Source organism: Cyprinodon tularosa, unplaced genomic scaffold (assembly GCF_016077235.1).
Source record: "Cyprinodon tularosa strain WSP-4 unplaced genomic scaffold, ASM1607723v1 ctg312, whole genome shotgun sequence".
Taxonomy (NCBI): Eukaryota; Metazoa; Chordata; class Actinopteri; order Cyprinodontiformes; family Cyprinodontidae; genus Cyprinodon; species Cyprinodon tularosa.
The window spans coordinates 266,327-336,108 of NW_024039022.1; the positions used below are offsets into that span (position 1 = coordinate 266,327).

Here is a 69,782-nt window from a genome sequence, read left to right on the forward strand (position 1 = left end):
GCAAACAGAAAAAAAAGAAAATTCAAAGAAACCAGCTATATCAGAAGTTGTCATGTGTTTTAGATAGAATCAACTCAAATAAAAATCCATCTGGCCTATAAAAGCATCGAAGGAAAATTTGGGAACATTTTTCTCTCTGCTTTTTCTCACCATAGCAACTTCATCTGCTCGGTTTTTGTTTTGCTATGACTCCATCCTGGTGAGAAATATCAGCTGGGCTGCTGCCATCAACATTTTCCATTAGATGACAGAGTTATGCCTGTTTTACAGTTCTTAGTCCTGTTTCTCTCCTAGACATAGCCATAGGCTCAGCTTATACTTACTTCCCAACTTGAAACATATCTTAGAATGCTTTTTCATCCATTATTTAAAGATAGAAAAAGTCTGTGACAGCTGCAGACCTACGCAGACATGGCCATCAACCCTAGCTGAGAGGTCTGACAAGAGGAGTATCAATCAAAAGTAAAACCAAGAGGCCAATGATTTAGGGATGTCCTGATACTATTTTTTATGTCCGATATGAAACCGATTTTGCAGCTTTGAGAACTGGCCGATACCGATATTGACCCGATACGATATTAGAATGAATCATAACAGCTTTTATTACTTATTTTATACTGTAGAACGGAGGTCTTCAACAGGGAGTCCACGGAGGTACTGCATGGGCGTTGCGGAAGTTTTGGTTGATTAGACTTTTTTTCCCACTAATTGAAATGTTTTAAAATCCACATTAACATGAATTCAACACGCTGAGATAAACTGAGGCAGAAGATGTCTTTCAGTCATCAATGCACACATTCAGCGACACACAGGAGCTCTTTCAATCTGGGCACCATTTCATTCACAACACCTGTCCCATCAACCAGGAATCAGAATCAGAAATACTTTAATAATCCCAGGGAGAAATTACTTTTGTTACATGACTCCATATGTAATAGAGTGACTATAGAACCAGTTTGATATAACACAGTTTCATACCATATAATTAGGGCGTCCCCATTCCATCTCACCATCAGTATGGGGGTCCTTGGCCTAGAAAACTTTGAAGACTCCTGCTGTAGAATGTTAGCGAAGGCTTGATCAAGCAAAATTACTAAAAAAGGGAATAAAGGGTACGAAAACAACTGACCCATGTAAATTTAACCAATGAGTTACAAAAACTTTTAAAAGAAGCAGAGTGTTTCTATCAACAATAGAAGATATTGGAGATTTTAGATGACAGCCAATAAAATCCAATATTGTTTTTGGCTAATATCGGACTGATATCTGATATTGATATCGGATCAGGACATTCCTGAAATGATAACTCTAGAAAAGCTGCAAGGAACCACAACTCAGGTGGGAGAATCACTAGACATTGCAACTATTGTTGATACTGTCCATAAATGTGGCCTAAATGAAAGAGAAGTGAAAAGAAAGCTGTAAGAATACCTCTTTGCAATTTTCCACAACTTATCTAGTGGGCAAAGCAAGCGTGTGGAAGATGGAGAGGACACCAAAAATGTAATTTTTAAGCTGACATGTAAAGTGGTCTTTAGGAAAGAAATCTAAACATTGATCTCTAAAGTAAAACATGGCGGCCATGCGGTGGGCATGATCATCTTCCTTAAGGAAATGTAATCTATTTGAGCCCTCTGAAGACTTGAACCTCTGGTGGATGTGAACCATCCAGAAGGTGTACGATTCTAAACATATAATCACATCTAGAATGGTTTACTGTTGCTCTATACCAAAGTTCAAACCCCATATAAGAAAAATGTTTTTATTTTTAATCTATTTAAATAGTTAAATACATCTATTATGCACAATGTTGTGTTTATCTGCCATGTGTAAAGTCAGAATTCTAAGAAAAAAGTCAGAATTCTGAGATTAAAGTCAGAATTCTGAGATTAAATGTGAAAAGTCTTTAACTCTGACACGGATTCAGATCCCAATTAGTATCATTTACATACATAACAAACAGCCACTGTACTTTCCTATAAAGGACACCCTTCAGAGTATGGATGTACTGGCAGAAACACATGCTGGTTTGGTGCACACGTCCAGATTCACTTTTCATTCCCAAAACTTAAAATATTTTGAACATAACAGGCTCTGTTTACTGTAATGTGATGTCCATGAAATGGCACATACATGCTCGAAAGAAAAAAACAGTCCAACTCCCTTTAAAAGTCTGAGACTGACCAGTCCAGAGCCGTGTCTTTGTACATGCATGCGTTTAGGCATCTGTGTGGGGATGTGTGTGTGTGTGTTGGTGGTGAGGGGCAGAGGAGGGGTGGTGGTTCCTTATCTGCAGACCACAGGCAGCTTTTGAGGCTTTTATCAGCAGCCACCACATTGTACTAGCACATCCTCTTGTCCAGCAGGGAGCGGAAAACTCTCCTTGCTACATGGTTCCCTTTCTCTCCCCCCTCTATTTACTCTCCCACTTCTCATTTGCCAGAACCAGAACTCTGGCAACCGACTAGATCATTGTATCTTTTTGGCCAAGAAGTGGAATACGGATAGACAGATTGGTGAATGACAGATAGGTGAGGATGATACAGTGACTGAAGGGGTAGGTGAAAGGGGACCACAGCTGTCACTCTTCGTGCTTCAAGTACAGCAAAGACTTTCCTTCAACTGTTTTTTTTAAACATTTTCACTTATTTGTGTTTTGTTTGTGGTTTTATAATGGATTAACAGCAGTCTAAAGGCATTTTTTGAGTAATGTCAGACGGTTTGGCTCCAGTTCCGACCTCAGACTCTGACAGGCGGACGCTGACAGGCTTACATGGAGTGCGGCTGAGCAGAGGGAGGAGGGAGACGGTGCTTAAGTGCTGCGCACATAAAAGATGCACCTTCTCAGAGCAGTTCAACTCTGATGGATTTCGCAAGAGAGACAGGGAAGGAGCCACACATGATGTGTCAGTGAGTAATCGCATCACTTCAATTATATGTTCTTACATTTTATATTTGTAGACTGGATTCAAGTTGTCTGTTTATGTTTTAAAATTAAATAAATAAGGTGTGTTTTGTGCACCATATGGTAAAGGAAGAAAAATAGAAAATACTTTTAGGGAATTATAGTTATAATGGAAATATTTAGGTTTAAAACAGATAATTATGGTTCTGATAATATAATTTAACAAAAAAATATTTTCTATATTTCATCAGTTAATTTTTTTTCCCTGCAAACACCTTTAAAAATGTACATTTTCAAAGAATCATAGTTTAAAAAAATGTATGTGAGAAATGAAAAAGAAGAAAATGCTTTAATTTGAATTGTGTTGTGTAAACTAGTAATTTCTATTAGTTATTTACAGTCTAGATAGATTTCTATCAGAGCTCTGTGTAGATGCGACTTCCACTAAGCTTCTTTTAAACCAATTTACTGCATTATTACCGCTGTGTTTAAATTTACCTGCTCTGTAAAGAGATTTCTTTGAATTCAAGTGTAGGAGTCGTCCCTAGACATCTCGGAGAAGACGGAACTGTTAAAAATACAGTCACGATGACCAGAACATACAAAACAGGAACAATTGCTATTGCAAAACCTGAAAATTAGATGTACTTTTGCACTGCTGGGGGGGAAAAATAACAGTTTCTCCTTAAAGTAGAGCAGCTAATTTTCTCAGTGTTCAGCAAAAAGTCTGCATGATCAAATCTGGAGCATAAAACTAAAATAACAGAGATGGATTTTAATGACAGCTGAAGAGATGGATGTGTCAGAACTGATCTTTTAAGCATATGTACAGTGTATCCTGAAATTATTATTTTATTTATTCTTTCTTTTGTTCAGCAGATTCTTTGATATCAATCCAATCTTCAAGGATCTGGGACGTCTCGAATCCTTCCAGGGACTTTGAGTCACATCCTCAAAGTACACACACGCTATAGACAGATGAACGGACTAATGAAGAGGAGTCACTCGGGACATTTTCAGAGTATAAACTTTGCCACTCAGGATGTAGTGTTAGAAAATTACAGACATCCACGTTAAATTTAGATCAGAGCACCAGATCAGCCTCTTCTGTATGTCCAGGGCTGAAGACGTCAGCCTTCCTTCAGAGCTGCTCGGCGATGCATTTGTCACCTAACAGTGACCAGAAAGACACAACAATATCCAAGACATAAGATACTCTGAAAACACTAATAGGATCTGAAAAGTTTCAGATTAATCTGGGGAAACTTCTCCTTTAATGGGATTGAGAAGACCTAAACAATACCAGAACTGAGTTTAGGTTAGAGTTATAGCCAGGAGACACATTTACAACTTTTTACTGATTAACATGAAATCATTTTTTTTATTTACCTGATGTAGAGGCAAACTTTCTGAAAGAAGCACAAGGTTGATAGTGACTGTTTGTGTCAAAGATCTGACCACCATGATGGAGAAAGCAAGACAATCTGTTTCACCTGCCTCCCCTCTGGACGTACCTCGTCCCACCTCCTCCTCCTCCCCGTTATCTTCCACGTCTTCACCCTCCTGTGCTTCTGTGGAGCCCCACAGTCCCACCGGGTCCTTGGATCCCTTTAGAAGCCCACACACAGTAAATGAAAGCAGGGTAATAGAACATATGAGCGTCTCTGCTGCAGCCAGCACTCGGTCTCCCATCATCCTTACAACAGTGTTAACCAGTCACCAAGCAGGTGCACATGATCCAGCTGAGTCTACCGTTAGGGGGATGGAGCAAGGCGACCAGGTGGGGAAACTGGAGGAATCGGGGAACAAAGGCTGCAATGCTGCTGGTTCAAAGGAGGGGTCTCCGACTCTCTCTTCTCCACCCCCACTCCTCCCGGCTCCAGCCAAGACTTCGCCGTGCCCAGTGCCGACCTCCGCTTCCACCACAGCCATCTCCTCATCATCCTCACTCTCTCATCTTCCTCCTAACATTCCAGTCATCAGCCTGGGTCACAGCAAGCCTCCTCTACCTCTCCCCAATACCCCTTTGACTGCCCTGCACCCGATTCCCAGCCTCATCCACGGACCCCATGGGGACATCCGGCGCAGCCAGCAGAGCTGTTTAACCGTGGTCGGTCCTGGAGCTTTGGGATTATCTGGAGGCCCCTCTACTGGTCCCCCTGGGCCCCTCTTGGCTCAGCAATACCTGCCTGCTCACACATTTCTCACCAGGTGAGGTTTGACTTTTGTATTCCTGTACTGTATGCAATTCCTAACGTTTTTGCCTGATAAATTCTATAAATTCAGTATAGTTTTTATCTTTTTTTAATTATAATTTTTACATAGTTCTACTTTCAGACTGGATTGATTGATCCTGCCCTAGAACACAACAGGATTCAGATTCACTTAAATATGCTTTGATTTGAACCCATTATAATGTCGATTTGAAAGAAGGTGCACCTGCAGTCCTCTGCATCCCTACACCCTTATGCTGCCAACACCATCCTTCTTTTTAAAATGGTATCTTCAAGTCAGTTTTGTGTAAGGTTTTTGCATGTTGAACAAAAACTTTTATTATGGTTTCAGTGAACAAAGCACTTTTAAATAATGACTTTTCCATAAAGCAGGGGTTTGTGTGCATAATAATTAAACCCTGTAATACTTTTTCCATTTTTTTCGATGCAGCAGAGATCTGTGAGATGTTTACGTTTTAAATAAATAAAAAACAATCTGAGCTTTGGAATGGCAATGTTCTCCCTCTCCTCTGTAGCATCTGTTTTGTCTTGAGCTGTTCATCAATATTCAAACTCAAACCTGTGTGAGGTTGTCATAGAACAGTTGGATTTATACTGATACATTTTGAAATGATGGACTAATGATACAATTTTTTTGTTATTTAGGGGCATGAGAAAAAAAACAAATATTCCATTCTTTCTGTTTATATCAAAAAAGGGAAAACTTTACTTTTGCAAGCCTTTTTACGCATCCTAAAGATGTTTCACATGGAATTATTTGGATGCTTAAATGGTGATTTCAAGATCTATTCACCTTTTCTTTTATAACCTTAGCTCTTTTATCTGGAACAAAACAACTCTTTTCTGGTCCTATGATCAAGGAAACAACTGAATTAGGTGCCTGGCATTTTTTTTTTTTTTTTTGCAGCCGAAAGAATCCTGATAGTCTGAAAACTGCAGGATTGCTAAATGCATTTTTAAATAAAACTGAAATGATCCCACCAACAAAACCAAAAGACAGTTCAGCTAGAAACATTCCTTCAGCAGTGAACATTATAAACCATGGCTGTGAGTGCCTTCCTGTAGTGTGAGCTGTGAGGAAGATCATTCTCACGCAAAACAGTTACTTAACAATGTCAAGTTTTACGTGAAATCCAAAAACCCGGATTCCATGACTTCAGAATGTGACTGTGTTGCTCTTTTAAGTGGAAATACAAGCAGGATGCATGCTGTGACGAAGGAGCTTGATGTTTATTAAGCTAAATTTACTCCTACTTTTAAGATATTTATATTTTTGCTACAGGTTTTAATGTATTTAGTTTTACTTCCTTAATAAAGTCTTCATAACAATCTACACCCTAGCTTTTTGATCACCAAGAGCTGCTTTAATGAGTGAATAAACAAAATTTATCTTTTTTTTTAATCATTTTCTTAAAACATTTGAGATGTGGTAAGTTGATCTGAGTGGCAAGAAAATACACTTTTCTTTTTTTTTTTTTAAAACACTTGAATTTTTCTTAGATAAAATGACATTCAGCAAACAGACAAACGGCAACGCAGAAAACCTCTCAAAGATCTCGTTTGGGGTGCATGAACCAGCAGCTTCTCGCTCACTTCTATGAAGACGGTTTTAATTTGTGGAGATTTTACCATAATTTTGCAGAACTAAGAAAGACAATGGGTCATTTTTTTTACTATGAACTGATCTGCAGCTTCTGCATCTGTCTTAGTATACAAGTCTAAGTAGGACTTTCCCTGCTTTTTTCTCACTATAAACAGTAGAATAGCCAGAAGAAAAATTTCTATTTATAAAAGTTTTATAGGACTAGGCTAAGCCACTGAATCAATGCCACCATAACAATCACACCCTCATTAATGCCACACTTTTTCTTTACACTCTCTTGTGTGTAGCAGCATCTGAAGCCATAGATAGTAATACTACCCAGCTTGGCTTGTTCTTACCTTTACTGCATATTCATGCAAATTTTTTGTTTGATGTGTGTTTTGATTGACTAGCTCCTATCTAGGAACCTCAGGAGGAACCTATGGCATCAACAACAGCATCCGCATTAAGAGGAGGCCTTCATCTCATTATGAGATGGAGATCAACGAATGTAAGTTTCCGCAAAGATTTAGAAGCCATTTTTTTCTATTTATTTTTCTACAGGACTGATCTAAAGCCTGACCTTTTTGTTAAAGTAAACTAGTCTTCTTACCGTTTACTATCTGTGACCTCCTCCCTCAACACAATTCTTTTTTTTTATTCCTGGCGAATATCTGAGAAATCACTTTATATCATGGAGAGAAAACAAGAAAATTTTTTAAAACAGTTTAAAGATGTTAAAAGTTTAGACATTAAAGGGAAGTTTCACAAATAAGTGCAATAGGTTTATACTTTTGTTTCTCTTTTAGTTTTAGACACAGCAGCGAAACATATGAAAGAAATACATTATTTCCTAAAGCAATCACCTCATAAAACTACTTTCATTATTTTAAGATCAACATCTAAAATCACACCAGATTGCCACAGAAAACAATGTGATGTGGATCTTGCAGCACAGCTAATAATTGTAGAGTGATTAATCCTGATATGGATTCATTTGAAGATAATGCACTGACTGAAATGAGAAGCCGCATCTTATTGTACAGTTATAACATGTTACACATGCAAACTTAAACAAAAACGGGTCCCTGAGCTGAGGATGTGGGGTTTTCCTCTGTAGTTAATAATCCTCTACTCTTCGTTGTTCTTTCATTTGTGCACAAGCTGGCTGAACGCAATTTTTCTCAGTGAATGCAATGAAATGAGACTTTCTAAGCTATTTAAATTTCTAGCAAGCAATAGAACCTTTTTTATTGTGGAATGAATACTTAGAGCTTATTTGGACACAATTTAATGATATATCTATTCATATCTATGGAAGAGGATTAGAGCCACTGGAAAGAAAAAAAAAGTTAACTGATTTTTAAATTTGATTTCAGTTTAGTATGGGGAAAAAGACAGAATTCTGACTTTAATCTTAGAATTTTGACTTTATATCTGAATTCTGACTTTAATCTCAGAATTCTGACTTTAATCTCAGAATTCTGAATTTTTTCTCAGAATTCTGACTTTTTTCTCAGAATTCTGACTTTAATTTCAGAATTCTGACTGAATTCTGACAATAAAAAAAGTCAGAATTCTGAGAAAAAATTCAGAATTCTGAGATTAAAGTCAGAATTCAGAGATTAAAGTCAGAATTCAGAGATTAAAGTCAGAATTCTGAGAATACTAAACTGAAATAAAATTTAAAAATCAGTTAACTTTTTTTTTTTTTTTCCACTGGCTAATCCTCTTCCGTAGATATCCCCAATTTAGCTTCTGTTGTTCTTTTTTTTTTTTACAAAAATGTGTAAGCTCCCTATGCCAGTTTGTAAATCATACAACAATGGCAGAAAGCCTACACAGAGGATTTAATTCAGTTCGAAAACAATATTATAGAGTTGTTTTTTTCTTTTTTTTGTTACAGCAGTAATAATATTAATGTGCAGAAAATAAAGGTAATTATAAAGACAGACTTCCATAGTCATTTTTAAAAAGTTCCAAAGAGACTTGTTTTTTTTCACATGAAATATACCTTTTGGGGGAAAAAACACATACACATGTTGTGTCACGCTATCCTTATGGGGACTTTCCATTGACTTGTATTCAAATTGCATTCATTTCTATGGCCTAACCCCGACCCTTACCTAAGCTTAACTTATATTCAATTCACACCTTAGTCCTGAAGCTAGCCCCCACTCCAAGAAGAGAACTTTGCATGGGGAGTAGTCCTTGACTCCACAAGTACCTATAAGTCTCTAAAATGTAGCATATTTCCAGGAAAATGTCCCTTCTGGGTAAGAAATACATGTCCACACCCCTCAGTCAGGTTTTTAACATGCTATTCATTCAAACCTAATTTTTGTATGAAAATTTTTTCTTTATTTTTCTTATTTAATATTCTAACCTTTAATGAAATGTTTTTATTTGTTTATGCTGAAACAAATCATAACATAAAGGCTTTAAATATGTCATATCTGTGTAATTCATCTATATAATGCGTTTCATCGAGCAAACAACGTTAATTAAATAGATGAACTTTTCAGTCATATTCTAATTTACTGAATAACTGTATTAACACTAGAGAATGCAGCTCAAGAGAAATTAATTGCTTCAACTGGTAACAAGTAATTCAATCCAGTTAATTCAACTTTATTTTTACAAATTGCACGTTAGACAAATCAAATTAAACCTAATTCAATTACATGTTACCAGTTGAAGCAATTCTTTAGGGGCTGGAGGTGAAGCTGCATTCTCTTTTTAAAGTGCACTGTTCTGAAATATAAAACAAATTTTAATACAGTTTTTACCTGATCGAGATGTAAAGGCTGTGGGCAGGAGTACGCTTCCTACAAATTATGAGAGAAGAGTTTCAGTCTGTTGTCTTTAGAAAAAGGTCCATTTTAAAAGGATCTGTCAATATTAACAACCAGAAATTCTTCACAAAGCTCTTAACAAGGTGTCTGTACTAAAGCGAGGATGAAGTAATGGTAGACTCAATGAGGACGATGACGAGGCTAATTTGTAAAAAGTTCTGGACTCATATTTATCACAATTAATGGCTCAGTTAGCAAAGCACTACTCTGGTGATTTAGAGGCCTAAATCTTAGTTAAAAAGATTCTATAGTTAGGATAAAAGTGTCTGAAACCAGTATGAAACATAAAAATAATCATTTTAATCAAATATCCCCAAAATATTTTAGAGAAAATATTTATTTTCTCTTTATGTGCTCCAGATCCAAGATGGCTCCCGGTTTAAGCAGATGGTAGTTCTTTACTAAACCTGAGTCATTTTCCAGAACGTGAAACAACCACAGAAAAAGGCTTAATTCTGACTTTTGCTTCACTTTTTCTGAAGACATTATGTTACCCTTATCCAGAAGCATGGATAGTGGCTTCAAGTCATGTTTAAGAGACTCAAAGACCCCTGAGTATGTGTCGAAACGGCCTCAGAAAAATTGCAAATGTACAGTATGGTTGCCTCCAATTTAAACTTGTTTTGTGGTTGCCATGAACAGGATGACTGAGAATTTAAACAGGCAGAATGTAAATCAGTTTTTCTTGCTGTGAATTAAATAAACATAAATATTTATCTTTAACTTGTGTAAACTACATCAGCAAAGAAAGTCACTAATTGCTTAGTAGAGCAGTTTCAGAATTGTTTTTATGAGTATATAAAATATACCACACTACACTACACTACACTACACTATACTATTCAATAGCTACTGCTTTGAGTCAGTAGCTAATGGGGATCTAAATAAATAAAGAATAAACTCCCTGTGCTTTAATAATTGAAATGAAATGTATAGCCGACTGTTTAAGAAAAAATACCAATTCAGTCTTTTTTAACCACTATTAGACTGTTCAAATAAATAAACATGTACTGTCTTGTCTATTTACGCAGCCTTTTTGTGTTTCTGTCAGGCCCTCCTCAGAAACTTGCCCGTCGGGTGTTCACTAACAGCCGTGAGCGTTGGCGGCAGCAGAATGTGAACGGAGCTTTCTCTGAGCTCAGAAAACTTATTCCTACTCACCCGCCTGACAAGAAGCTCAGCAAGAATGAGATCCTGCGTCTGGCCGTGAAGTATATCAACTTCCTAGTCACACTGCTCAACGACCAGGCCCAGGACAAGAGCAGGGAGGAAGACAAAGCGGGGGATGGCAGCAGTACTCCTGGGTTGGACGGTAACGGTCAGAGGACTTGTTTTCTGATTAACACACCACCTGAGACAGCCCATCCTGCTGCTGTGGCAAAAGCCCACAGAGATTCAAGTGACTCAATCATCGCATTGGCAAACTCTCCGGCGACGTCAAGCTGCTATGGAGACACGGACAGCGATGAGAGCTTTGGGGCTAAGACCTCTTTGGTAACACACAGTATTCTGGGAAAGGTAAAAGGCCAGATGAGGATGGTTGCTGCCACAAATGATGAACGGTGACTAAGAAGGACAGCTAAGAAATACCTCCACAAGCTCTGGCAAGGAAAAAGTATTTGAAAAATCAGAAGCTACCAATGATATTAGAACTGTGAGTGTTTTTTTTTACTTGTTTTTGTGGTTTTTTTTGCTTCAAATCATCCAGTGTTTTTTAATCCTCTCCTAACTAGAGTGAATAAAATGTGAATTATGATGGTATATTGCTCTGTTTTCATGTAGCCATGTTGCAAAGATTGCTCATGAGGCTGTGAGCATAATTAATGCTTTGCATTGGGAAGGTTAAGGGATTACTTAACATAGGAAGATCAGCCAACCAATAATCTAAAAAACAGTTACACTTCAAAAAATAAACTTTGCCCTCTTTCATATTTAAACACCTTAAAACCAAAAGCACGAATGAGCTTTATAGAGACTATTGATATACACATAACTGAGAAGTTACAGATAAGATATGGTTTCCACTCCTTTCTTTGATTATATAAATCTGAGAAGTCTGGCATTGTATTTTCATTGAGCACCGTCTACTCTGATACCCTTAAATAAAACATAGTGCAGTCAGCTGACTTCAGCAGACTGAAAAGACTCAACCTGTGTGTAATTTTGGTATACAACTAGCCCAAGATGTCTGTGAAGACTTGTTTCCACTCTGTAATATGTTTCAGGTTTAAAGATAACGTCTTATCTATCTCATCAATTTTGGTTTGTTCATGTTAATGACAAATCTTCCTCATGCTCAAAGGTTACCTGTGGAGTACCACAGGGATCAGTGCTAGGACCAATTCTCGTTACTATATATATGCTCCCAATCTGTAGAGTTATTAGACAGCATGGGATTAATTTTCACTGTTATGCTGATGATACCCAGCTATATCTGTCTATAAATCCAGATGAAGCTAACCCATTAAATAGTTTACAGGCATGTCTTGAAGACATATAAACCTGGATGACTTAACTTGCTGCTCCTGAATGTAGACAAAACAGAAGTTATAGTCTTTGGACCAGAGTCTTTGAAAAAGAAGCTGATTAGCCAGTCACTTCATTTGGATGGGATTAAACTGATTTCAGATAATAAAGTAAAAAATCTTGGTGTTATTTTTGATCAGGACCTGTCATTTAAATCCCATATCAAAGAGGTTTCTAGAATTTCCTTCTTTCATCTGAGGAATATTGCAAAAATTAGAAATATCCTGTCCAGGGGTGATGCTGAGAAACTAGTCCATGCATTTGTTACTTCAAGGCTGGACTATTGTAATTCTTTACTATCAGGAAGTCCACAAACTGTAGTTAAAAGCCTTCAGCTGATCCAAAATGCTGCAGCCAGAGTTCTGATGATAATAAAAAAGAGAGATCATATCTCTCCTATCCTGGCTTCTCTTCATTGGCTTCCTGTTAAATCCAGAATAGAATTTAAAATCCTCCTTCTCACATATAAAGCCTTAAATGCCCAAGCTCCATCTGATATCAGAGATCTGATTGTTCCTTATGTTCCTAACAGAGCACTTCGCTCTCAATCTGCAGGTTTACTAGTGGTTCCTAGAATTTCTAAAAGTAGAATGGGAGGCAGATCTTTTAGTTATCAGGCTCCTCTCCTGTGGAACCAACTACCAGTTTTAGTCCGTGAGGCAGACACCCTGTCTACTTTTAAGGCTAGGCTTAAAACTTTCCTTTTTGATAAAGCTTATAGTTAGAGTGGCTCAGGTTATCCTGAGCTATCTCTATAGTTATGCTGCTATAGGCTTAGACTGTTGGAGGACATAGGGACCCCTTTTTCATCATTCTGCTTCATTCCATCTCTATTCTCCCACTCTGCAGAATCTGCTATTTTAATCTCTAAAGTTATGCTCTCTCTGCTTTTTCTCATAGTAGTTTTGTCTTGTCTTTTCCTGTTTGGCTGTAACTCCATCAGCTGTGCTGCTGTCTTCAACACCTTTGTTTATAGATGTTCGAGATCTGCCTGTTTTTCCAGTGTAGTCCTGTTTCTCTGACTGTAACTGGCTGGATGTGCTCTCTTCATCCTCTGACATGGGAGCTGGCTCAGAGCTCATCTGCCTGGCTGTGCTTCCTGGATCGGGCCGCCTTTAAAAGTTGCCTTTTGCATCTATGCTTCTTTTTCTATGTCTGCTTCTGTCCCTTGAACCCCACTTAGCCTCAGCAGATGGTCGCTCACACTGAGCCTGGTTCTGCTTAAGCTTTCTTCCTGTTAAAAGGGAGTTTTTCCTCTCCACTGTCGCTACAAGCATGCTTAGTGTGAGAGATTGCATTCGAGCCAATGAGTCGATGCAATTAACTGGCTTTCCTTAGATAAAAAACTTGGAATCAATTTCACTGTAGGATCTGGTGAACTGTAAAGTGTCTTGAGATGATGTGTTGAGAATTGGCACTATAAAAATAAACTGAAATGAATTGAATTGTTGTACACGTGGTAATGGGGGAGTGGCAGCCTAGTGGTTAGGGCATAGAGCTTCCTGAGCTTCTGAGTTCGAGCCCCACTGCCACAGACTGCCACTCTGGGTCTCTGAGCAAAGACCCTTAACCCCCGATTGCTCCCAAGGCACCCCACGATGGCAGCCCACTGCTCCCCAAGGGGATGGGTTAAGTGCAGAAGTAAATTTCTCCCATGTGAGATCAATAAAGTTTAATTATTATTGTTACAACAGTTAAGATCATCCAGCAGCTTTTGTTAGCATCCATCTTACTTTGGCTTCATATACCTAAATCAGTCAAGACAATTAGGTCACAGTGGAAGTACATCCGAGGTGCCATAATATCCACAGTGCAAAAATGATCTAGAAATAAGTAAACATTTCTGTAAATTAAGTATATTTACCCTTAATTTGAGAAGGTGAATAAAATGATTTTCCAATGGAATGAGTATTTTAACTCTAAAAATAAGAGAATTCGATAATATGCACTTGAAAAAACACAATTCAATTGTTCTTTATTTTTCATGTAAATTGTCTTATCCCATTGGTGAGTGTGTCACTTACCTCCTCAAATTAAGAAAAAATGCACTTAAGAAAAAAAATGACTTATTTAGACTTTTTGCAGTGCATCCATCCATCTTCTCCTCCTTATTCCATCGGGTTCTTGGTGGGGCCGGTGCCTTTCTCCGGCAGTCTATAGGCGAGAGGCAGGGCACACCCTGGACAGGTCGCCAGTCTGTCGCAGGGCAACACAGAGACGCACAAATGTGTACAACCATGCAGAGATGCTCACACCTAAGGATAATTTAGAGATGCAAATCAACCTGTCATATTTTTGGACCGTGGGAGGAAGCCGGAGCACCCAGAGAGAACCCACACATGCACAGGGAGAACATGCAAACCCCAAGCATACATACTAAGGGCCAAGAATCGAACCCAACACCTTCTTACTTCAAGGCAACAGAGCTACAAAATGCATCTGGCACAGCGGGCCACTGTGACAGCAAATCCCATAATATTTTCCGAGGAGAGCTCTCCACGCAAAGCATTCTGGGATATATATGCCTCTTCTGAGGCCTTTCTTTTCTTCTCTTACACTTCGTAGACACATTTTCTCTTACAACCCTCGGCCATTTTCAAAGAACTGCGGTGAGAAAGGTGAGCTTCAATGGCTGTCGGAAACTGTAGTTCACCACAGATATATGCCTGAAAGTGCGCATGCACACAAAAAGATAGATAACAATACAAGCATGTAGGAAGGACTTACGTAAACATATCACCAGAATGATTGACAATTAGGAGAACCACTTATTTAGATGATCCACCTGGAAATTAAAGATCGTCCTTCATACTTTCAGTGTATAGTCAGAAAACAACAAAGTGAAAACTCTCAGATTGTGCCAAAAGATGGGTATTAAAGGAATAGTACACCCAAAACATGATTAGCCTTCATTTTCTACTCACCCCCATGCTGAACAACACTCTGGAGTACTTTTTTGATATCTCAAATGCATCTGGAGATCTGGGAGGCTTCTTGCTGTCTGCTGACATTCAAATAATGGAGGTCGATGGCGCCCGAGGCAGAAAGGTCCATAAAAGTCCACAAAAAACGTGTCAATATTCCTCCATACTGCTCGTCCAAGTGTCCTGAGTTGGTAGCGTCCATAATTTACTCGAAACAAAGTCATTTAGAATGTTTTTAGAGCATAAACAGTAGTGTATAGGATTTCCTAAAAGAGCGCGCCTGCGAGTTCACGAGCCTACGGAAACTGCGGCAGACCAAACCAGATGAAAGTGCGCATTCAGCGTCTGCTCTTGATAATGCAAGCGTAGAAGAAGAAATGTGCTGTTTACCTGTGCACAGAAAGAAACAACGAAAGAAAAATGTCTGAGGACTTCAGTGTTGAGGAAGAGCATGAGTTCTTTGCCGAGCTGAATGCGCACTTAATCTGGTTTGGTCTGCCGCGGTTTCCGTAGACTCGTGAACGCGCTTTTAGGAAATCCTATACACTACTGTTTATGCTCTAAAAACATTCTAAATGACTTTGTTTCGAGTAAATTATGGATGCTACCCACTCAGGACACTTGGAATACATTGGACGAGCAGTATGGAGGAATATTGACACGTTTTTTGTGGACTTTTATGGACCTTTCTGTCTCGGGCACCATAGACCTCCATTATTTGAATGTCAGCAGACAGCAAGAAGCCTCCCAGATCTCCAGATGCATTTGAGATATCAAAAAAGTACGCCAGAGTGTTGTTCAGCATGGGGGTGAGTAGAAAATGAAGGCTAATCATGTTTTGGGTGTACTATTCCTTTAAGAAGAGAAGTAAGGCAAATTCTTAATCATTCCATAGCTTTTTATTGCATAAAGTTTTAAAAACTGTCATTTTCCTTCCCCTTTTATTAATTCAGACATAATGTATCATTAAATGTATGTTTTTAGGTTGTGAAAATGTGAAAAAGTTAAAGGTTTATGAAAACTTTTGCAAGGCAACCCTTATTCCAAGCATCCACAAGTTTCATCCTCTAAGAATGAACCCTAATTAAAAACCACATAATAAAATAACTTTTATAGTTTTTTCCACCACAAAACTTGAAGGTAAATTGTTCTTAGCCACTAGTGCTTTCCAATTTAATATGTTTAACGTTCCTCATGTCCTTGTTGAATATAAGCAGGGTAGATAGGTCCACCCTGAAGTTGTGACACACTTCCACCAAACAATAATAAAGCGTATTTTAGTTTGCTGTTCCTTATTTGACATCCTCTTACTGCTCTCCAAAGACGACTCACAGTCAGCACTATTTCTCAACACATCCAAATGTTTTTGCTGCGCTCAGTTTAGGGAACATTTGGCTTCCCTAAAGGTTTCCGTAAATTGTAATCTCAGTGAGATTTGATTACAAAAAGCAACAACTGTTCTGTTAAAAACATCTCTAGATATTGGAGATTCCTTCTTTTTAACAACTTCAGCAGTTCAAATAATTTCATCACACATATGAACTTTGACAGAAATTACAGCTCTAAGGGTGTCTTTACACAACATGATTTACAGATTTATGCGAGCGGCAGTTTTTGGCTGTGCAGTTGAGGTTAAAGAAGGTCAGGATGGATGTGGGATGTGGTTAAAGATGGGGTTCAGCATAGTGAAGGAAAGTGAAAAACTGCGGGGCGAGGTTCAGCTGTGGCTCTATCAAGTGGCCAGGAAACGGCTACAGTTAGTGCTGTCTCATTGATGGCCAACGAGCTTCCTGAAGGAGGGGGTGTCGGCGGCCGCATACGAGTGTGTGTTCGATGACAGGTTTTGGGGCGTGTGGGGAATAAATTATTGAATGAGAGAAAGGAGAAAGATGTGCCCAGAAAAAAAAAGTGCGGATTAAAAAAACCACCAGGATGCTCTGGGAACCCATGTGCAGGCAGTTTCAGGATCACTCAACAGGAAGGGCAGCTTTCACAACACTGCTATGGCTACATCTGCCTGCTGTGCCAACCCCCCCCCCCCCCCCTTTTTTTACAGATGCCACAGAGGGGGCAGTAATCTCAGACATCCTCAATGTATATAGGCTTTTTCTTATAGTAAGCAAGGCAGCTTTAAAGTTGACTTTACATGACATGAGATTTTAAACTCTGCTTAATTGTACAGTTTCAGGATTTTAGTGCGCGGCAAAGTGTCTCAATTTGTGAAATAAACAGATGGCCCCAGACATATCAGAAAACCAAAATGTTTCTTAACTTTCTCCATTTATACCCTGCTTTTTCTAAGTTTAGGAAAATGTAAGGCACAGCCAGGATTTTTTTAAACAAAGGTTTTATTCTAAACTAGATAAGACCAAACCTGCAGTGGCTAACTCGATGGCTGTCTTTTTAAAGGTAAATCTAACCCGTTTCTAGGGTATGAAGCAAATGAATGATATGCATTCTAGCATCTAAAGACATCCCCCTTCCCCATAGCGGTTTATGCAAATAGTATTTTAAGAACTACTGAACAAAAAGTTTTCATAAGGTGTTTTTGGTTTTGTTTTTTGTTTCACAAGGAGGCTATAAGGAGGCTATATGCATCATCAGTGATCTTCGTTTGAGAAAGACAAAGATGTATAAATTGTTGCTTGCCTCTTATTTAAAAATAACGACTCATGGTAAAGATTTAAAGGTTCATAAAAGAGAACTAGCATTAAACCAAAATGATGTTTTTTTTTGTTTTGTTTTTAAATTGGACTTCTTCTAGGACAGTAAAACTAAGCTTTCTTCCTCTGGACTAACCATTAGCTTCTGCCTTTAGGGCCGACTAATTTGGTTTCTACTAAATAAAAATGTCAACAGAGGTAACATATCAAGGGCTTACAACTTTTCTGAAAATTCTGAGCTGTCCTTTTTGACAGCTGAGGTGGTAAAACTCTCCTCCTGATACAGGGTTCAAGCAGGGTCACATGTGCCAGCCTGGAAGTCAGAGATAATGTTTTTACCCCCACGCCAGACAAATACTGCACCTCTAGCATCGATTCACATGCCAAGCATAGACTAATCTGCCCATTGCATTTGTGCTGCACAGACGGAACTGCAGCTTGCAGACCAGGACGCTGCTTTTCACATGTTGTGCAAACAAAAAAAGCAACGTCAGAGCGGTAGAATGATACAGCAGAAAGCCTCTTAAAGTGTAGCTATAAAAAGTGACCATCGATGACAGATATTTCACATTCTTAATGATTTTATAAACAGAAAAAAGAATTGATTCCCTGAAGACACAAAGATGGTGTCACTTCGTAAAGTTTGCCTTGTATTTTGGTTCAGCTATTCTGAAGTATTTCATGATCACACTGGTGATCACCAAGGCTAAATCCTCCTGATTTACAGCTTTGCCTATTTTTCCCAGTCCTGTTTTTTAACAGGTACAACAAGGAGCTGCATTTGCAAACTCTTACAAAATATATTAAAAATTTACTTTTTACTGTATCTACTGATTCAACATTTTTTTGTCTCGCCAATTAATCTAAAATCTATTTAAAAAATATAGTATACTTAGACTTAGACTTAGACTTCTTTATTTGTCATTTTGTATGCACAGGGTGCATACAGAACGAAATTGCGTTACATACAGCTTATGAACGTTGCATTGATATTTCACAATGGCACGAGTTATAGAAAAATACAAAAAGTGCAGCAGTGGTCAAAGTGTGAACAGTGCAGAGGATAAGAGACAGTGTGCAAGTTGCAGTGGTTCAGTGCAAAATGGCATTTGTGCAAAAAATGCGTTATTGAAAAATACAATGAGATGAACAATTTAAAGGGCTAAAAGTTAAAAGTTCAGCAGCATTTGATGCCCGATAATGTGCAATAGGTGCAGAGTTCGGATTGTGGATCAAAGGTTCAACAGTCTGATGGCAGTGGGGAAGAAGCTGTTGCACAACCTGGTGGATCTGCAGCGGATGCTGCGGAACCTCTTTCCAGAGGGCAGCAGGGAGAACAGTCCATGGTGGGGGTGTGAGGGGTCTTTGATGATATTACGGGCTCGGGACACACAGCGCTGTGATGAAATGTCCTTAATGGAGGGAAGAGGAGCCCCAATGATTCCTTCCGCTGTCCTCACCACCCTCCTCACATTCTTCCAGTCAGAAGCTCTGCAGCCTCCACACCACAGAGAGAGACAGCTGGTCAGAACGCTCTCTATGGTGCTTCTGTAGAAGGTTGTGAGGATGGGCGGGGGCAGGCGGGCTCTCCTCATCCTCCGCAGAAAGTACAAGCGCTTCTGTGCCCTCTTCACTAGAGATGAAGTGTTTACAGTCCAGGTGAGGTTGTCCGTGATGTGCACCCCCAGGAACTTTGTGCTGCTGACCACCTCCACAGCTGAGCTGTTGATGAGCAGTGGAGCATGGTGGGGGCGGTTTTTCCTGAAGTCGACGATGATCTCCTTCGTCTTCTCCACGTTCAGGATCAGACTGTTTTCACTGCACCAGTCCACCAGCTGCTCCACCTCCTCTCTGTAGTCCCGGTCGTTGTCGTCCCTGATGAGGCCCACCACCGTGGTGTCGTCCGCAAACTTCACGATGTGATTGGTGGTGAACCTGGGGACGCAGTCATATGTCATCAGGGTGAACAGCAGGGGGCTCAGGACGCAGCCCTGAGGGGAGCCCGTGCTGAGGGTGATGACATCAGAGGTGTTCTGACCGACCCGGACTGACTGAGGTCTGTTGGTGAGGAAGTCCAGCAGCCAGTTTCGAAGGGGTGTGTTGAAGCCCAGATGTTCCAGCTTTCCCACCAGGTGCTGTGGGATGATGGTGTTAAACGCTGAACTGAAGTCCAGGAACAGCATCCGCACGTGGGTGTTCTTCTCCTCCAGGTGGGCCAGGCTCAGGTGAAGAGCAGAGGAGATGGCGTCCTCAGTGGAGCGGTTTCGCCGGTAGGCAAACTGGAACGGGTCGAGTGTTGGGGGGAGACTGGAGACGATGTGTTCCTTTACCAGCCTTTCAAAGCACTTCATGACAGTGCATGACAGTGATCTTTATAAAAAAAGAAAAGAAAAAAAGAAATGCAGTATTGAAATAAACGAATAATTCTGGAATATTTTCAGATACCAGCCATCATGTGTATTATGTTATTAAATATTCAAAAAGGGAGAGCAGTATTTCAGTTTGAAACTTATCAGTCCTAATTATTTGTTTTTTCTAAAAGCTTTAAAGCCTGGACCATTAAATAATTGACACCCATCTCCAGCTGTCTGCGGGCTAGAGGAGTGGTACACCCTGGACAGTTCGGCAGTCCATCGCAGGGGAACAGACAGACAAACAACAATTCACGCTCACACTAAGGAGAATTTAGAATAGCCAATTAACCTAAGAGTCCTTTTTTTGGACTGTGGGAGGAAGCCGGAGTACCCGGAGAGAACATGCAAACTCTATGCAGAAAGATCCGGGCCCGGAATTGAACCTGGGACCTTGTTGCTGCAAGGCAGCAGTGCTACCCACTGCTCCACTGAGCATTGAAGTTTCTGACAAATAAAAAAAAATAAAATAAAACAAATGTGTATAAGTTAAATTGGATCATTTTTATGCATACATTTTGATGCATTAGGCATTTCTCTATAATCTTTTATATGTTTTCTTCTCACTGCATGCATCTGGTCATGTAAGTCAGGGTTTACAAAAATATCACATGATGAGGCAGTGTTCTAAATAACTTTGTTTCTTATTTATGTTTTCAATACCCTTGAAGAAAAACTGAAATTCTAACTGCAACAACTTTAATGTCCAGTATGGCTGACAAAACATGATGATCATAGTTGCAATATTATTACCGTATTAGTCTGTTTGGACCTCATTAACTCAACCAACACTTTTTGTGTTTGAATAAACAATATGCAAAGAAATACATTGTTTTCACCTGAGGATGTTAACAGCAGTTAGCTCGGGTAAAGATGCCATCTACAGATTTAGGTTAAATAGAGAAAAAAAGGATAAAGCATAAAAAGTCAGAGTTTCCTTAAATATTCTGCACAGCTTCCCTCTTCTGTTTTTTTTTTTAAATCATTATTAAAGCAAGTATCTTGTTTGATCCATTTGTTTTTATTTGCTTAGTTTCCCACTTTGGCTTACAATAAGTAATTGTCTTCAAAATAACTTCATAAATACTAATAACAAAATTCCACTATTACAGTCGGCTCAAACACCACCAGTCGTGGTTCTACCACCGTTTCAGAACCACATCATCAAAGCACCAAGAAATTCACTGAAAAATAAGAAATAATTCTTCTTTTATACACAATATCTGAACTCTAAATGACAGATATATATATATATATATATATATATATATATATATATATATATATATATATATATATATATATATATATATATATATATATATATATATATATATATATATATATATATATACATATATATATATGTTGTAAATAATTGAAAGATTTTTATTACGGTCACAAAAATTGATATAACCTGGAATTATATGTAAACTTCTCAGTTTTCAACAACAAATCATGTTCATATTAGAAAATCCTGTCTATCAGTGTTCTTTATAAGCAAAGCACACCTAAAATGATAAGATTATATATACAAACAGTGGGATAAAACTACACAGTTATCTGAAAATAAAGAAAACTAGGGGAAAAATCCAAAAGTATCGATCATATTTTGTATAATGTAATCTGGTGAAAAACTTTTTTGTTACAAATTTTGCATGAATGGTCCATTTCAGTCCTTTATTCTGTCTTCATGAGTTTCCTGCCATCAGTGCTGTTATTTGCTAGTACCTCAGCGTTTATGGTTCCATCAGATGTGCTTTTGTTGCTGAATTTTCGCCGGACCACCTCACTGACAGCAGCTCCTGCACCAGTCCCAACAGCCCCGCCGATCAGCCCAGCCAAAATGACACCGAGCACCAGACCCAGAATCGCACCAATAATGATCGTCTTTGGCACCTGTTTGGCAGTATTTCCCATTTTTTCCCACACTGAACTCTCCGAGACCCTTTTGGCCCCAGCCTTTACTCCAGCACCCACCTTCTCCCATACAGGACTCTGTGCCACCTTCTTTGCACCAGCACCGATCCCTTCTCCAACCTTCACTGAACCATCTGCCATCAGTTTAGCTCCAGTTTTAGCACCAGAACCAACTTTCCCCCACACGGGGCTCTTGGCCAAATTCTTGGCCCCTGAACCCACTTTCCCCCACATTGGACTTGATGTTACTGCTTTGGCACCAGATCCCACCCACGCAGAACCATCCACAACCTTTTGTGGAACCCTTTTTCCCACAGCTTGGGATACCTGTCCTGCTGTGGTTCCCACCTTTTCCCACATGGGACTGTCTGCAACCATTTTTTGGACATTTTGGGCACCACTGCCAATTTTTTCCCACACTGGACTGCCTTTCACCTGTTTTGCACTATCTTCCACCCACGTTGAGCTGTTTGCCAAAAGTTGGGGTAACATCTTGGCACCGGACTCCACTTTCTCCATCATAGACCGGAGAAGAGAAGGCGACATGGTGGACAGGGTAACAGGCGGAAGGCTTTCTATATTTGCGCTGCTTACAATCCTCTCTGCCTCATCCCTTGTGTTCACGATCTCTTCCTCCGTTATCTCCTCGTTTATTGGTGCCAGAGTCTGCCTCATACTGCTGAGCTGCCCATCATCTACTGCCAGTTCTGGCTTTATGCCCCTTCTTCCAGCCGCTATCTCTAACTGTCTCTGCCTCACCTTTTCCTCTGCCTCCTGAAAAGCTGGAGTAGAATAGCACTGCCCTCCAGCTTCCTTCACCGTCTGCTGCACCTTCTCAAGTAGCTCTGCCACATTCTGTTTCTGTCTCCAGCCATCCCCCTTCTCCATCACATGATACCTGTCTCTGCATTTCTCCACCAACTTCACCAAATCCCCCCTCTGGCTTGCAATGTAATTCTCCACACTCTTTCCCTCGACTTTCCCGCTTTCCCTTAGTTTATCTGCGTATGTAAAGAGGACCATAGTGTGCTTCTGGACGGCCTCTGGTCCAAAAACCGTCCCAAGAGCCTCGAGGGCTTGCAGTTCGGTCTTTGCTGGCTGGTCTAGCGGCACGCAGAGAAGAAAGGCATGAGGACCAGGGCTGGACAAAGCCACGCAGGAAGAAATCTGAGCCCTCACTTCATCTGGAGTCTGCTCTGAGTTGAACCAATCAGGTGTGTCCACCACCGACACCTGCAAGGGAAAATGAGAAAACAGGTGATAAAACAGAGGAAATATTTTTCATGTTAGGGGAAAATAAAATACAAAAACAATCTAAACTCTCATGGTTTTGATCACTTACTCTTTTTCCTTCAACCATTGCCTTCTTTTTCTCGCACTTCTGAGTGATTGCGGTGAAGCTATCTGGATGAGACTCAAACAGCTCCTGTCCCAGGATGCTGTTGCCAGCTGCACTCTTCCCCACTCCGGAGCGACCGAGCAAGATCAGACGAAGCTCAGGGGGGGTTGATAGCTGTGACGGCGATGAAGGGGGTGATGAAGAGGACCGGGGCACTGGTGTGGGAGAGGCGGCGAATGTTTGTGTAGAGTATGAGGAAGGGGAAAAGGTGGGTGAATGAGGAGAAACGGTGGGTGAATGAGGAGAAAAGGTGGGTGAATGAGGAGAAAAGGTGGGTGAATGAGGAGAAACGGTGGGTGAATGAGGAGAAAAGGTGGGTGAATGAGGAGAAAAGGTGGGTGAATGAGGAGAAAAGGTGGGTGACGTCCCAGGGGAATTCTCTTCAAAGCTGTTGATTCTATGATGATCTGAAAACAATCAAATGATGGAGAAATTAAAGACAAAACTAAAAGTATTCACAGCAAATTTTGTTAGACATGATATAAACTTTTCACTGCAGCTGGAGCTGTATCTCTGTGTGTATGACTACCATCTAAACACATGTACACACTAACCTAGTTTTCTTTACTTTTACTGGTCATTCACAGAAAATGTGTTTTAAATCAATTCTTATAACATATTTTTAACTGGATATAGGTCCGGACTATGGCTGAAACAATCCGATTAATCATGATTAATCGTTAAATAGAATACAAAGACTCATGAGACAGAACAACCCACTTAGGGCTGTAATTATTAATCAAAATTGTAAAAACAAAAAAAACAAAAACAACACAAAAAACAAAAAAGGTAGAAACATTTTGTATTTAACACAAAGAAAATGTTTCTGTCGATATGCTCTATCCAGAACTCAATTGGAAACATTTTAGTCTCACCTGATTTAATTTAGTAAAAAATCTTCCTTTGGCTATCAAATTATTAATCCAAAGAATAATCAACAGGTTTATTGATTTGCAAAATAATAATTGTTAGTTGCATCCCCACTAGGCTATTTGCACACTTTAATTTGCTTTAATCCTAAGCGTTCCACTGGTAGCTGAACGTCTCTCCATTCTTGAGATTTTTCCAGCTTCTTGCAGGTTTTTATTCAGAGATCATCCTATATTCAGTTGCATTCTTAATTCCAATTATTGAGAAGATAAAAGATAAAACGTGACAGCATCATGATGCTGCCTCCACCATGTTTGAATAAGGGGATAATATACGGTTATACTGTATATAGTGTCTGTTTTCTGTGCCGTGTTTAAAATGCAATAAAATTCTGTTTAAAAACAGAACAACTTCCTTCACGTGTTTTCTCTGTGTGCTTCAGTGGCTATGGGAATGTGTAAATGAGAGCTCTCTTCCTGTCATTTTTTCCACGGAGGATAGATTGGTTGAGTGTCTATCTCTACAGCTCCTACGTTACATCAGACTTTTGTTACTGCTTTTTTTAATGATTTCACCCCATCAGGCTTCACCAAAAGGCTTCAGGGTAATGTCTTTGTTAGTTTTTTTCTTTTTCTCCTTCCCCTTTCCGACGATGAAGTCAGCAACCAGTTCATCTGTTTAAAGTCTGGTATGTTATTTTATAACCTAACTCAAATCAACAAATTTTCCATGAGCTCTTTAATAGTATTGTAGAATCTGAAGTAACTGGCTGGTACGTCAGACAAAATGGGAATAAATGAGCCTTTTCAGATTTCATGTTATGAAAAATACTTTTTAAAAAGCATGCATTATTTTCCTTCCACTGCAGTCCCATCTGGCTTTGGCATAACACTCCCAAACTGATGCCTGTGGTTGTGACAAATTTTGATAAGGTTCAATGGATGTGAACGTTTAAGCAGCTGTTATCAGACTTACAGGTGGAGATGAGTTTAGGCTTTGACTGCGTCTCAGAAATCTGTGAGAGTAGGGCTCCATCTACAGGAAAGAACCAGGAAAAGCTCAAATTATCATTATTTAATACATGAGTCAAAGAAAACATTTTGCTGGGTAATGTATTCATATTATTGTCATAATTATTCAAGAAACAAAGAGTGAATACCAGACTAACTTGATGTATAATTTGTATAAAATAAGATATTTAAGGCAAGCTTGGTGGAGTTAAGCCACCTTAAGCTTTCTAAATGTGAAACAATGCAACATAAATTGGGTAAAAGCTCCTATAACACTCACCTGCATTCAGCCTAAAACTAGGTGTCCTGGTTAACTGGCTGTCATCATCCTTTGGTTCTGAATATGATGGCCGCTCAGTTGCTGGAGCAGAATAAAGCCCATTAGAAACTTCATTCGCAACAACTCTTCCTTCTATTTCATCCTTATATTTTCTTCTTCTCTCCAAAGTGCTGTTGGGCTCCTGTCTTGCATCAAAGACGTCTGTGTCTGACACGCTCTTCGCCATGATAAGCTTTTTTTCCTCCTCCTTCTGAGCTCTGAAACTTTCCATCAGCTCCCGTTTTCGCTCCAGCACCCGTTTCTCCAGCTCTTTTTCCTGGTCTGTTTTAATGCAATACACCCCGTTTGTCTGCACCATGCTGTCCACCTGTTGATAGATGAAAACAGTTGCTGCAGGAATGAATAAAATAATAAGAATTCCTTCCTGTATAACTGTTTTAGCTATTCATTTTAAAGAAATTTCTTAATTTAAGTTCAAAAGATAATATATATATTAGTTCTGATGTATTATGTCAGAATAAAGGGAATGTTTTTCTCCCAGGGGATTAGCAGCAAACCCATCATTAATCTAGTAAATCGAGGGAAAGGAACAGAGTGTTTAGAGGTACTGTTACATCCTGTAGATTTAGTTAGAATGTTTTTCTTAGGTGATGGTTCAAAATACATAGAATACACAACAATGTATGATTTAAATGCTGTTTCAAGTCAGACTTTAAGGCATTACGTCTGGAGTGAAACTACAAAGCTAGTTCAAAAGAAGGATTGACATCACAGGTTCTTGTGCAGACTGATGACCCATTATATTGAGAGAGTCACTTCAGGTGGATCAGAAAATCCTACCTGTGCCGCACAAGAAAAGGAAAAAAAAAAAGAAAAAAAAAGACACCCCTATCCAGATTTTGGTATGAGCCACAGATTTCAGACAGCAGTTTTTGGTTGGATTAAAAAATGCCAACTCTGTACTTAACTACTGGCCAGAACTGTTCCAAGTAATGACTGGTCTTCAGGATTATCCGAAATTTTAGATCCTATAGCCAGAATTTAAACGTAGAGATGAAGATATTTTGGAACAAAATTACAAAGTTGCAACACTGCAGTAACAAAATATCTTCCAACATGAGCCGAAACAGAGATTAAAAACTTGAGACGAAACATGGATTGAAAAGATAGCCCAGAGTAAGAAGACTATGTGAAGTGTTTGCTCCCTTTCCACTAAGATTGAAAGACCAAACCCCAACCCAGGACCCAAACCAATATGGCTGAGTGTGCTATTCAACATGAAAAATTTGCCATAATCCATACCTTCAACAATTAGGGGGAAATGCTTTCAGTGTTAAAAATCTGGCAGCGCAGAAACAACTTTGAAGACTTTTTCAATGGGACTGATTAAGAGTAACATCATGTAAAACAGTTAGGAGAATGGAAAATGCATCTTAATGGAAAGTAGAACTTCTGGTTTATACTAGATGCTCAATAGAAGGCCTTATAGAATGTGTTTTTTCCTAAGTACTCTGAGACTAACGGTCGCTCGCAGGGGTCAGCTGTAAGAGAAAACTTAAAAAGCAAACATGTTCCAGAGGCTGAGGAGAAGCCTCTGAGGAAGGAGTGTTGGATTTCAATTAGAGATGCATCGATCCAATACCTGGATCAGATGTCAGTGATGTGATATCAAAGATCCAATCCAGTGCACTATACAAGGAACACTAATTTCTTTTTTTTAATACTGCTGTTTATTCATTAGGGGGACAGTGGCGTCGGATGTAGGAGTTTGCCCTGAAATCGAAGGATTGACGGTTCATTCATTGTCGTTGTGTCTTTGGGCAAGACACTTCACCTGCATTGTCTACTGATGGTGGTCAGAGGGCCCGGTGGCGCCAGTGTACGGCAGCCCCGCTTCTGTCAGTGAGCCCCAGAGCAGCTGTGGCTACAATGTAGCTTGCCACCATCAGTGTGTGAGTGTGTGCGTGAATGGGTGAATGACTGAATGTAGTCGCTTTGGTCAAGTCTCCTGACTTGAAAATGTGCTATACAAGTACAGGCCATTTACAATTCACCATTAACAAAAATTATACATTTATATCTGTCTTAATGTCTTACCTTTTAATAACATGGTTATTAAACTATTGACTATGGTTAATTCATTCAACAGTTGAATCGGATCATATTGATACGGCTGATGCACTAAACCCAGGTATTGGTATCGGACTGGATTGGATCTGATCTCAAAGGATCAGACAGTCCATAGGAGGGATGGATGAAGCTAATGTCACCTTGTTTCAAAAAGATGCATGAATTGATTAAAAAAAAACAGTCCTGGCCCAAATCCTGGTTACAAATATGAACCCTGAGCATTGGGTTCAATGTAATCAAAGAACTGGCCCATGGAGTAGCGACAGAATCACTCCACATGCCTCCTTAAATGCAACACTTTGAAACAAATGATTTATGCAGGATATTTGCTAATAAGAGATTTCATTTTTTAGAACATCCTTTAAAAAAATGTTGTTCAGACACAGGTTTTTGGTGAAGTGTTGGAATTAAAAAAGTAAAGCCATTTATCACACGTCTTTAGTTAATTCAGAGTGCTTCCTAACAGTTTGTTGTGTTTTATGTGTTTCAACATTTGTTAATGCAATACGTGGGGTTTAGATTTAATTATCACGATTGATAATAATCCCCCGTTTCAGAGAGAGGCAGCCGCCACTGGTCTCTAGGACAATAAAGTGGTTGGAGCAGCTAAATTAAAGCATTTGAATGGATGAACTAGAACTTCTGAAATTTCATTTACACCCCCTTTCTTTTTTTCCTCTCAGTTATTTTGTTCTCCCAACTGAAATATAGCAAGAACTACCCACCCTCATTCAGACTTTCAACCTAAGTTGTATGTTTATGAACAAATACATGCTCAGCATTGAAGCTGAATGCAGCAGATACAGTATAGAAAGTAGTGAAGTTGTAGGTAAACACTATTTCTTAGGACATCTAACAGTTTTTGTCTCATTAAACCACCAACAAAATATGCTGTGTAGTATATTTTTTAACGGGTCTACGTATATGTTTGATAAACAAAAAAAGGGGCATTGCCTTCAGCTTTTGCCGTCTATAACACTTAGCACAACAGTTTCATTTCCTGGAGTTTTTTTCCAATCAGGAATTTGAACAATCTTAACGAAGATCCTGCACCGCCCTGATCAAGAGATGAAACAAAAGCAGCATCACAATCAACATTTTTAAGTATCAGTGTTTTTATGTTATAAAAAGTAGTAATGGATCCACTCAACAACAACAAAAAAACAACATAATTCAGCTGTTCTGCTGCAGCCGGTTGATCAGATGATCATTAATATCGAACTAGACCTAATTGTATCCGGATGTGAGTCTGTGTACTGGGCATTGTAAAGTGAAACCACATACATTCCTGGCAGCTGAGTGGCACAGTGGCCATAATGACAATCTCTGCACCGATAAATATAGACTTATTGTTTTCTGATTCATTAGCTCACCTTTTTCAGTAGTTCCTGAACCTGCTCTTTGTCCTGTCGCTGGCGGTTGTTGAAGACATGGTACCTCCCTCCACAGCGCTCTATGACCTGCCTCAGGCCTGGGTGTTCTCTCTGCAGGTATTGCTGCAACAGAACAATTGGATCTGTGTGAATGTGGACATACAGTTCTATTGTACGTTTTTTTTTTTTTTTATTAGTCTAAAATGAAACTAATTACATGCGTGAAAATATTTAAATGCACAACCGTTGGGAGTAGGAAGTACACTAATAGAGAAAGAATTCCCAAAGGAGGAAACTAGGAAGTGCATTTGACTGAACGCTCTGGTGAGAATTACAAAAAAAACAATTATTGTTCTTTTAAAGATGGAGCAGATACAGATTTCTAATACCTCCACTGTTTTTCCCATCAAATAGTCTCCACACGTCAGTAGGACCAGGGTGTGATCCAGCACTTCGGTCCCAAACAACTTCTCTAGCTCTGCAGGCACTCGACCCTCCATCTTGGGACAAAACAGAGATTTCTTACGCACTGCTTGTTCTTCATTTCAACAAAGATTTTAAATCTAAAAACATGATTAAAGCTTTAAACACTGACTGACCTCTGTGAATTGGTTCACAGGCACCAGCAGCAGAACAGCATGTGGACCCGGTGCTACCAAGCTCATGCCCCGCTGGGTCTCCTTTTTGACACCTTCATCCATGTCGCAGCCGATCCAGAACCATCTTGGCGCCTCCACTAGGGTCACCCTTCTGCCCTCGGTTAAGCCCTGTCTCAGCGTGCTGCTTCTGGCAGCACTGGGAGAGACGGGAGACAGCTGACCCAAGATGGTGTCCGCCGTTGATGTCTTCCCACAGCCAATGTTCCCCAGGAGAACCAGCCGTAGGTCTGTGGGTGAGGACCCACTGAAGCCTTCTCTCAACAGATCACTCATGCCTGATGTTTAGGATGAAGCAAACTTAAAACATTCAGTTTCAAACATTAAATTATCCTCTATGTCATGGCTGTTCCAATTTAGGTACTTTTTTACAGTAAGGACAGAAAAACAGTGAACACTGATCGGGAACAGTGGTTATAGGATGGACCATGAATTATTGGTTGAGAGGGTCCCATTTCTTCCTCCCCGATCATGCCCACATTTTTCTCTGTTCTCTTCAATGTATGCTATAGAAACGATTATAAACATAATATCTCCAACCACTCATATTGAAAATGTGTGTTTTTACAGAGTTTGCATTCAAATTTACCAATAAAGTCAAGAAAGTTGGTTCAGTTAATGGAATTAGTGATTTCATAGAGAAGTAGGTTATCAAAGGTCATTTTTCTAGCAGATTAGGCTGGAATTGTTACAAGTTTTTACAATATCGATACTTCAGAATGTATAATGCAACAATAATAATGCTGTCAGATTTGTATTCAATTAACCATTTTTTAAAATGCATACACAAACGCATGCATACATAAAAGATATGGAGATGGACTCTGGAAGACAAGAGAGCATAATCATTAGAATGTATGGTCAAAAGCCATTACAGCTTTTATGACTGGATGCCTTTTTTTCCCCCCTCCCCGCATACTCCAGTTAGGAGCCCCCATAGGGAGGTTGTCTTTGGTTTTGACAGTATTGTGGGGGATCAGGGTTTGGATCCTGGATGCGTTTAGGAAATCTTGGTCAAGTCTGTGAGCAAGTCATAATGACTTACTGTGGGGAGCTCTGAATATAAAGGTCACTAAAAGGACACAAACACACACTCCAGAGGTCGGAGTTGCATTTTGTGTTCCATTTTCAAAGTAAATTATGAACCAAGCACCAAAGAAGTCAGACAACATTGTACCCCATCATATATTTCATATATTACTGATTTCAATAAGTGGATTGAGAGCATGATAAATCTCTATGCCCTCTTCAGTCTTGATAGTGCTTTATGTGTTAACGTAACTAACACCAGTCAAAGCAATTTGCTCCAACAAGCCGAAACCATCTCATTGGAAACCACAACCTGTTGGATCTCATGGTGTTTAATAAGCCACACCTTGCCAGTCCAGTCCGACTACATTCTGCTTAGACTTTAACATTATATTTAGCCCCATATGCAAACACAAAACACCACTAGAAATGCAAAGATAAACACCGACAATGGAGCACTGTCCAGTTCCTCGGTGAAAGAACAACACTGCACAGTTTGTTACACTGGAAAAAATCGAAATCTAGATAAGTCATCTTTTCTTTAAATGAGTGCATTTGTTCTTTGATTGAGGAGGTAAAAGAGACATTTTGCCAATTGAACAAGAGAATTTACACTTAGTATAAGAAAACAAACTTGCATGGTCTTATTTCAAGTGCATATTATCTAATTATCTTATTTTAGGAGTAAAAATTATCACTCCATTGGCAAACTATGACATTTACTTACTTAAATTCAGGAGAAATACACTTAAGACATTTTTACTTATCTCTAGATTGTTTTTTCAGTGTAAAAGTCATAGTCATACGACTGTAAAATAAAACCTTAAAGATTGACAGGAAACATGAGCATTTATGTAGCGAGAAAGTAAATGTTCCCTTTCTGGTAAATGCTGAGAAAACACTTTGATCAACTGTAGCGACAACATTATGATAGATTCTCCAAAAGGACGATCAAAATGTCCAATGATCCCCTTTGATCAATATTTAGCTGTTGTACTTGAAGCTGTAAAAATCCTTATTTCATTAGAACACATCCATTTAAAAAAAGAAAAACATTATGCATGTATTTGAGGTCTACAAACTGCATTCATATAATGTTCTTACCTATTCTAGTTGTTCCTAAACATGGAATCCCATCCAGTCAGCTCCAGCGCCAGCCAATTACTAAAAAGGTGCCAGCTCAAGTGAGGTTCTCTCGTTTTCCCACCTCACCACTCCCAGCTTCAGCCACACACACACACACAATCGCAAATAAGTGTATTTTTGTGCACAACAGGTTTCTCTGTCTGCAGGGAGGAGAGCATTCCAGCTTGGGGCGGAGAGAGAGAGGGCCAGTCACATTTGTGAATCACTGAGTTTTATCTGCCGCACCCATGGTGAATCAAAACTGCTGGATGTCTGTCAGAACATCTCCTTCAGTTGCCATAGAGATTGACAGGTAAACCAGAAGCACATTTTTCATGCCTGGTTAGGTCTGAGAGAATGTAACAAAAACACAAACCTATTCAAAGAACAGGAACAGAATGATTGGAACAGAACCTTCGCTTTGCTCATTACGTGGTTCATCAGATAAGTACTGGAAAAGTACTTTGCATTTTTGCTTTACATAGTTTCAGGTAAAACTAGTTTTTAAAAATTCTTATTGCAATAACCCATGACATTTTTGGACTTGGAGAGCTATAACAGCTGTTGAGTGGATCAGGTTGAATGACAGAGACCAAAAAGAGTTTCAGGTAAAATCTAAGCCTGAAAATTGAAGACAGCTCAAGAAGAAACCCTTTCATAAGAAACATTAGAAAATTTAAATGTTATGGACAAATTGTTAGCAGTTCTGTTAAACATGTTCGGATGTTTTATAATGAATTTATTTTGCTGCAGCAGTGTAATCACAGAAAATTTTAGAACAAAACATTTCTCTAGATTTTAATTACTGGTCAAAATCCTTCTGTATCATTTCACGAGGTCAGAAAACCCACAGAGAGATTCAAATGTCTTTGCCCACTTTATTAAAGATTACCTAGAGTCCTGCATCCTCCTCTTGCTTTTAAACCATTGGCTCTCTGCATTGTTTCGGTCTTTGGATCGAGATAGTCAAAGAATCGGCTGATTTTTCGCCACCTGCGTGTTGGATAATTTTCTAGCTTATTCTTTGTCCTAAAGAATTTTTCTTTTTTCATTTCCTTGTATTTTAAAGTGTTCCTGATGATATCTGGTCTAAAGATCAGAAAGATTTGGAAAGCATTACCAAACAAGACATCATTGAGACGTTGGTCTTTAGACTAAATCTGGTTGGTCCATCATAGTCTTGATATAGTCCAGAAGGAGTTGTTGAAATTAGGCTGTGTTGGTTTGGTCTGATTTGGTCCCACTTTAGTCAAATAACAGATGTTCCAAAACAATCTGAAAATTGTGGGTTTTCACTTTTCAACCAATTGTAGACGTTGTCTGGACGTATATCATGTCGTCTTTTCAACAAGTTTTTGCTCGGTGGGCAATCATTTACTTTTCTACCAGACATGTTTATATATCTGTGAAGTTTGTTTTTGTAACCGTTGTCCACTCTTCAAGGTGGCTGGATAGCTACAGACCAGGTTTACACACATAAATCCCCAAAATGACTCTGCGGATTATAGGAAAGATGAAATTGTGAGAAAGGGGGTTTTCATGCCACTACAATACGAGGAGAATAACTAACGCCGTTACCTTGTTTTAGTAACGAGTAATCTAACTAATTACTTTGACTGTAACTATAACGCAGTTACCATTGCAGACACCCCGTTACTTTGCGTTACTCAGGTCGCACAATCAACCTTTTTTCATGATAGGACTCGTGCTCGCCTTGTCATGAGAGAGGGGAGGATGAGAATGGCTGATGTATAGTGAGATTCCGTCTGTCAGTTGGGTAGGTGGGTGTTTCTGCTGGTGGGTGTTAACGTTCAGCACGCACAGAGAGATGGAGAGTGAGGAGGACTCCAGCAGCAAAACAGCATTTTCCAGATGGAAATACCGATGTTACGTCAAGCTGCGTTTCCCCATCACATACGGTTTCCCCTGCATCTCCGCACAGCGCAGGCGGCACGATTCACCGCGTAAGCGACAGGAAACGAGCATGCTCGCTAAAGGAGAACTAAGGAGTCTCTGCCTTTTCAACCTACTGTATTTTTTATTTTAAACATTATTTGATGGCCTTTGTGGCAGGGATGGAGATCCATATTTTATGTCACACACAGAGTATACATCTAGATAGATAGATGATAGATAGATGTTGCAGTATCTATAACAACCCAAACACACAGGATTTCAGAATTAGACATCCCCAGTTATTAATTGCATATACTCCCCAGATCTGAATTCCCTGTTAAAAACTATCGCGCCCCCCCCCCCCCCCCCCCGATGTCATTTACGTTGAGTTGCAATAAATGATAAACTCTGCAGGTTCTTGTCTTTGTCGTCCGCTCTGTTCAGCTGGCTTTGGAAACACACGGCGAGAAGGTGGGGGCCGGGTGGGGAGGGTTACAGGGGCGAGAAACGCAAAAGTAACGCAATAGTTACTTTTACTAGTAACTAGTTACTTTTATTGTGGAGTAACTCAGTAACTCAGTTACTTTTTGGGAGAAGTAACTAGTAACTATAACTAATTTTTCAAAGTAACGTGCCCAACACTGATCTGGTGCCATGTTTAGGTAAGGCCATGCCCCTCCTCATTTTCACCTGCCGGTGGGGAGTCTGACAGAGTGGAAAAATTGAAAATGTTTTGGAATGTAAGCTTGTATGAGCAATGCAAACAACGAGGAGAAATTGGCTGTAGCATGCTCTCGCACGCGTTAAATATGCATTCCCTCTCTGGAGCGAGTACAGGGTTGTGCATGTGCATTTTAAGTGGAGAGGGCAGGTCTTTAAGGCCCTTTTGCTAAGAATCCAACTTGCCCAAATTGTTTAATCCTACAGCCCCCCCATTTTTAAAAAGGTGATTATGCTTCAGATAATTAGCATATTCTTCAGCTAAGTATATTATTCTGGAAGTATTTTCATATTTGATGTTTATTATCCATACAGTCTCAAATCTTCCTGAGAAAAATCAATGGTCAATTCTCCAGCCATGAAGCTTTGTCACACCGTAGCTAAAATGTCAACCAAACTCACCTGTAATTCCAGCGATCAGGATCTCCGTGTGACTTTTCAAATGGAAAATGAAACCTGGATCTGCTCTGATAATTTTTTAATCAAACAAACAAAGTAACATAAATGTGCTCACTAAGCTTAAATATTTACAATAAAATGTTAAAAATAAATAATTCCCTATGTGTAAAACTAACATATCCATCCATGCATCACACCATCTTGCTGTGCAACCAGTGGAGTATTTCATCAGCGTTTAAAGCCCAGGCATCATGTAAACAATGTTTTCCAGAGTAGAGACCTTTAAAATGAAAAAAGAAACAGATTTAAACAGGATTTTTTTTTTGAAAAAAGTAGCTAAAAGTAGTGTGTACTTGCTGCTTGGCTCACCAGTGTGTCCTCTGTGCAACTCGTCAGCTCAGGTATCTGTGTTGTGAGACACATTAGAGGAGCCAGCGCACATAGAAAAGAGTCCAAGAGCAAAGAGAGGCTGCTTGACAGGCACACCGTTTTCTACAGGGAGACAAAGAGAGCCCAGTGTGCCTCCTTCAGGCCATGGATATGTTGGGGCAAAGATCAGCTGTAATTTCAGTAAAAAGTGGCTCCACACTGTTCTGACTCAGAGAAGCTAAGTACCAACATGCCACTTTATTCTCTATTTTAAAGTATGAAACATTTTATTTTCCTTATGCTTAACTCACTATAACTTTACTTATTTGTTTTGGGTAAGCAAACCATGCAGCTGTTTAAGATACTACAGACCACCCGAAGGGCAAGTTTATATAGATTTTTTGTTTTCATAGTAATTTTTATAGGATTATTGGAAGGAAAAAAAAAAAAAACACAATTTCATGATAAATTGAGTTTCTCTTAAGAAAATATTTTTATGATCATGTAGAAATTCTTAACAAAGCATGCAAAAAAAAGTACCTTTTTTTATTTGCAAGCTTGACGCACAAGCAGACAAACCAGTGAAGACTCGTCTTCATAGATGGAAAAGCTCTTGGAACTCCCTAAGGCACTTTACCTGATTTGAACTGAACTTTTCTCAAAATAAGATCTGCTAGTTGTACCCAAACCTTTGGAAAGCTCTACAAAAGGCCTCCCTCTCCTACAGACAGTTGCATAAGCAGAGCACAGTCTTTCCTACCTTAAATTAATAAGAACCATTTGGGATTTTCTATGGCAGCTGAGCTGACAGTCCATGATTAGTAAGAACAACAAAGCTACTTATGATACTAATACTTTTGCAGTCAGAGGTGCAGGTTTTAAGGAGTGAGTTGAATACTAAGGACACTACATTTAAATAGCCTTAAAACTTCATCTTTCAACTTTAGGTTTTGGTTTTTAAACACATTTTGTTTCTGTATCACGTAACTTTTACTTGCATCGTTTAAATGTGTGCGTTAAAGTTATTTTATTTGTCGTTTGTTGTTGTTTCACCACAGATATTTTTTTTGCTTTCAGCTTACTTTTGCAGTTTTTTGGAGCAAGAAACTAAAAACCCAGTGACCCTAAAAGGTATGACATACTAGTTTATTTTATTACCTTTGACTACAATGGATGGCATATACATATAGCACATTGTCATCCCAGAGCTGCAGAGAGTTTATTATGGATGTTCTGGACATGTCTGTTATTTGTTGTAATCCCTATAACTGGTGGAGATAGAGGGCCCAAAAATCTAATTTCGCTCACGGCTCCATGGATGCTTGGGCAAGCCGTTGTTTTTTTCACATAGATTGTAAAAAAACTAAAAAAACTTGAAAGGTAAAATACTTTGACAAGGTACTGTAAATGACTACTTACATTAGTCTCCTCAAGAAAAGCCCCAATGAGAGACATGGACTCTCCCAGGAGGTGGAGGTGTGCTGCAGCACTGACTGGACAGTGGTCAGAGGAAGTGGAAATCCTGCAGTTGTGCACACTGCAGAAAGAACTGATGGGACTGCATGTGTCAGTAATGAGGCTGCATGAATCAGAACCAGCAGTGGATCTCACAGTAGAAAGGATCTGCAGTTCTGTGCTGCCAGTAACTAGAGGGAGAGACTGGTTGACATCGCTGTCAGTGGGACTGTCTGCCATGTCATGCTGGTTATCTGGAAACACCCAGCAGGGATTAGGACCTCTCTGTCAGAGACATATTATAATGAGTGAGTTTCACTGTGAGGTGAAATCATATAGTAATTGTTGCTACATAATAAATATACCAATACCGGATCAATGGCGCCCTCTACTGTGTTGCAGAACTGCAACATGTCTTGAAAATTCTGGAAAATAAAAATTTTGAGTTAAAATTAGAAGATTGTATTTTCAGATGTATATTTGAGTCTGAGGATGAAGCAATGCAGTCAGCAGACATGTAGTTTTCATGCATCTCTCCATTTTGAAAGTTTTCCTAACCTCACATGGATTTGATGGTGGGAAGACTCTGAAACACTTTATAATGTTTAAGCACACTAAATTAAATTCAGTTGATTTTTTTTTCTCACCTCCAGACCTCCTAACATCCATTTATCTTGTGTCATGCAGACTGAATGAGGAGGAAGGGGGCCATAGGAATCAGTCCAGTGTGGTTCCGAATCTGGGTGAAAAATACTGCATCATTAACAAAATTCATACTTCACTTTGTTTAATGTATTGTTGCTTAGAAAATACAAAATTATTTAATAACATTACATTAGAGTGTTAGTTAAACCCTACCTGTAACATGCCAAATAATAAAATCTGATGGCTGATAATTAATTCCTCATTTAAAAACTTTAAATTGAGTAACTGTTCAAAAATGAGAAAAGGTTCCCTGAAAAGCCAAGTTCTCACCCGCATGATGCTCCCTCTCTGTTTGGGAGACATTCAACTCCTGTAAAAGTTGCAAAGAATATTTGACGATAACACTAAAGGTGTCAAAAGATGAAACATCCAGGATTGGAATAAATAAAGTCAGGGAAGCACAGAACATGATCAATTTCAGTTTTTTTTTTTACTGCTTATATTTACTTTGTTGGCATTTGATGACAACCATGATCCCTCTGTAACTTAAAAAAAGTAATTAGATAGTTGCTAGTTATTCCTCCCAAAAAGTAACTCAGTTAATGCACATAGTATCTAATTAATAGGCAAAGTAACTATGCAGTTACTTTTCATTATCTAATTTGTCAAAGAACTGGAATTACATTCTTAATATTTGAACTTTTAAAAACAACAGCTAATTAATTTACAAATATACATTGTTAGAAGTTAATCAATTAATTTAATAATTTCTTAAAGAAAAAATAAAGAATGTACAACGAAAAAACATTGTATATTGATCAACAACATGTTGGCATTTCTCAGTGGGACAAAAGACAATTGTAAAATATTAATGTAGATATGCTAATTATGTTCAATGTTTATCTTAAATGAGCCATATTACCAATTAGATGTTTTAAAATCCGACATTTCTGATATTTATGCACATTCACAGGCTTGAAACATACTATAAAACATGCAATATGCATAGAAATTGTGCTTTTTAGGGCATATATATATATATATATATATATATATATATATATATATATATATATATATATATATATATATATATATAGCTTAAATATTCTCAGTTAAATATTCTCTATAAAATAGATTTTTAAGTAATATTGTGGTGTTCATCACCTAGCAGTTTTTGGATGTTTAACTTAGCCCTAATATGATGTTCATGTGTTTTTCAGCCATTGTTCTAGTGGCGTGGAAAGAATAAAGCTTTCTCACTCGTATCTGCTCGTGGTTCCTTCATTCTCGCCACAAAACTGCTTTTTAATAAACTATATAATAGAACAGAATGAAAGGCTGACAAATTTCTGCAGTCAAAACGAAGGATGAAATGGAGTGCAGTTACAGACCGACCAGCAGGTGGTGCTGTTGCCCCATCTTAACTGTAACTCCTGAAGTCAAATTTCTGGGCAATAACCTGGAAGACAGTTTAGGGTTCAGACCTCACTGTTAGAAACAACTGTACTAGACGAGGACAGTGGCCTCTAGCTTAGGGTCACCTCAATTCAATTAAGTTTATTAATATAGCGCCAATTCACAACACATGTCATCTCAAGTCACTTTACAATTGCTCCTTTGGTCCACCTGTTGTTAATTTCATTAACTCCAAAACAGCTGACACTAGTTATTAACCCGCTTTACTGCTCAACTGACCAGATCAATTTTCTTGAAATTTTGCTAATTTGATACTATACTCAGATTAACAAGTGATATATTATATATATTTAGTTTGTTTCTCCTATGATACACAATCCCAACTTAGTCTGTGTTTTGCTAGAAATGAAGAAATAATACTAATCCAGTCACCTTATGATGGCTGTGGGACCTACTTTTCTCAGCATTCGTGTTTATTTGCTCTGAGCCATTTAAATCCATCACAAAAAGGACCTTCTATTCTTCTCTGGAGATCTGGTATACAAATACGAATGTATCTCGACCTGTGATCACAGGTTTCTCTGCTGCAGCACACCTGATTCTGATGACCCAGTTACCTCCCCAGCAGCTTATCAAGCTGATCATAAACCTTTTAATTACACCTATTTAGATCAGATGTGTTTGTGATACCGTTAGACCAGCTGAACCAGTGAGTTCAAAGGTTATTTAAATGTTTTCTATTAAAAATTTGGCATGTTTAGCTGGATAAACTGCTGTGCTTCACTAGGTAAATAATTCAACTTTCTCCTGATGACCCTGTCTGATGTGAGTGTGGTAACGCCATGGTACATGGGAGTCTAACTGCACCAGCTCAGCATCATGCAAATAAATAAATGACATAAAATTAAGCAAATAAGGAAAACTTTGATTTTGTTGCACTACAGGTGCTGGTCATAAAATTAGAATATCATGAAAAAGTAGATTGATTTCAGTAATTCCATTTAAAAAGTGAAACTTGTATATTATATTCATACATTACATACAAACTCATATATTTCAGATGTTTATTTTGTTTAATTTTGATGATTACAAATGACAACAAATGAAAATCTCAAATTCATCATATCAGAAAATTAGAATATTACTGAAGACCAATAAAAACAAAGGATTTATAGAAATGTTGGCCAACTGAAAAGTATGAACATGAAAAGTATGAGCATGTACAGCACTCAGTATTTAGTTGGGCCTCCTTTGGCCTGTATTACTGCAGCAATGCGGCGTGGCATGGAGTCGATCAGTCTGTGGCACTGCTCAGGTGTTATGATAGCCCAGGTTGCTCTAATAGTGGCTTTTAGCTCTTCTGAATTGTTGGGTCTGGTGTATTGCATCTTCTTCTTCACAATACCCCATAGATTTTCTATGGGGTTAAGGTCAGGAGAGTTTGCTGGCCAATTAAGAACAGGGATACCATGGTCCTTCAACCAGGTACTGGTAGCTTTGGCACTGTGTGCAGGTGCCAAGTCCTGTTGGAAAATTAAATCTGCATCTCCAAAAAGTTGGTCAGCTGCAGGAAGCATGAAGTGCTCTAAAACTTCCTGGTATGTGGCTGCGTTGACCCTGGACCTCAGAAAACACAATGGACCAACACCAGCAGATGACATGGCACCCCAAACCATCACTGACTGTGGAAACTTTACACTGGACTTCAAGCAACGTGGATGAAGTGCCTCTCTTCTTTTCCTCCAGACTCTGGGACCTTGATTTCCAAAGGAAATGCAAAATTTACTTTCATCAGAGAACATGACTTTGGACCACTCACCAGCAGTCCAGTCCTGTTTCTCTTTAGCCCAGGCAAGACGCTTCTGACGCTGTCTGTGGTTCAAGAGTGGCTTGACACAAGGAATGCGACAGCAGAAACCCATGTCTTTCATACGTCTGTGTGTGGTGGTTCTTGAAGCACTCACTCCAGCTGCAGTCCACTCTTTGTGAATCTCCCCCACATTTTTGAATGGGTTTTGTTTCACAATCCTCTCCAGGGTGCGGTTATCTCTCTTGCTTGTACACTTTTTTCGACCACATCTTTTCCTTCCCTTCGCCTCTCTATTAATGTGCTTGGACACTGAGCTCTGTGAACAGCCAGCCTCTTTAGCGATGACCTTTTGTGTCTTGCCCTCCTTGTGCAAGGTGTCGATGGTCGTCTTTTGGACAACTGTCAAGTCAGCAGTCTTCCCCATGATTGTGTAGCCTATAGAACTAGACTGAAAGACCATTTAAAGGCTTTTGCAGGTGGTTTGAGTTAATTAGCTGATTAGAGTGTGGCACCAGGGGCCATCCATTTTGAACCTTTTCACAATATTCTAATTTTCTGATATGATGAATTTGAGATTTTCATTTGTTGTCATTTGTAATCATCAAAATTAAACAAAATAAACATCTGAAATATATGAGTTTGTATGTAATGTATGAATATAATATACAAGTTTCACTTTTTAAATGGAATTACTGAAATCAATCTACTTTTTCATGATATTCTAATTTTATGACCAGCACCTGTAGGTAATTTATTCATGAATAAAGTGTAGGCCCAGTCGTTAAAAGAAATAGATTGCCGTTCACAGTCTCCCCTTCTCTTTTTTTATGGGCTGTATCTAATGACGTCTGAAATCTGGCGCGCGCGGCGCGCACACTATAAGCGTTTGCTAAATCTCGGTTATTCACGGGGAAGCAGATGAAGTTCAACGCCAAAGCTGGTGTCTCATGTTAACGCTCTGCTCCTCCTCCTCCTTGTAAATGCTGAGTCATGTTTCAGCCTCCAGCGCTGATTCATGGTTTAAAATAAGCTTGACCATTTGGTGTCGCTGTTGTGAGCATGCTAGCTTTTACATGTGAACCAAGATTAAAAAATAATATAAAACAAAAAACAACTAACTCAACTGTAGGCCTTAGTTAAGAAGATATAGAATAATATAATAATAATAATAATACAAGTGATATTTTGAGACTTTTGATAAGCTGTAGCTTCACTAAGCTCTGAAAACTAGATCAGTCAGCAGTCAGCTGTCCAGTCTTTCTCAGGACATTTTGTTAGCATAAGCGGAACCTATTAAAAAACTAAGAGTGACTTGTTATTGGGCAATATGATTTAATGAGCAGAAGATCTCTGTCATAAAGTCAAACTTTAACAGAGTTAAACTTGTCACTAAACAGCCTGAAATGGTAGATCAATAACAGATCATCCAATTTTAGCTAATTTTAGAAGCCATGAGAAAGCAGATTTCTTTGGTGTAACTTGACTTTGTCTTAATAATAATACTTTGGACTTGTAATGCACTTTATATTTAAACAAATCCCAAAGTGCTACATAGTAAAAGAGGTAAGTGCTAAATAAAACACATGGAGAGTATGAGAAATAAAAAAATAAAAGAAAGACATAATAATCAAAGACAATTATATATTTTTTTTGTAATTTTATTGTTAGTTATTGACCTTGCTGTTTGGTGTAACAGTTTTTCTGTTTGATAAAGCATATTTGCATTTAGTAACCCGTTCAGCTTAACATCTTCTAGAGTTTTTTTCATCATTTTTTTTAAGCATCCTATAGGAAAAACCCTGTGTTGAACCTTCTGAAAAAAGGTGTCAGAAGACACTGAAATGTGCTGGTGAAGATTCTGAGTCATCCAGGTCATAGTCATTCCAAAAACAGTTAAAAAACAATCCACTGGACCTTTTGCTTTTGCAAGACGTTTTGCTTCCCATCGAGGAAGCTTTTTCAATTCAAAAGGTCAGGAATAGCATTGAGTTCCAGGTTTTATACAGTAGCCCATCAAAACCTTTTTTTTTTTTTTAACGTGCAAATTAAAACAGACGTAGCGGTCCACCCCTTTGGAATCGGGGTCGTTTGGCTTCTTTGTTAGCCTGCAATGCCCCATACCTGCCTAACTGTCTGAAAGGGGTGTCGTTAAAGGGAATTATTGACCTGGCTAAATAGGCGAGGTCCTCCGCTCTTTTGTACAGACGGGATGGGGTTGCGATGATAAAGGAAAGGAATTAACTCAACTGCTGCAGTGAAGGTTTTTGAAAGCTGAAATCTGAGTCCACCCCCCTCCGTTTAAGATAGATTTTTCTTTCTTAACATAGATGGCTTCCTTCATGCCCCTCTCAAACCACCTATTTTGTTTGTCCAAAATGTGAACATTCTGGTCCTCAAAGGAATGTCCTTTATCCATAAGGATGTACCTCAGAGTCTTGTCCTGAGGAGGTTGCTGTTCTGTGTTGGGCCATGCATCTATGTAGAGGTTGTTTGGTTTCTCCAATATAAAGATCAGAGCATTCCTCACTACACTGAACTGCATACACCACTCCGCTCATATTTGGTTTGGGGGTTCTGTCCTTAAGATGCACTAGCCTCTGCTTCAGGGTCTTGTTAGGTTTGAAATGTACTGGGATTTTGTGTTTAGAGAAAATCCTCTTGAGTTTTTCAGAGACTCCAGCAACATATGGGATGGCGATGTTTTTGCATTTAATCTTCTCACCGTTATCTTCTAATGTGTGTCTTTTGGATTTCCTTGCTGATTTGACAATCGCCCAGTTCGGTTATCCGCAGGTTTGAAGAGCATCTTTGATCTGTTTCATCAAGATAACTTGTAAGAATGTTATCAAACATTTTTAAATGTTGGATAAAATGAAGTGTATCCAGTGGCGTGGCTACACAAATCACTTTTAGTTGAGTTTAACTCTCACGGTTACCATGACAGATATGCATCACTGATTACAGGCAAAACACTCAAACGGATAGCTCAGTCCAGAAAAACACCATTATAAGGAAGGAATCTTGTGATTCTTTCTTAATAAAAAGGCTAGTTTGCTCCATTTAACACATCCCAGTCAAATCCCAGTCAATTAAAACGCCTTTGGGATGCTGCACAGTGCCTGGCTTAAACAACCAATGTGGTGTTAAGATGAATCAAACCATCTTAAATCATGAATATTTTACTATGTTACTAATGAAATGTGTAACATGGCAATTATATCTGGGATTTAAATTTTTCTGTTGCTGGAACCTCTACACTGGAGGTCTTCAACAGGGGGTTGGCGACCCTTAGGGGGTCCACAAAGGTACTGCATGGGGGTTGCAAAAGTTTTGGTTACCGGTAATCAGAATTTTTTAATATCCCCCCCCCCCCGCATTTTTTTCCACTAATTGAAATGTCTTTAAATAAACATTAACATGAATTCAACATACTGTAGTAAAGATAAATGGAGGCAGAAGATGCCTTTCAGTCATCAATGCACACATTGGACACACGGGAGCTCTTTCAAAGCTGGGCACCGTTTCATTCACAACACCTTTCCCATCAACGAGGAATCAGATTCAGAAATACTTAGATTATCCCAGGGTGAAATTACTTTCATTACATGACTCCATCTTTAATAGAGCGACTATAGGACCAGTTTGATACTATATATAATCATACTATATATAATTAGGGGGTCCGTCCTCCATCTTGCCATCAGTTTGGGGGTTCTTGGCCTGGAAAACGTTGCTATTCCAAGTCTCTAATTGCCTCAACAGGCTTTATTTAAGTTTCCTTTCTTTTTATGTTTTCTTGTATTAAGCTACATGTGTTTTCCCTTAACCTATAACGTTAATGTCTCAACTCTTCCTCCCACTGCACTCTAGGAAAGTCAGTGTCACGTTTAGGAATGGCTCCTCCTCTTCCTCCTATCTAGCTCATGAATCCAGAGTTGCTCCGTCATGTTTTGGATTCAGTGATTTTCCCTGGAACTGCTAAATAATGCTCAGTCATGTTATGTCCTATAGTCCCTCCCCATGCTTTGTTCCAAACCTACTTGCTAAAACTGCTGCATCATGGTTTCTCTGTCCCTCCTACTGCTTCTAATGGAGTTGCCAGTTCATGTTTAGCAAAGTGGTATGACTTAGAGTTCCTGTTTTCATTGCAGCGGAGGGGAGGAGAGGGAGGAGTAGACAGAAGTATAAAAGAGGGAGAAGAGTGAAGCCAACCAAACTGAGCTGCAGAATCTGACAGGAGAGCCGCTACTAAACCCACAGGATCTCATCACCACTGGTGAGTAAATCACAGTACATTTACTATTATTCAGATTTTCTGAATATTTATACAGTGATGGCTTTTATGCTGCAGGATGGTTTAATTTGACTCATATTTTCTGCCAGCTTCTCCTTAAAAACACAATGGAAACAGAGAAGAGGACCCAGACAGCAGAGCAGACAGATAAGAGGTGAAATAAAGTTACTGTGATTGTTTTTTGTTTGTTTGTTTTGTTTTGCTTGTTTTGCACTTTCCCCCCTGTTGACAACAATCCTGAAAACCAATGTTGCCTTTTTCTCTCTCTAAGGGATCTCTCAGAACAAATCAAAGAGGTGACCAAGGAGAGTCATGTCAGAGCAGAAAACACAGAACTGATGCTGAGCTTCCAAAAGGGACAAGTCACACTTCCACAATTTAAGGTAATAATAACGTCTACAGCACAACTGATCCCATTAATTACTGTTGGTTGGATTCCAGCGCGTTAAATGACAGCTTCTGTCCTGCTTGTCTGTAGCTCCTGCTCTACTCCCTGTATGAGATCTACCAGGCCTTGGAGGAACAGCTGGACATGAACTCCAACCACCCTGCTGTTGCTCCCATTTACTTCCCTGCTGAACTGGCCAGGCTCAAGTCCATCGAGAAGGACCTGGAATACTTCAATGGACCAGACTGGAGACAGAAGATTGTCGTCCCTGCTGCAACTCAGAGATACTGCCACAGACTCAGACAGGTAGTTTTTCTATGCCATGCATGCAACCTTTTATTTCTCTTGTAGGTGACAGCAACACTTTCTATAAGCCTGATAATGGAATGCAATAAGCCTCTGTAATCATGCAAATGTCCTGATTAAAAAAAGAAGCATTTTAATATTTGAGCAAATAATGCATAAAACACAGGCTGCAAAATTAAACAGGACGTTTAAGGTGTCTGTAATCCTTGTTCTAAAGGGGTAATGCTCTCTATTCTTCTGTATTTTCCAGATTGGAACAGAGAACCCAGAGTTCCTTGTTGCCCATGCTTACACCCGCTACCTAGGAGACCTGTCTGGGGGGCAGGTCCTTGGCCGAATCGCGCAGAAGTCCATGGGGCTGAAAAGCAGCGAGGGTCTGTCTTTCTTTGCCTTCCCTGGCGTTTCCAGCCCCAACCTGTTCAAGCAGCTCTACCGCAGCCGGATGAACAGCATGGAGCTGACGGCGGAGGAAAGGAACGGCGTGCTGGAGGAAGCCGTTAGGGCCTTCGAGTTAAACATCCAGGTGAGAAGGGCCGATGGATGGACACTGGGATTTCCCGCCTGCTGTAAGGCAGCTGACCAAACAAGAAGAACCTTTGCTCGTAGTTAATCATTAAATCACAGGCAGCTGATTTGCTCTCCCTTCTTTTTCTTACAGGTGTTTGATGGCTTACAGAAAATGCTGAGTGTTGCAGGAAATTCGCAGCAGGAAAGTTTAACAAGCTCCACAACGGTTGCAAGGAAAACACTCCAGTTTCCAGGAAGCATTTCCCCAATGATCAGGATGGTCCTGGGACTCTTCGTGGCTCTGGCTACTGTCATGGGACTCTATGCATTATAGCGACAGAGAAAGAAAATATAGTGTATTTTCTTATTGGTATCATTTTAATCCTGATTTTGGTAACATAAAGCCTTGATCTAATGATCCTTTTCTATATAATGTAAAAAAAAAATAAATAAAATCAAAGATACTGTATATTTTTGATATAACACAAAACTAGATTTATATTCTGTTTATATTGTTTACTAAATCAGTTTGTTCAGTCCCCTCTTTCATATTGATACTCACAATAATTTAAGATATGCAATAGAAGCAAAGCTGTATATTTTTATGCCACCTTTTTGTTTTTTTATTAAAATCTGTAAAAAAAAAAATGCATTGTTATCCATCGTGTTGTATTCATGGGGATGACTGTGTTGATCTGAAACCACAGCAGCTGGTTGTTGTCAGCCATGTTGGCTGCTGTTCATCTGGCCTTTAGGTCTGTTGGTGTTTTCCTGTTTATGACTACAAACAGTCTGTGGTGACAAAGAAAGGGGGAAAAAAGCTTCTTTGCCAGACAGATTAACTTCATCATAATTTGGTCTGGTTTCTGTTATTCTAAAGTTATCTTCCTATCAATCAATCAGTGGCGCATTTGGTAGAACTTAGATCATAAAAATCAAGTTAATATAACCACACATATTTTCCTTTTAGGTAAAAACATACTGGAAGGAAAATATGCGTAATCTGCGTCTGCATGTTGCAGCTGTTTTGAGTTCTTTATCTTAAAAAAAGAAAACATGATGTTTTACTGATGTTTCAGTCTGATTTCTGTAAAGATCATCCAAAACAGACAAGGCGTCTCTGGTGACATCATGAGGTCAGCTGACTCAGTTCTGATACAGCTTGGAGTAATGTTGATTACAAGGCTATTTTGAGATATAGTCGGCATATCTGGGGAAGTTTTTCTTATGTCTTTCCAGAAGAATCAACAATATTTTCACCAAAACATAATCTAAATTTGAACATGTGACATGAGGAGTATCACAAGGTAGGGAAGGGAGATATTCTGTTTTATACAGCACCCTGGGACTCTGATCTTCCTGACCATCTTTATTCTAGTAATAATCCTGTTTTTTGCTTTTTTATGTCCAGTGAAGAATTTAACAAACGTCAATGTTACCCAGGCACTGGATATTGATCTTGGAAAAAAACTAAGGTGTTTTCTTTTGTTCCAAGCTGCAAAGCTCCTGCATATGAAGTCTTATGTTGATGAAGCCTAACAGTTCAGCCAAACTGTGTGACTGATTCAGGAAGTGGGTCTTTGGTTTGACCATGACCTGAGATTTTCCCATCTGATAACTTTAAGTTTTCTTTTTAATCTCTGATACTATAAGTCTTGCACATAGTGATAGTGTTCCAATCCTTATATCAATTTCTTTTTAACGAAGTATCTTTTATGTTATAAACAGCTTAAATAGTAAATAAGCACAATCAAACCATAACCCTGACCTCTATTTATTCCCATCTTCCCTTTTGATCTTGGCCTTACAAAAAAAAAAAAAAAAACAGCTATGTTTTTGTTAATTTTTTATTAAATAAAGTATTTGCGGTTCCCTTTTTAACTCATGCTTCTGGTAATAAATGGTTTTTGTGTTTATGCCTTCTTTCAATTGCACTTATTTATTTAGCTTTTAAAAAAAAACAGGCTTCTTGTTTTACTTTTTTAGCTTCTATAAATCCATCCATCCATTTTCCATCACGCTTATCCCTGCTGGGGTCGCGAGGAGTGCTGGTGTCTATCTCCAGCTGCCAATGGGTGAGAGGCTGGGTTCAGCCTGGACAGGTCGCTAGTCCATCGCAGGGCAACACAGACAAACAGAGCAACAACCATTCACACACACACTCACGCCTAAGGATAATGTAGAGAAGCCAATTAACCTAACAGTCCTGCTTTTGGCCGTGGAGGAAGCCGGAGTACCCAGAGAGAACCCATGCATCCTTAGGGAGAACATGCAAACTCCCTACAGAAAGACCGGGAATCGAACCCGGTAGTGAAAATACTGCAAGGCAGCAGTGCTACCCATTGCTCGACTGTGCAGCCCGCTTCTATAAATCATGTTGTTTTTAATTGTAAAAACTACTATTAAGTTAACTTTATCTAAATGTTAACTGTTAATGGTGACATCCTATTCAGCAAACAAAGCATCTATTGCTTTGTTTGATAGCTGGTCTTAATCCCGAGGTTTGATTTCCTGCCTCAGAGGAGACAATGCTTAGGTCTTATTAGGAAAACAGATGAACAGAATCAAGAAATCAAATTAACACACACACAAAAAAGTTTCATAAATCGAAAGAAAACATCTCCACACCAGAAAAGATTTTGATGTTTATTTAATTTGCATTTTATTAGTTTTCTTAACTTTATAGACTTTTTGCATACATTATAAATTAGAAACACTCACAGCAGCCAGATTACATTTCCAGCTTCCTTAAACAGACCTGTGACACATTGTGCTGGTATATGTCTCCTCCTAGAGGAGAACTAAAGAACGACAAAGGAAAAGGCAATAATGATTGTACTTCACAGAACTTGGCTTACATCATCTCTCAACAGAAGGCACAGCGAGTGCACAGTAAATCAGAAATGTCCTAATATTCGTATCCATTAATGTTTGTAATCTGGCTTTACATTCAGTTTACACCCCTTCCCTCTGCTGCAGCTTCACCGGTTCTTCTTAGCAACGCAGAGTCAGCCTCACATGACATGTCCAACATCGAAAGGTGGGGGCGTTTTTAGGGTATCAGTCTCAGACATTTTGTAAATTACTAACAGCAGTTCAAAACAACAAAAGGTAAACAAAGAGACAGGAAGTCACACAGCCTGGACACAACCGTTACTCAAAAAAAAAAGCTTAGAAACAAATAAAAACACAATACTGTTTGGGATGTAAGAGCTGCGATATTTAAGGTGAGGCGCTCATTGTGCTTTAAGAAGGACCAAACAGGAGGCCGAGTTTCTCATAATGACTCTAAAAATAAAAAACAACTAGGAAGGATGTTATCCGGAATCAAAAAAAAGCTGTAGGGGAAAAGCTTGTCTCAAAAACACAACTAATGCATCAAAAAATAAAAGAACAGCAATCCTTGAATGTGGTTAATAGCTGAACGTATAACATTCAGAAAGCTATAAGCACTGGAATCTATTCTGTTTAAGGAAACTATTGTGAAGGTCTTTCTTTAGATCACCTTTTCACTTCGAGTTTTCATCCGAAACTCAAGAAACAATAACTGAAATGACTAATAAACCTCCCAGGCTGAAATAACGGACATTACAGCATCAATGAGGAACAAAACTCAACTAATTGCTTTAAAATTCATCACATTTTGTCTTTTTTTTTTTTCACTCCTTACACAGCATTTCCTCCTGTGAAAAGGTTTGGCGCATTTTTCTCTCCGACACAAACAGGCGTGGATTAAATCTTTATAATGCACTATGTAAAGCAGCAGTTCTTGACACAGGTCTTCATCCCCAAAGACCTTACATATATCTGCCTCAGGGCCGCACCTTCCAGGCTGCCTGTTGCTGACACCTCTTGTGCTCAGTTGGTTTCATAAGTACTGAGCAGGGCTGCATCTACGGGCTCCATGCAGGAGGGGCAGGTGAAGGAACGCATGAGCCACGGGTCGATGCAGTCCAGGTGGTAGATGTGCAGACAAGGCAAGAACCGGATGGGATCACCATATTCAAACTCCATCATGCAGATCACACACCTGAAGAGAGAAACAGCTCCTTAGCAAACAGCACCGTGCAAATAAGTGCACATTTGTTATTATATTTAGTCATTTTACAACCTTAGCCTTCAATGTTTTATTGGGATTTCATGTGATAAACACACAAAGAAGCAATGAATGATAAAGGCAAATGATTCACAGATTCCCAAGTTGCTTTTTTAATGAAAACCTTGTAACTTTGGCATTTGTTTGCATTCAGCCCTACGCATAAACTAACTGAACAAAAACAAATCTGATTGTATGATCTGGTCTAATTGTATCTGTAAAGTACTTTGAGATGACATGTGAAGTGGCGCTATATAAATAAACTGAATGAACTGAACATTTTGTTTGTTTGTTCCTCCTTTGGTCAAACTGGATACAGAGCATCTGAACTGTAACTTTCCTGTGCTACAGCAGATTCTTTATCACATTCATTCCAGACATTGACTTGACAAACCCCAGAAATGAATAACTAGGATGTGAGACAACTGCTCAGTAGTTCTCAGATGACTCCGCCACAGTCGGCCTCTTAACAGCGAGGACGGATCAGAGTCCAGATAGTGGACTTAAGCCCCATTTACACTACAGAAACAACCGAACCACGCTAATTCTTGTACTAGTTCAACAGTAGGGCTTGGCGCGGTTTAGATACGGCTCAGTTGTCTGATAAGAAAGAGTGCATGACCAGACTGCGTCATCTTCTATTTACAGTCAGCTGAGTCGCTGGTTTCCCACCATGTTCGCGTTTGTAATTCACAGATCTCTTCACCTGTTCACAACACAAACTTCTTCTCAGCCTTTTAACAATAAGTGGCATCTAAAGAGCGTGCTGCGACCTGGGATGATGCAGAGACTGAGGCTCTCATTGACATTTGGGTGGAGGAGGCTATTCAAGCACAAAAGTTCCTAAATTTTGTGGGTGCCACCATTTTTGTTTGTGTAATTCCGCCTTTAGAGCTGTAGTATCATGAACCAAAGATAGGAGGAGAGGAACCGTGCTAGCATGATGTGTAAATGGTTGTAAGAACCATGCTCGGCAAGGTTAACTGATCCAAGCTTGGCACAAACTTGGCACGGATTCGGAGGGGTAGTGTAGATGGGGCATTAGAGTGCCAGCGGAGCCACTTCCTGTTAAATGAGGGGAAAACTGAAGGCGGATTTCTGCATGAACAGACTCGCCACACTATGGCGACCTATGACCTTTTCTCCTTTTTGTTCAGTAACTTTTATGTAACAACCCACTGAGGCATTTACGGGACAACAGGAATTTCGTTGTTATGACTAAATGTGAAAAATCTCACTAGGTGATTTAAATATGGTCTTTTCAAATAAAATTCCCCACTTAACACTTACTCTTTCACTTTCTTCTCCGAGGGGTCAGAACCCGGGTCGAAGATACCTTTGGGAAGGTGGTGGATGAGTCCGATACGCTGAGCGATGCGGATCTGCTCCTCCTCGGTGAGCTGGCTGGCCAGGCGACTCTCCCCTGGTGTGGGGTGGAAGACCGGCACTGGTGGGGTGTGCTGCTGGAACAAAAGAATCCCCAAAGACAACCTCAGTCTCCAAAAGCAGAATCCCAAAGGAAATTCAACTATCAACTGCTCATAGAGGAAGCATTTTAGAAATCATTCAACATGTAAAAACGCTAAATGGGGAATAGTGTTTTTCCTTCTGAAGCATCTGATTTAAACCATGGATGAAGATTACAAATCCCAAACAGATTAAAGCAGGAGAGTCTGAAACTGTAGGACAGAACAAACGAGGAGCCCATGAGGAATGTTAGATCCAAGGCGAATGAAAACAGACGAGAATGGAAAACTGGCTGGGAGACAACAGGAACATCAGGAATGAAGTATTTTATGTTTTACTGAAACATGGCTGTGGGAAGATATCCCAGACACTACAGCTTGTTCACTGACTGTACAATTACACTGGCAGACAAAGCTGGATGATAAAGCAGTAGATGGGATTTTCTTCTTTTTTTTCTCCTCCTACAATTACACATTCATTTCAGGACCCTTCACTTCTACATCCTAGCTCTGCACAATATTATCATTTTTTCATGATCATTAAGTAAATTATATGTTGTGTTCCCATACAAAAAACTTTTCTTCTCCCTGCCTGACATTAAATCTTGCCTGTTTATATTAGTAAGGATTAACAAAGTAATCTCAACTTGTCAAATGTCAGAATAATGGAGGGAGGATAAATAAATAATAAATAATGTACACATATTCTTTTATCTAAAAAAAAAAAAAAAACAACTGCATCAATTAATAAAAAAAAAAAAAGTTTCTTACACATTCGCCCTGACAGAGCTGTAATAACTTGGTTACATGTGTAGGTCACTGACCTCATGTTTGCCAATGACCGTTCCTAAGAGTTCATAAGGTCTCTATGGGATTGGGACCAGGGCATTTGTGATGACCAATCAAAAGCATTTATTTTTCTGGTCCATATCCACTCGTTATGTAAGACATTTGGCATCCCTGTTCCCTTTGAGCATAGCTTTTAACATTTTAATTGATAACTTCAGATATCTCTTCAAAGTTTGTACACATTTGCTATTTTTCTATGATGGATTCCATTTTCTGAGGTGCAGCACTTCATTTGGCAGCCAGAAACCCATGATCACATGACCACACTATGCTCATACTTCTGTTTGGCTAGTGTTTTTAAACTTCCTAACTTTTTTATCTCCATATTAGGCTTGTCCCGATCCGATCCACGTATCGGATCGGACGCCGATATTGGCAAAAAAAAAGCGTATCGGCAAAGCATGTAAAAATGCCGATCCAGTTTAAAAAAAAAATAAAAATCTGGTCCGTATTTTCCAGTTTCGCCGATTGAAACAATCCATTCCACTATTTTGCGCCAGTGTCCCCCGAATCCGGTCCAGAATACCTTCCAAACACCCACAGGTCTTTTTGGGTCTGTCTCCCGGCCTAACCATTAAAACAGGTGAATTGGAAGATAGCGAGGAAAATGTCAGCCGTGTGGGATTATTTTATCCTGCACGATGTGTAAATGGAGACTAGGTGTGGAGGACATTGGGGAGTATAAGGCATTTTTTTGTAACTATTATTTGCACTGATTTTTTTAAAGCAGTGTCTTTTTTCAAGAGTAGAGTCCTGATTCTAAGTTAATAGACTATTTTCCACTCTTGTCTTTTTTGCATTTTTATTAAAACTTACAGTAATATAGCACCTTTAACTGTTTACGGTTTTACTGTTCACTGTGCAATTTCAGATTGCTATTCATAATTTTGTCCAGTTTGTGTTTATCTCTTAATAAACAGGTAAGTTTGTTGTTACCAATCATTGTGTTTTATTCAATCTCACCTAATTCAGCTGGCTAGATGTTATCAAGAGTACTAAAACCCTTTTCAACATGAGTCTTACAACTAAGGCTAAATACTTTAACTTAAACTTAAATACATCCTCAGATAGGCTGGTATTGGCCAGTATCGGTATCGGATCGGAAGTGCAAAAACCTGGATCGGGACATCTCTACTCCATATACAACAATGGTCCTATATGTCATTTGTGGAGTAATGCCTTCATCCTCCATGAAGAACGTTTGAGTCTTTATATGGGACTCATTTTTGTGGACATAACGCAACAGATAAATGCAGCACTTTCAGGTTAGATTATTTATTTTTATTTAATTCAGGAAAAATAAAAAAAGATGTGGCCTTTATTTAAATCAGTAGGTGAGACTCTGACTCTAATCTTTAGGATTATTCAAAAGGAAGCCTACGACCAACATCAATTTCTGGTTTTAAATTAAAGTAAAATAAAGATTTGCTTATCCAAAAATCGGAAATGAGTAGTAAAGTTTAAAATGAAAAGGTGACTAAACAAGGTTTGAGTCTAAATGTCTGGTTTCAATTCCAAGCAAAAATAAAATCTATGGAGCAAAATACATTTCATTCTCTCTTTATATTATTTTCAATTAAACTTTAGAATATATTGGACTATTTTTGCATCGACTTCTGAAATAATTCTCTTCCTTGGAAATGTTTTGCATGTATAAAAAAAAGAACCTGTCACAAAATGGGATATTGTGAATTAAAGATTTGATCATATGATCATTATGTCATGCGGGATTTAGATGTGGGTAAACTACTTGCTCTATACTACAATCATGAATCTGCAGAGATTGTTTTAGGGTGGAGAAGCAGATGCCAAAAAACATAATCCGCCACAGATTTCTATGAACTTTTAAAAATTGGATCTCTTCTAACAACAGTTTAATCATAAAGAGAATATTTGTTGTTTTTAACAATTCAAGATGTCTTTGCTGCCTTTTGGGAATTCAAGGCAAAGTGGAAAAAAAGAGGGACCTGGAGCAAAAACATACCTGGTAATTCAGCTACAGTTTTGTTGATTTGTGTGGTATTATTTCTTAGATGTATAGGATTTGATTAAATTACACCACATTAGCATTTACATCTATAACTGAAAAAGTAACAAAATAACATGTTATGTACAGCGTTTTATTGATAGCGGTGTATAAATCACCAAAGAGAAAAATAAATCACATCAGGGATTAGTTTCTAGGATTTTAAAAATACATTTTTATTGATTAAAAACACTTTAAGATCTAAGAGCCTGCCTTTACTTGGATAAATGTATAGATAATAAAATGGGTTATTTAATCCCAGATTATCTCCCTTTTGTTTTATCAAAAAAAAAAAAAAAAAAGCTCAAGATTAGTTTGTTTGATGTATTGTACCATACAGTAGATTATTTACAGAGACTATTTATGATATCAATCCCACATCTGGAACGTTCTCTAAAGTTTAGAAAGTGAAAGTTATATAACTTTTGGGAAAGTTTTAGGGAACATATCCATGATATCAACCATCCAGTCACGCTATCCGCGCTAAAAATGGGCTTCAGTGAATTTATCACATGACAACGTCTTCCCTATTTACTCATTTTTATATTCTCGATATATTTAACGCAAGTGATTAAACCTTTGGAGTGACGTCGTTATCCGGGCTGTTCTAAAGTTCACACTCGGACTACTTACCTGGTAGGGCGGCGGGGTCTCTCCAGGCAGACTGCCCCCCTCCGACTCGTTCAGCAGCGAAACGTCATCCCCACCTTGTGAAAATAGGCAGTTCCCCATGGACCAGAAAGCACCATGAGAGAGAAGGCAAGGCTTTCTGTTCACTCACACAGCAGAGGACCACAGGTGGCTTCAGAGAGAACAGGGCTTAGCTTAGTTTAGCTATTAGCGGAAGGATACACCAGTTCAGACAAATCACCGCTAAATGTGTATTAATACGGTGGTTCTGATTCCAGCAGGTGATACAACTGCCGACTAAAACCTGACAAGGAGCCGCTGCTGGGTCCAGCTGTTTGCTGTGTTTACAACAGGCGATCAACCGGAAATTACGTCATTAGAAGCTGTCCCGAGCTTCCGTCCTCTTTTCAAATTAAAACATTTAAGAACGTTTAGGAAAGGGATGAAAATTTTCCCACTCTTTACATGCTTAATAATAAACACAGTTTAACAGCATGACAAATTCATACAATAAAAAACTAATAAACAAATACAGAATAACAAAAAAATTGTTTTTAATACCTGCGATATGTTTGCTGTACTTTTATTTGAAGCACATAACCGGAAGTATTTCAGGAAGTTTTTTTTTTTTTGTTTTTTTTTTGGAACTCAGGAAGTGGTTGTATGCTTTTACGTCAAAGATGGTAAGTATAGAGTATTTCTTTTTCATTTTCTTAATTATTTTTTAATTCTAATATTAAAACACTTTTATCACGAACACAAACGAGTAAGAAATTGTTTGTTAAAAGTCTTCGGTGAGATGTGTGCGGTTCTTCCAAACCCACCCATTGACTCACTGCTCCGCTGCTAACTTCGCTGTACTTTTTATCTCATCGGATTGGAGCTTTCTGAGCTAAAATAGTCTATAAAGCTCCAGGGATGAAGTGATTGTTTTATGAAAATGCGATTGATGTCTGTTTTGTATTCTCGGTGAAATTTCTCTGCAAGGTAAATACCCCATGGAAGTAGGGAACACATTAAGCAGCGCTTATAGCTTATTACCACTTTGATTACCGTTAGTTTACTTTGTAGTGCTTATTCACATAATGTGAGACTAACTTGGTTACTTTTTATCTATATAGGGCTCGGCGATTTATTGATTAATCCATTTTATTATTTAATTTTCTTTTTATGAAGATTGCATTTTTTCCCACTAATGTGCTCTTTTAGGTCTGTGTAATATCAGCTCATCAACTGTCCGAGCCAAACTAACCCACTGTAAGATTCTACTAGCTGTGAACACGTCATATTCTCATTGTTTGGGAAACATCATTGGCCTTTAAACAAAGGTCACCTCCCAGAGGAGATGGTTGAAGTAACAGCTAGTTTTTGAAAGTCATTTATATCATTTATCACCTTTTATAAAGAAATTTAAGAAGAAAGAAAATCTATTAATTGTATTTGGTAGGGGGAAAAAAGGGTGTATAATTTTAAGCCACATCACAGAGCGCTAGTGTAATATTATCATGGAGTCTTAGGGCCAGGCTAGAGTTTTTTTTTTCTATTTCGAGAATAAAACCGTAACATTACGACAATAAAGCCATAAAATTACGAGAACAAAGTCCTAAAATTACGAGAATAAAGTCGTAAAATTACGAGAATAAATTCGTAAAATTACGAGAATAAATTCGTAAAATTACGAGAATAAATTTGTAAAACTATGAGAATAAAGTAATAATATTACATGAATAAAGTCATAAAACTATGAGAGAAAAGTCGTAAAATTACGAGAATAAATTCGTAAAACTATGAGAATAAAGTAGTAATATTACATGAATAAAGTCATAAAACTATGAGAGAAAAGTCGTAAAATTACGAGAATAAATTCGTAAAACTATGAAAGTAAAGTCGTAAATTTCAAGAAAAAAGTTGTAATATTACTAAATACTATTAGAATAAAGTCGTAAAATTACGAGAATAAATTAGTAAAACTATGAGAATAAAGTCGTAAAATTACGAGAATAAATTCGTAAAACTATGAGAATAAAGTAGTAATATTACATGAATAAAGTCATAAAACTATGAGAGAAAAGTCGTAAAATTACGAGAATAAATTCGTAAAACTATGAAAGTAAAGTCGTAAATTTCAAGAAAAAAGTTGTAATATTACTAAATACTATTAGAATAAAGTCGTAAAATTACGAGAATAAATTAGTAAAACTATGAGAATAAAGTCGTAAAATTACGAGAATAAATTCGTAAAAGTATGAGAATTAAAGTCATACATTTCAAAAATAAAGTCGTAATATTACTACAATAAAGTCATAAAACTATTAGAATAAAGTCGTAAAATTACTGAAAAAAAGTTGTAAAACTATGAGAATAAAGTCGTAATATTACGAGAATGAAGTTGTAATATTATGAGAATAAAGTCCTAAAATTACGAGAATAAAGTCGTAAAATTACGGTAATAAAGTCGTAATAATAAGAGAAAAAAGTCCTAAAATTTTAAGAAACAAGTAGTATTTTATGACAACACCTACAAGAAGCACTTTCTTCGCTAAAATGAGGAATGTCAAGCATTATGTGAAGCTATACTTTGGCTGTGGTTTGACAAATAAGGAAATCTTTTAGCAGCAGCATCAAATTGGGCAGGATGCCAAAGTGGACTCAGGTTGCTGTTTGCTGGAGCTGGTCAGCCATCATTTGCTGGTTGGAGCTCGAAGCTTTCTTTCTGAAACGGGTTGTTGAATGATGACTTCATTCTCATACTATTAAAACTGTTTTCTATGCATTCTTGAAATAGAAGAAAAAAAAAATCTCCAGCCTGGCCCTAATACTCCGTCGTAATATATATGTTGTAAATACTATTAAGAAACTTTAGGTCATCTTTGACCATTTCAGTGCAACTATATATAGACTTCGCTGTGATACAGAGATTTTATTCAATTTTATTTTATGCATATTTAGACGACTGCCAGGCCCCTACCTCCACCTCCACCCATACCTCCACCCTGTAGGAACCAGCCTCCAAAAGTCAGTCCTCCATGTCCTCAGCATGCTGCAGTTCCATTTCAATTAGGGCATCCAATCCAAGAGACAGGTGATCAAGCATCCGCTTCACATCACCTACAAGTAAGTTGGTGCCTCCTCATCAGCCTGAAGTTATGATAACTAGAGACAAGTGAAACATGTCATGGTAAAATCTCAGCAGGAGCAGAACATTGCTGTTCCCCTGCAGCCCACTGCAAACAACACCCCTCCCTCTCCACCTCTGCATGGACAGGAGGACATAGACTCTGAGGATGGGAATAAGGGACACCCAGTGCAGGAAACAGACCCTGGACCATCCCAGCAGAACCTCCAGGTTTGTCATCATTACTAAGTTTCTAGTTTAGTAATAGAGCCTTGTTTGCATAGAGAAGGGTGGTGCCCCTACAGAAGCCTCTGATTCGATATACTGTGAGGAAAATGAGTATAAGAAAACCCGCTATTTAGCAAGTTCTCCCACTTAGAAATCATGGACGGGTCTGACTTTGTCATTATAGGTGCATGTCCACTGTGAGAGACATAATCTAACAAAAAAAAAAAAAAATCCAGAAATCACAGTGTATTTTTTAACTATTTAGTTGTATGATACAGCTGCACCTGTAGTTTTTCACCAGGTTTGCACAGGAGGGCCAAAATCCCTCCACTGCAGGAGGGATTTCACACAGACCTTCTCTAGATCAGTCAGGTTTCTGGGCTGTCGCTGACAACCAGAGTTTGAGATCCCTCATAAGATTCTCTATTGAGTTTAGGTCTGGAGACCTAAACTCAATAGAGTTGTGGAGGCTAGACCACAGCAGAACCTTGATATGCTTCTCCCAGAGCCACTCCTTGGTTATCCTGGCTGTGTGCTTCAGGTCATTGTCATGTTGGAAGATCCAGCTTCGCCTCATCTTCAATGCTCTGACCGAGGGAAGGAGGTTGTTCCCCAAAACCTCACAATACAGTATATGGCCGCAGTCATCCTGTCCTTAATACAGTGCAGTGGTCCTGTAACATTTGCAGAAAAACACCCTCAGAGCATGATGCTACCACCCCCATGCTTCACTGTAGGGAGGGTGTTCTTGGGATGGTACTCATCAATTATCTTCCTCCAAACATGGTTAGTGGAAACATGACCAAAAAGTTATATTTGTTGCAATATATTCTCACACCCAACATCCCTCATCACATATTGACGCTTGGCCAAACCCATGTGTCTCACACTGACGCGCAGGAGGTAGCCCTCACATCAGTATTTCACACAGGGTTAATGTCTGGTTGTGGACAGGATATCATGCCAAGTTTAGCCTACATAGTTACTTTTATAGCTTAAGAAGTGCATGAAAACACGTATACTATTGTTTCTTTAGGTTTAGTGGTTAAAGTTAGGGTAAGGAATGGGTTATTGCTATGTTTTTACTTCAAAAATTTTTTTCGAAAGTTCCTGCTACAACTTGTTATGAACCTGAGCGTCAGTTGCCGACGAGAGGGGTATCCCCATCGCAACTTGGCCAAGCGTCAATATGTGATGAGTTGGGAGTGAGGATGAGGTGTCTACCACATGACTTTCTCCAATGACTCATCTGGATCATCCAAATGGTCATTGGCAAACTTAAGGCGGGCCTTAACATTTGCTGGTTGCAGCAGGGGAACCCTCCGTGCCATGCATGATACCAAACCACGACGTTTTAGTGTATTACTAACAGTAACCATGGAAACGATGGTCCCAGCACTTTTCAGATCATTGACCAGCTCCTCCCGTGTAGTTCTGAGCTGATTTCTCACCTTTTTTTGGATCATTGAGACCCCAGGAGGTCAGATCTTGCATCCAAGAAAGATTGACAGTCATGTTTAGCTTGCAAAATAGCAGGGTGTTCAAATACTTATTTTCCTCACTATAAAAGGTAAACTTATATAGAGTTGGTAAACCCACAGTTGTTTATTTATATTTATTTTGATGTCATATAACCCTAATAATGTGTTTCTCAGAACATTATAACATAATCTAAGATCAAGAAAGCAGTTTTTTAAGACAGATATAGGAATAAGGATTCTATGTCCTGTTTATGCAACCAGTCTGAGTTTCTTTACTACATCAGAAACCAATCTCTTTAACATCCTGTTGTTTTAACGTCACGTCTCAAGATTTTTGCGATTTCCGTCTCCTGGAAATTCTTTCATGCTATTCATTTTTTTGTGGTTGAAAACGTCAGCCGGCAGATTTCCTTATGACTGTTTCAGCTGACATGTGACAATTCTGTTGCAAAATCTGTTTTGTTTTTAGTAGTATTGAGTAATATTACATTTTTCAGATAAACTTAAATTCTGATTCTCTTCCAGATGAACAGAATGGAGACCTGTGATAAATTATAGTGTTTATATGAGTGGTACTTTTTCAATTCACCTGTGTAATGTAAATGTTTGCATCTGCAGCTCTCTGAGACCACCGACCATGATGGAGGAAACATTCAGACGGAAGAAGAGGATGACAATCTATTACCTTGAAGTGCTCTGCTGAATTAATCTATTGTTTTCAGATTTAAAGTCATGATGGCCTAAAGAGGTCAGTATTATGGTCCCTAATCCTAATGGAGACAGATTATAGAGAACAAATGGCCAGCTTACATTTCTGGGTGAAAGTCAAACTGTTTTTTTACTCCTCTTTTTTGTAGCAGATGTTTTTAAAAAAGAGACTTCTCTTTCTTATTTGGGGTGAAAAACTGAATAAATGTTTCTACGCAACATTATGTTTTAAAAACCTTGAAGCTTGCAGCTACTAGTCAGACATTATTTAGCAATATATGGGCTTTCAGTTTGCTATCAACTTGATTAGCAGACAGACTTTGAACAGTCGGCTGTAGTTCATTATGTAGCTGTAATACCAATGAGATGGCAGCAAATATGGGAAATATTATTTTGTGACTGTTCCTTCTATTTATGTTTGTTATCCACTTTAAATTATGATCCAAAACACAGATTTTAGTTTAGTTATTTAAGGCTTTGAGCTTTTTTTTTTGTTTTAAAATTGTATTTTCAGGCATTCCTTATTTGGGCATTGTAATTAGAGCCCAGTAATGTAATGATTTCACAGGTGAGAAATCTCTCAAACATCCTCGCTTATCGTGTCATATTAAAGAAAAAGAGGAACAAGTGTTCAAGCATATGAAGTTTAGAAGGAAAAAGGGAAGGAAGAGCACAAGAAAGAACTCAATATTTTGAAAATAGGGAAAAAAGTCTGGGAATGAAGTATTTTTCTACACTCTTGTTTTCTTCTTCCATACTTTCCTTGAGCTGGGAAATCTCTGGGAACATTGTTAGCTAATTTATTTCTACCTTAACCAAGATAATTAGCTGTTAGCAGCTAACCTAAAGTCTAATTAGAACCACTTTGAGGTACAGTAAAGTTATCATGAAGGGAGGCTAGATAACTGATTATAGATCACCAAATAAGACATTTTAAAGGTACACTATGCAACCGGTGTTGATTTTCCAGCGAGGCTCCCCCCAGAGGGCGAAAGTAAAAGTGCACTGTCGTAAATATGCACAGCTGTTCTCCTGGTTTCTCCGTCAAGCCAGGCGCGGTTGTTTTGAGCTTAGCAGACAGGCGAATGCAACGAATGACTAATGCTGAGTTCACACCGCAGCTGGCGCGACAGAAGCAGCGAGTTTACATGCAAAGTCAATGGTTGACGCGCGTCAAGGCGCAGCAAAAGGTCCCGCGGCGCGTTTTGAGCAGCAGGCACAGCGTGTCGGGTGCGTTTAATCATCTGACGCAGGGAGAGAGACACAACGCTGATGATCAGAGGCTATGATCACTCCTCTTAAACAGTTTATTGACGCCTAAATTAACTTAAAATGCAGAAATCTGCCGGCAGAATATGCAGTTTGGATTATTTAGATGAAAAACACCTACCAGCTGCCGCGGTGAACCGCGAGGAGGCGACCCGGCCAGAGGCTGCTGATGAAGGGATTCCTTCTGTCGGCGCACCGCTGGTATGTGGGGGTCTGAGCGGCTCCAACAGAAAAAATATTGAAGGCAGGATAATAATCTGAATGAACTGACGGCACTGATTACGTTTTCAGGTGTATTTTCTCACTTAAAAACATATTAAAACTACTTTATTCCCACTGATCACAGCAAATATAGCTGCAAGGCAGAGAAAGGATAGTGAAGCTCCGCCCAACGCCCCTCAGACACACTTTTGCAGCCAGATCAGCAAAGCTGCTTCAGCCGCGCGTCAGAACTAACTGGTACAAGCAGCAAAAAGGAAGCAGCAGACGCGATTTTGCTGCTTTTGCTGCGTGAACGTAGCATAACTGCACAAAGATTGCCACTGTGCTAGCAAAGAGAATGCTTTTAACTGGGGGGTGTTGCAGTTCTCGCCGTAAAGCAAGACCGACTCTCGTGAGACTTCTGAGCCTGTGGGTGCGGGTCGGTGCTCCTGCAATTGCAAGTGCGGTATTTCCCCCACAGACCACCAGGGCGGCCGAGAATACCTTTGTTCAACCTGAAATGAATCATTTAATCATCCAAAACGATATGGAACACATTAATTAACTGAAAAATGTTGCATAGTGTGCCTTTAAGACTGTTAAAGTTGATTCCAGAATTCATTGATTTATTTATGTTGGTAGGTACATTTCAGTTTGAAATTAATCCCGTCTGCTTATTTTCGTGTTTTCTTTCTAGCAAGCAGACTGTTTCTCCTCTGCTTTTCTTAAGGCAGAATCTCTTCTACCTTCTGTCTCAAGCACGCCAAGCTGATCAAAAGAAAGAAGCAAACTGGGTTTCAGTTCAAACCACGTTCATTCCCTCACTAATAGAAGTGCAATTACACTCAGCTGTGCTTGTTCGACAATAGAACGTATGTCGCGCTTTGATCGGTGCTTAAAAACCTGTTTTATTTGGCCTCCTCACTGAGCTGAGAACGTCTGGAGCATCTGGACTGTGTGGGAACATCTGGTCTCCCTCTGTATTTCTAGTCCTTGATCTTTTTTCTATTATTTGACCAATATGTTTCAAGTATTTTAGTGAGAGATTTTGGGAATATGCATTGCAGTGGAGAAACTTTTTGCAAACAAGAAAACGCTGACATCTTTTATAGGCATAGATCTAACAGTATAGAGAGTTTGCCATTTATGTTGGAGCACATTTATGTACATTTCAGTACTTTCTGTTAACATTTATCGCTAGCAATGTTTGATCTTTCCTTAATTATTTTGCATGTTAAGGATTAATATATTTCCATTGTCATCTGTATCGGATCATTGCATCATGATAAAAAATCAATTCAGTCCTATGGTTTTCTTTGTTAATATTTCAGTTGCACTTTATAATCCACTGCATCGGCCCGAGCTGCACTTGATAGAAATGTAACTTGTGTCCCTGTTGAGTTTCTTCCCAAAAAACGCTTGTTGGGCAACAACAATATGCATAATTAAATAAATAAAAAACTAAATGAAATTGTGGATGTTGTCAAAAGTTTGATTTCTGTATAACTCAAACCTGTTTTTACTTCTAAAATTGTAATTATCTTAGTAGTTTAAAACAAAACTGTAAGTGGGAATGATAGAAGGAATCTTAATGTGTACTTCCGGCATTTATTTAGTTTTTTTGTCATTACACTGTCACAAGTACCGTCCCTTTGAGGTGCCGTGGGCTGCCATTGTGTGATCGGGGAGCAGTGTGGTGTTAAACCTGAGTGAAGTTGGCCCTCCCACCTTCTTCAAATCAGACAAAATTAGTGTCAAACGTTTGTGCGTTTTTTGTGCAGCAAAAATTTTCATTTGTGCCGCTGTCATTTTAAAGATATAAATAAACGTTTCTAGAGGTCATTAAAGGTCAACCAGCCCCCTCCACTTTCTTCAAATCTTCAAATCCAAAGCAGCACAAATGAAAATCTTTGCTGCACAAACCAGCACAAATGGAGCTGAGTTGATTGACACCTATTTTGTCTGATTTGAAAAAGGTGGGGGGGCTGGTTGACCTTTGATGACCTCTAGAAAATTTTCTTTTATCTTTAAAACAATAGCGGCACAAATGAAAATTTTTGCTGCACAAACCAGCACAAACGTTTGACACTAATTTTGTCTGATTTGAATAAGGTGGGGGGGGGGGGGGGGGGGGGGCTGGTTGACCGTTTGACCTTTACGTTTTCATTAATATCTTCAAATCCAAAGCAGTAAAAATGAAAATTTTTGCTGCACAAACCAGCACAAAAGTTTGACACTAATTTTGTCTGATTTGAAGAAGGTGGGGGGGGGGGCTGGTTGACCGTTTGACCTTTACGTTTTCATTAATATCTTCAAATCCAAAGCAGTAAAAATGAAAAAAAATTTTTGCTGCACAAACCAGCACAAAAGTTTGACACTAATTTTGTCTGATTTGAAGAAGGTGGGGGGCCAACTTCACTCAGGTTGGGGTTAAGGGTCTTTGGTCAACAAACGAAAGTGTGGGAGTGGGGCTCAAACTCAGAACCTCTGGATTCCAAGTACAACACCCTAACCATTATTCCACCACTCCACATTAGCGTGAAGGGTCTTGCCTAAGGACACAGCTCATTCCCTCTCAGCTAGGATGGGTGACTTACAGCTTGAGCTAGCCAGCAGCTAGCTGAAATTCCAGCACCTTGGTTTTACATTTACAGTATATTTTATCAGTCAGCCTAATATATTGCAGGCAAAACAATTTATCTATTGATTTGTCATCAAAAGCACCAACAGAAAATGTCATAGTAGCTTCATTTGGTCTGTTCCTGTTTGACTGCCATCCTAGAGAGAAATATCAGCTGTGCTGCTGCCATCAACACCCTTGTCGTGATGCAGATCTGCCTGTTGTGGAGTGTAGTCCTTGAACTCCAGTCGGCCTCGGCAGATGGCCGCTCACACTGAGCCTGGTTCTGCTGGAGGTTTCTTTTTGTTAAAAGGGTGTTTTTCCTCTCTACTGTCGCTATAAGCATGCTTAGTGTGAGGGATTGCCTTTGAGTCAATGATTTGATGCAATCAATTGGTTTTCCTTAGATAGAAAACTTTCAATCAATATGACTGTATGACCTGGTTGAATTGTGCCTTGAGATGACAGTGTTGTGAATTGGTGCTATATAAATAAAATTAATTGAATTGTCTCAGATCCATGATTTTAGGTAGCCTAGTAAACCATCCCCACCCGCCAGCGGCCAAAATCATTTTTGCCTGCGAATTTGGTCTAGCTTCGATCAATGCCCCAGGCCCTAGAACTGGCGGGCCAATCACAACGCAGAGATGTGTTTTGAATGTCTGAATGCAAAGTGGGCGGGGTTTTGAAGGCGTGACGACAAAGCTGCGCGACGCTGGAGAAAGTACAAGGAAGATGGCAACAACTATTGAACAGTAGCATGCACTCCATTGGAAGTTAAAAGTTCTCTTTTCTGTTGCTGTTGTTCAATAAAACGGTTTGAGATCTTTTGAGGCGAGAATATTATACTTTAAATCGTCACGGCAGCCAGGGCTAACCGCAGCGCGTCTGCAGCGGCCCTCTCTTGGCATAGTCGTGTTTGAAGGACTGCTGGCTCTGTTGGCGATTTTTGACTCCGCTTTGGAGTCAGTTTTGGAAGGTTTAGACTTTTTAAAAGGATGTATTTGCCGTTTTACCAACAGGCTGTTTGTTTACACTCCCCTACCAACTTTCTGTCATTGGTCAGAGCATTGGCCATTAGTATTGGAAAAACAACGGGTTGTTCTCATCAACAATCTTTCGATGTCTCATTCATCAGGTCCAGACTAAATGACACATTTAATCTCACATTTAGTCTGGCTTTTTAGGATATTTCGGATCAAATCATTCAAATTAGCCAAGCTTTCCCATGTTTTAGACGATTGAAACATCCTGAGTGTAGAAACCACAGTAGATTCCATGCAGGAGTTTATTGAAGAAAAATAAAGCTTCAGAGAAAAACACAGATCGTTGGGATTTTAAAGGGAAAGAAGCAAATAGGTGTTGGTGGTTTGTTAGTTTCTGGTCTAAAGAAATAATGTTTTTATAGCAAATCGCCAAGAAGGAATAATTATAAGAATATAAACATGTTTTCTGCTACCCATCAATCTGAGAAGGGTTATAGGGGGATTTCCAAACTATCTGGAATTTACTGTTTGAGATCAGGAAGAAAAGAAACTTCTGTGATGGAAAACATCTCTTACAGCTCCCAATATTTCGACCTTTGGACATAAAGCACAGATGAGATTGTGCAATAAGAAAAAACACCCAAGGACTGCATCCCGAATTGTACAGATGTCTGTTAGCACACTAAATGTTAAAGTAAATGCCAGCAGAACTGCTAAACAATCAGGGCTTTTTGAAAAGGTTACAATCTGAAAACGTATTATCTGATATACGACTGAGGTTTGCAGGATGCATCTGAATGAATCGCATAACTTCTTAAAAATTGGCCTCTGGAATCAGTTTTAATGCTTGGCACAATATGTCTAAAGAAAACCTAATAAATCAGCTCATTCTAACCTTTAGGCACAGGGGTGGAGGAGTGATGGCTTGGGCCTGTTTTGTAATATGCATACGACCTAATTGAATGTGAGCCCATCTGTCCTGACAGCCACAGCTGGGGAGTGAAACAAGGAAGTGAAATGCAGCAGACCCTGTACCGCACAATCACTGAAAATTAAAGGACTTCAGGTGCTGCAACAGCACCAGTCAAAGTCTACGGCTCTGCTTGGTTTAAAAGCTGTAGTGAGAAAGAGAAATCCACCATATTGGTGTGAGGGAGTCATTCAGAAAACCACCCCCTCATGAGTTCCTGTGGTTATGGTTGGTTTTCGCAAGTGTCTGAATCACAGGGTGAATTGTTTTCCTCTTTACATTTTGCTTCAGTTTCTGTTCAGTGGATGAGAGCCAGTAATCTATGAGATGTAAACAACTTCAGAACCTGGTAAAAAACAAGATAAAAAAAAACAACAACCACCCAACCTTAAAATAAAAGAGGGTTTGCTTTTCGTTTCTCAGGACAGCGTTTCCATAGAAATAAATAAATGAAAAATGTAATCTTGGAAGATGTAAACAGAAAAATGGACACAATGTTTTATAATCTGCTTGTACTCCTACATGTTCTGAGTGTCTCTTGAGGCGTCGGTAAGAAAGACATGAGGCAGAGAAGTACAGTCAAGAACATCCTTTTTATTCAATCAGGTGCTGCTCTTCTCAAACTGTGTTTTTCTTCTTATGGAAAAGAAACTGTAATTAACACATGCATTTCACCTAGAGCTCTGGGGGTGTTCTTACAAAGAAGGGGGGGGGGGGGGGGGGGCTGCACTGAGGATACTCACAGGGGTTGTAGAAGAGCTGGGAATCAAGGGGTCAATGGGGCACTGTGGTGGGGGGGCCGCCTATTTCACCAGTAACCAAACACGTTTCAGAAGATCAGAAGACTAAAATAAAACAACAGGACAAAAGACACGGATCGGTCCAGCATGAGGTGGTCAGAGGCGAAGCGTGGAGGGATTTCCCTGGACGCCCTCAGAGGTGAGAGGTCAGGCTCTTAGAGGAGTTTTAGGCGATCTGGCTGTTGCGTGCTATGTGGCTAATACTGCTGAGGGTTTCACAGCGTGGAACCCGCCGTAAACAACAACACCTTTCTATGAAGAGTTTGGTTAGAATTGATATGAGTTTGTAAGGAAATAAAACCACCCCTTTCAGCCTCATGTGGGACGTTTCCGGTAATAAGGTGCTTTAATTTTACAGTTCGAAGCCTCCTCAGAGGGAGCCTAAATGACAGCATACCCTGATAGCAAATAAGAAGATAAATCCTAATTAAAAGGTAACAAAAAGGGGGGAACAAAGCCGAAATATAAATAGCTAAAACTAAAGATCAAAGTCATCCTAGCTTGAGCAGCCCCTATCAAACGTCCCGAATCACTTGTTCAGCCCTCTCGACCCCATCAGTCTTCTCTGTAAACCTCTCCCCAACACACACCCTCCAGGAGCCAACCCAAGGACACCCCCAAAAGCCCGTCAGCGTAATTTGTTCACTTACATTAGCTGCTGAATGGAGAAGCTGAAGAAGATGGGTATGGTAATACAATGTGAAGCATACAGACAAGAATAACATGTGAGCTAACTGCATTCTGCTCAGACAAAAAAAGTTCCTCTGCAAATATTTTTTTTCTAATTTTTTTTCTTTTTCTATGTTTACCCTTCGCCACAGCGGATTGGGCGGGGGGGAGAAGGAGAGAGCGAGCGAGGGAGACGGAGAGTGACGGACACAGTTACAGACTACTCCAGTGTCTAAGAGAAAACAGACAGTGGAGACAGAGGAAAAGAAAACAAAAGCAAGAGTTGAACAAGAACAAGTTTCTTTTTTCTTTTTTTTTGCTTATTTAAATTTTTTTTTCATCATTTATCAATAAAAAGTAAAGAACTAATTCACACCAGTTTTGTCTTTTGTACTTTACAAAGGCGCATATCTATATATATATTATAGACATATAGATACACAGCTTTGAAAATGAAGGAAGGATAAAGGGGGAGGGAGAATGAATGGCAGGGTTCATTTCACAGCCAGAGGGAGGAGTTTTTCCCTGAGCGCTGATTGGGCAGCAACCTTTAGCTGCCTTGTGACACTCAGGGGCAACCTGCTACCTAAAGCCATTTAAAAAAACAAAAGAACCCCCCAAAAAAAACACAAAAAGGGGCATTTTTCAATTACAAAATGGAGTCTGTGAACAAAAGGCACTTTCAAGGGACAACCTTTACAGCTGGGAAACTATACACTACGGCACAAGCACTATAAGAGCCATCATTTACAAAGGAGGGAGTGGAAAGGGACGGGGAGAGGCTCACCTTGCTGACTGCTTTAGAAACGGCTCATATTTTTGCCTGATTAGATGCTATTTTGCCCCATTTCTTCTGTTACCTGTACACGAGTTCAGCATCCAACATCAGAACTCTGATTTCCACAATGGATTCACGAAACAAACCAAAAAAAGGAGATGGATGTGAAGCATCAGGAGGAGGGGAGTCTTTTTTAAATCTTTTTTTTTGCCAATATTTGTCGGGAGGGGAGTGAAAGCGGGGAGTTGATTGGTTTTGCTGGTGAGTTTCAGGCAGTGCATGGCTAAGTTCTCTGTTTAGGATACGTTTCTGTCTGAAGGCTGAACCAGATTGCCTTTTGTGACCCAACCTGAAGGGACAGGAACCTCTCCCCACACTAGATACAAAGAGAAGATACAAAGAGAGAGAGAAGTAATGCTGTTTGCCTACACGGTCTGTTATTTTTGTTCATTTAGAATAGTTCTGACAAGGAATCTGAATTTATAGTGTTAAAGCACCAGTTTTCATCTGATAGTTTCTGTTTTGAAGCTTGGTAGATTATTATTATTTTTTTCCTTCAACCCTCCCACATTTTTATAAACAAATGATTACACATAAAACATAAAAAAAAAAAAAAGTGACAAAAGAAATAAAAACAAATACCCCCAACTTACAAAGACTAGGATTTTTCATGGCCCTCTAGTTTAGAGTCCCGGAGCTTACGGACTTGAAACAAATACATATTTTTTTTCTCTTTTCTCGTAGCTTTCTTAAAAATCTCTAACAGACAAACACAATGATCTACCCAATG

General features: G+C 39.0%; 6 protein-coding genes across 23 annotated transcripts in view; 3 read left to right on the forward strand and 3 right to left on the reverse strand.

Annotated features, from left to right (window-relative positions):
* The first annotated feature begins 2,366 nt into the window (after positions 1-2,366).
* Positions 2,367-11,332, forward strand: lyl1 (LYL1 basic helix-loop-helix family member). Of its 2 annotated transcripts, XM_038292428.1 has the most exons (5): positions 2,367-2,531; positions 2,686-2,910; positions 3,785-5,116; positions 7,135-7,232; positions 10,628-11,332. In XM_038292428.1, the coding sequence occupies exons 3-5, from the start codon at positions 4,368-4,370 to the stop codon at positions 11,140-11,142; spliced, it is 1,362 nt and encodes a 453-aa protein (XP_038148356.1). In that variant the 5' UTR covers positions 2,367-2,531; positions 2,686-2,910; positions 3,785-4,367; the 3' UTR covers positions 11,143-11,332. The 2 variants fall into 2 exon arrangements, with proteins under 2 accessions (XP_038148356.1, XP_038148355.1); XM_038292427.1 differs by having other exon boundaries at positions 2,367-2,910; positions 3,782-5,116.
* Positions 11,333-21,499: 10,167 nt separating this feature from the next.
* On the reverse strand, positions 21,500-32,028 carry LOC119788237. 2 transcript variants are annotated; one of them, XM_038292444.1, is made up of 9 exons: positions 31,872-32,028; positions 29,682-30,016; positions 29,472-29,582; positions 29,083-29,205; positions 25,580-25,946; positions 25,265-25,324; positions 23,663-23,826; positions 23,363-23,620; positions 21,500-23,253 (listed from the first exon to the last, which is right to left on the reverse strand). In XM_038292444.1, the coding sequence occupies exons 2-9, from the start codon at positions 30,012-30,014 to the stop codon at positions 21,781-21,783; spliced, it is 2,889 nt and encodes a 962-aa protein (XP_038148372.1). In that variant the 5' UTR covers positions 30,015-30,016; positions 31,872-32,028; the 3' UTR covers positions 21,500-21,780. The 2 variants fall into 2 exon arrangements, with proteins under 2 accessions (XP_038148372.1, XP_038148371.1); XM_038292443.1 differs by having other exon boundaries at positions 23,363-23,826.
* Positions 32,029-44,743: 12,715 nt separating this feature from the next.
* On the forward strand, positions 44,744-46,543 carry LOC119788238 (heme oxygenase-like). The gene is made up of 6 exons (XM_038292445.1): positions 44,744-44,881; positions 44,989-45,053; positions 45,171-45,282; positions 45,378-45,593; positions 45,844-46,116; positions 46,252-46,543. The coding sequence occupies exons 2-6, from the start codon at positions 45,007-45,009 to the stop codon at positions 46,432-46,434; spliced, it is 831 nt and encodes a 276-aa protein (XP_038148373.1). The 5' UTR covers positions 44,744-44,881; positions 44,989-45,006; the 3' UTR covers positions 46,435-46,543.
* A 2,190-nt stretch (positions 46,544-48,733) lies between these two features.
* rnf11a (ring finger protein 11a) lies at positions 48,734-55,549 on the reverse strand. Of its 2 annotated transcripts, none has more exons than XM_038292452.1 (3): positions 55,171-55,549; positions 51,487-51,656; positions 48,734-50,130 (listed from the first exon to the last, which is right to left on the reverse strand). In XM_038292452.1, exons 1-3 carry the CDS (start codon positions 55,267-55,269, stop codon positions 49,959-49,961), a joined length of 441 nt encoding a protein of 146 aa, XP_038148380.1. In that variant the 5' UTR covers positions 55,270-55,549; the 3' UTR covers positions 48,734-49,958. The 2 variants fall into 2 exon arrangements, with proteins under 2 accessions (XP_038148380.1, XP_038148378.1); XM_038292450.1 differs by having other exon boundaries at positions 51,487-51,659; positions 55,171-55,546.
* Positions 55,550-55,763: 214 nt separating this feature from the next.
* Positions 55,764-63,645, forward strand: LOC119788242 (circumsporozoite protein-like). Of its 3 annotated transcripts, XR_005281436.1 has the most exons (5): positions 55,765-55,850; positions 58,117-58,281; positions 58,358-58,513; positions 60,610-60,739; positions 62,867-63,645. XR_005281436.1 is itself a non-coding variant. In XM_038292449.1 (4 exons), the coding sequence occupies exons 1-4, from the start codon at positions 55,848-55,850 to the stop codon at positions 60,679-60,681; spliced, it is 393 nt and encodes a 130-aa protein (XP_038148377.1). In that variant the 5' UTR covers positions 55,764-55,847; the 3' UTR covers positions 60,682-61,345. The 3 variants fall into 3 exon arrangements, 2 of the variants coding, with proteins under 2 accessions (XP_038148377.1, XP_038148376.1); XM_038292449.1 differs by lacking the exon at positions 62,867-63,645 and having other exon boundaries at positions 55,764-55,850; positions 58,361-58,513; positions 60,610-61,345; XM_038292448.1 differs by lacking the exon at positions 62,867-63,645 and having other exon boundaries at positions 60,610-61,345.
* A 3,674-nt stretch (positions 63,646-67,319) lies between these two features.
* The window catches only part of LOC119788251 (nuclear factor 1 X-type-like), a 128,681-nt gene continuing 126,218 nt past the window's right edge, over positions 67,320-69,782 (reverse strand). For all 13 annotated transcript variants that reach the window (XM_038292463.1, XM_038292473.1, XM_038292468.1 and 10 more), the window contains one exon: positions 67,320-69,782. This exon is cut by the window's right edge and continues 2,200 nt beyond it. The gene's annotated coding sequence lies outside the window, so the exon portion shown is untranslated.

What these genes read in the sequence shown, in the direction of transcription:
- lyl1 (XM_038292427.1), top strand. Translation starts at nt 4,368, where the DNA reads ATGATGGAGAAAGCAAGACAATCTGTTTCACCTGCCTCCCCTCTGGAC. An exon ending in GCTCACACATTTCTCACCAG is followed by an intron (nt 5,117 to 7,134) that starts GTGAGGTTTGAC and finishes TTGATTGACTAG; the next exon opens with CTCCTATCTAGGAACCTCAG. An exon ending in TGAGATGGAGATCAACGAAT is followed by an intron (nt 7,233 to 10,627) that starts GTAAGTTTCCGC and finishes TGTTTCTGTCAG; the next exon opens with GCCCTCCTCAGAAACTTGCC.
- rnf11a (XM_038292450.1), bottom strand. Translation starts at nt 55,269, where the DNA reads ATGGGGAACTGCCTATTTTCACAAGGTGGGGATGACGTTTCGCTGCTG. An exon ending in AGACCCCGCCGCCCTACCAG is followed by an intron (nt 51,660 to 55,170) that starts GTAAGTAGTCCG and finishes CTTTTGTTCCAG; the next exon opens with CAGCACACCCCACCAGTGCC. An exon ending in TCGGAGAAGAAAGTGAAAGA is followed by an intron (nt 50,131 to 51,486) that starts GTAAGTGTTAAG and finishes TTCTCTCTTCAG; the next exon opens with GTGTGTGATCTGCATGATGG.
- LOC119788237 (XM_038292443.1), bottom strand. Translation starts at nt 30,014, where the DNA reads ATGAGTGATCTGTTGAGAGAAGGCTTCAGTGGGTCCTCACCCACAGAC. An exon ending in CTGTGAACCAATTCACAGAG is followed by an intron (nt 29,583 to 29,681) that starts GTCAGTCAGTGT and finishes TTTTGTCCCAAG; the next exon opens with ATGGAGGGTCGAGTGCCTGC. An exon ending in CAATGGTTGAAGGAAAAAGA is followed by an intron (nt 23,254 to 23,362) that starts GTAAGTGATCAA and finishes TTTCCCTTGCAG; the next exon opens with GTGTCGGTGGTGGACACACC.
- LOC119788242 (XM_038292448.1), top strand. An exon ending in CCGCTTCACATCACCTACAA is followed by an intron (nt 58,282 to 58,357) that starts GTAAGTTGGTGC and finishes GTAAAATCTCAG; the next exon opens with CAGGAGCAGAACATTGCTGT. An exon ending in CATCCCAGCAGAACCTCCAG is followed by an intron (nt 58,514 to 60,609) that starts GTTTGTCATCAT and finishes TTGCATCTGCAG; the next exon opens with CTCTCTGAGACCACCGACCA.
- LOC119788238 (XM_038292445.1), top strand. Translation starts at nt 45,007, where the DNA reads ATGGAAACAGAGAAGAGGACCCAGACAGCAGAGCAGACAGATAAGAG. An exon ending in GCAGAGCAGACAGATAAGAG is followed by an intron (nt 45,054 to 45,170) that starts GTGAAATAAAGT and finishes TCTCTCTCTAAG; the next exon opens with GGATCTCTCAGAACAAATCA. An exon ending in CCTTCGAGTTAAACATCCAG is followed by an intron (nt 46,117 to 46,251) that starts GTGAGAAGGGCC and finishes TTTTTCTTACAG; the next exon opens with GTGTTTGATGGCTTACAGAA.